Genomic DNA, 72,089 nt, shown 5'->3' on the forward strand with positions numbered 1-72,089 from the left:
CAATTGGATTATTATGTCTTTATATATCCTTAATGCAAAAGTGACCTCCCTGTTACAAGCAATTTCTTGAAATAGTAAAGTTTAGAAGTTAGTTGAATTTCTGCAGGATTTGATTAGACCAGCCTTAATAATTACACTTTTCATTTTTATTTTACCTTCTTCCTTAAACTGCTGAAGAATTTTATCTCTATATATACTTGATCACTTGTTTGGATAACCAAAGGTTACTTTGAATCTAGAAACTTGCTAGAAAGTTAATTCTTTTACATTGAAATAAGTCTTGGCAATTTGCTGCTACTCAGAGAGGTAACAATCTACATGTCAAAAAGTTCTGCCTCTTTTATAATCTGTTAAACAGTTGTTACCTGTCATAGCCATGTACAAGTAAAATGTCTGTACTGCTCCTATTTACACGGAGATCTTTAACATCTCAGTACAATCTTAAAGGTTTGTTTATTTGTTTTTTTTTTTATTTTTTTTTTTTTACCCCTGTGTTCTGCAACAATATTTGGAAAATGGTTTGCTTCTATCATCTATGCTGCAAGATGTTTTTCATTTTGCTGAAGGGTTTGACCAAGTACAACAGCTAGCATTTACTGAAACTCATGTAATGCCTGCTGTGTAAATTCCTTTGCTCCCCATCACTGTCTTCAAAACTGCCTTTAACATTATTTTTTTTTCCTAGCACTGAATGGGATTTTTCCAGCATTATGAGAATAAATACTTATGGGTCTCTACTACTTGAAGGACAGGTAGTAGTTGGCATTTATGACAAGGAAAAGAGATTGTTTCATAGACCTCCTGTATCATCTTCCTACACTGGTTTCTGCTTTCTGAGGAAAAAAACCCCACACAATTATTTCCTTTCACAGTTAGATGTAGTTTGTGCTCTGACAGCAATTTCTGTCACCAGGCTAACAGATTTTTCTCCCCTGCTGCTAAGAAAAATATTTTTTTTCTGCCAGGGAAATATATTGATTTCTCATAACATGCTTCTTAATTATTTACTCAAAATTTGAGCTCATCAATAACTTTACAAAAGCCTGGCTCTTGCAGTTGTATATCAGGAGTCAACAATGGTGTACATTCATGCAAAATTTACCTTTTGCCATAAAAATACAGTAAAACATATATGAAATTAGAAAAATGGAATAGTAAATAAAAATATGCATAGTAAAATTAATACCAAATGAGTCTTTGTTGATTATGAGTCTATGTATGTTTTGCATGCACCATATGCAAAATATTGTGACATGTTAAATATTGCAGCATTACTTTCTGTAACATATTCCTACATGTGTATGAAATACAAATTTTAAAAATCTTCTCACAAATGGCCTTTTGTGTATAAAGGTAAAAAAGGAAGAGTTTCATCTTCCATATTTATTCCCAGTACAACCAACCTCTTCTGAGATGTGTGTCATGGCTTCTTTCTGTTCCTAACAACTTTGAAGCTTACCCTCTGCAAATTATGTCAAGAGAAGGCATTTTTTTCATGCTATACTAGACAGTATAAATGGTCCATCCTGGAACCAAGGGAGAGAGAGAAGAACAGGTAATCATCTCCTCACTCCTACATAGTGACAAGAAACCAGGAAAACAGGCACAATAAGTTTACATACTTTCCCCCAAATTGTATTCATCAGACCCAGTGTAAAAACATTTTTTTTCCTACATGAAGCTATTTTCTATGCCTACTTAACCTCTATAGTGAAATACAGTACAGGAACAAATCTATTGACAACATAATACTGGTAGAGGGTGCAGTAGAGAAGAGAATGTACCCCACAGGATACCAGTCTGATTTCAAAGGGAAAAAACCACAAACAAACAAAAACATTAAAATACACCCCCCAAAACCAACCAACCAACCAAACAAAAAAAACCCCAATCCTTTCAAAAGGAACACTCATATACTGAACAACTTCCACCTTATTCTGTGTCTGCTCTGTCCAGTTTTGTGACAAAGCCATCGCAAGCACAGAAAGCCTTGTTCCAGAACAAAAGGAACATCCTTCCATACATGGCAAATAGCTATTACTACATGCTGAGAGTAAAAGCAGCAAACATATTGCCAAAAGTAGTCTTATTAAACAGTTCAAAAATTGTTTCAGCCACTTTTTATGTTTATCAGCAGCTGGTGTATGCTAGCAATACACCAGCTTATCTCTTCTAGAAAGAACTAATAACTCACAAGTGAATTTTCAGAAATATATTAGTGATTTTAAAGATACTTATTTTCAACACTGACTAATAGCTTGGTGTAAAATCCAGAAACAGATCCAGTGTAGCTTAGCTAGAAGATCCTGCCTAGGGACATTCAGCTGTTTGTTTGTTTTCACCATTTAGCTGGATTTTTAATGAGTCATCTAATTGAATGACATTGGCTAAAAATAGTAACTTCTATTTACATCATCCAACTACTAAGCTAAAGGCTCAGATTCCCTTTTGTTTGAGCCATCTTGCTTTCATGCCTTTTACAGTTTCTCTTGTGGATAATTTTCTTTAGTTCTTGATACTTTGGATAGATATTGATAGGTTTTGGTAGTTCTTTATCAAAACTGATCTCTGTTTATATATATCTTCAGTCTAATAGGTTAGTTTCTCAAAAGACTGCTGGATGATTTTTTTTTGTTTGTTTGTTTCCCTTAAATCATGTTAATCCTGAGGCTGTTTGTTTCAACAATAAAAACAGATAATAAAGATGACTAAGCATAGCTCAAAAGCAGTTGATAGACTACCACTGGTTACCATACAAAGGAATATGTACAACACAAAAGACTTTAAATACCAGTGATGTCACAGGTAAACTATGGGAGTTAACCTTAGTCTCTCTCTAGTACATATTTTCTATTTTTTCTGAAGTAGTTGAGCATCTTGTATATTGTGCTATTTGTATAAACAAATGAAGTAAACCTCTAGAAAATTAAGAAAACATTGGGGCCTTTGTTTTAGTCTATGAACTGATGTTCATTCAAAAGCTCCCATCTATTATTTTTACTAGTTCACAAAAGAATGCCACTAACATAGATGTAAGACCAGTTCCTTAACAACTGCAAATGGCCTATGCACCTGCTAATAGTTGCAAAAGAATGTTTCATTCTTTTAAAATGCCCTGTTCCCCAACAGCTATGTTTGACATGATCTTTAATATGTTCCTTACCATGTGTGAAGATAAATTGCTTCTTCTTTACAGAAATTATATATGGATACTTTTAAAGACAGGGAAGAACAGAAAAGAGAACTCTTTACCATACCTACCAGATTCTGCTTGTCTCTTTCTTCTCACCCTTCATCATTAATATCATTACTGATTTATGATTTTTTTTCATTTTCTTTGTTTCCACACAGACGTTTAATTTTCCTATTCCATAAAATCAATTATACTTTTTAAAGAAAATTAATCTTTAACTTATGATTTTTTATGGTTTTAGTGATAAAGTAACATGATGTAGTCTGCCTCTTTCATCATTTAACTTGCCCATTTTGACAGAAATCTGAAGTGTGATCGGCTAAAAACACTTGGCTGCACACATCTGTATTGCTGTTATAGGAAACTTTAAGTGGAGCTATTTACAAATTTCATCTACTTTAGCAGCAGGTGACATCAGTGGAAATATCTTGTCTGTCCATGTTGAGCTCATGATGTGTCACAGAACTGAGTGATACTAATGGATTTGACTGGGTCAGGCATAGAATACTGAAGCCTGTCTGCACTTTAAAATGCTCCAAAACACAGCAGGCAGTCCACCTGAATATTATCTCCTGTTCAGCATGGCAGGCCTATAGTGCAATTTACCATCAGATTTGAACATGAATGAAATCTTAAAAGATAATTCAAGACCAGTTTATATAAAGGCAAAGGTATATCTGAATGGACTTAAATTTCTGTTGCAGCTGCATGTACCTATAAATTTGTACACTATATTTTTATTTTGGTTTGCTTTGTCTTACCCTCTCAGCTCAATATTAAGGCAGCTGTGTTGTATTCTACCACTGGAGTGTATAAGGACGCAAACATACTGTATCATCATGAAGCATTCAGAGGTAAGCTCGTGTCAAGCACTCCTTCACCCTTGTCAAAAAAATAGTCAATTTTGGCAATATATATATTTTCCCTTTAACTTGGGGTTAAGCAACCAAAAGCAGGCAAAGCTGTGGTTTGGGGGAAGAGGTTTTTTTTTTTTTGGGGGGGGGGTGTTTTGGGGGTTTCTTTGGGGGGGGGGTTTGCTTTGTTTTGTTGTTGTTGGTTTGTTGGTTTTTTTTAATGTGAAATGAGCTTTAATTTTTCTTCAAAGGAAAAAATGTAGCAGCAGTTTTTAGATTGTTTGGACATTCTAGTTTTCATCTGGCCAAGTGTAGATACTCACTATAGAGCCATTTGCATCTGAGCATCATCTCAGTCCAAATCCCTTTTAAAGAGGATAGTCTCACTGTAATGTTACAATTGTAACAGACCAGATTAATTTCATTCTAGATGTGCCTATTTCCTCTCTACTTTGAGCATAATGGGAATCTATAAACACTATTTCGAACTTAGATATCTGTTTATGTGTGACAAATTCCAGCACTTTAATCTCAGAATTTTACGTCTGGTTTTGTGCATGGGTATGAAATAACTAAACAGCATTTCTTTCTCTTACAATCACAAAACAGTTACCTAAGAAGATACTGCATTGTATTTAGTGAGTTACTTGCTTTTGTGCTGTAATTCATTAAACAGAAAAATAATTATGTGGTGTATTATTCAAAAATTAAAACACGTACAAGTAAAGCTGGGCAACTATGAAATAAGAGCCTATTAAGCAGTATGGCTGACATGGAGATATATGTAAAACATTTCTGGCATTAATTGTACCCAGTAGCAACCTTCAAGATCAAGCGGATATTGATATTCACAGAGCATATTCACTGCAGTCACAGAGCCTTCACAGAAGCTCATCTAGTAACAGAAATAGAAATGGATAATAATGACCTCCCTGAACTAGCAAGGGAATGGCTGTGGCATAGCTTTCTTTCATACATCAACGTACTGACACTTATATTAAATAGGATGATCCATCTCACTCTCTAAAATGACCTACTGATGGCAGAAAAGTTATAAAGAAACAATTACTATTTTTTGTCTTTGGAGTGGTTCAAATGGCAAGACAGAAGTATTGCCTGTACTAGTACAGGCTGGGATTGTTTTGCAACCTTTCCCAAGAGAAACATACTTAATATTTCGGCTCACTTGAATACCTGAAAATGACTGAGACTATCTGTGAATAATGTATTTTTAAGCTGTAAGCCTATCCAATAAGCCACCTATCGCTAACATACTCCTTCAAATTCCTTTATATGTTAATGATACAGTTTAACATGTTTCTGAAGGCAAGGCACAACAGAAGTCTGAAGACCCTTTCCTGCTTCTTTTTAGCATTATTTCTGAAACTAACTAGAAAAAAGTCATGTTTATCCATAAAGAAATGTGCTTTAGGTGTTAAATAATTTCAACTCAGTAACTAGGTTGGAATTAGAAAGGAAAAATCGACAAGATAATATACTTCTGATTCCTGTTCTAAATCTGATTCCTGTTAGAGTCATGGGGCTTTGGCCACATCAAGTAACCTTGGTATTAAAAATTTTACCGACTCACTACATACACACTTTATCTTCTGAAGTTTAATAGTTCAAGTCATTATTTCTCAAAAAAAAAAAAAAAAAAAGGTAGCATTGTCAATGTTAAAACTGAAATCTCTCTAAACTAAAGAAAAAAAAATCTTGGCTTTAGGAGCAAAAGCTATTTAATATGGTTGCAAATACAATTTTGGAAAACTATTTTTAACTTCCAAGAAGTTATTTATATACCTGTACTAGGTACAAATATTGAGAGTCAGAAACTGAAAAGCTTAAAGGGAAATGAATCTGCAGTCTTCATTGAAGGTTGATCCAATATAAAAATATCCTTGTTATGTATTTATAAATTTGGTATTTCCTGACATTAAAGATCAGCAAGGAGAAAGAGCCAGGCTCTTCACACTGATGCATGGTGGAAAGATGAGAGGCAATGGGCAGACAATGGGAAATCTATTTCACCTTGAAAGCAGACAAGTGGTGGAGCAGGTTGCTCTGAGAAGCTGTGAAAACCTGGTAACTTTCAAAGTCCAACTGGACAAAACCCTGAGCAACTTGGTCTGATCTTAGAGCTTCCCCTGCTTTGAGCAGGAGGTTGGATTAGAAGCCTCCTGAGGTACATCCCCACATTAATTATCCTATGGGTTTACAGTGCTAAGAAAAAGGGCCCTGCCTAATTTTCAGATGAAAAACTGTTAGAGAAGGAAATATTAATGAGGAATTACCAGCTTGCTTTTACTGCATAATCACAATCATGATGTTTGTGCACATGAACAACATACGTGAAATTAATCAATTTTCAGGGATATTGTTTATTCTAAAACTTCTAAAATTCCTTTTGAAGACTTGATGGGATAATGATGTTCATGAATCTTCTGCTAGTTCAGTATTCATAGTGAATGTCAGTCTCTTCATATGTAAGAGTTTCAGCAGTCAAAATGTGAATATAATACTCAAAAATAATTTTAGAAAAACTTCTAGTTTTTATTTATTACAGGGAATTCTTCTTTCTTTGAATGCATGTGTGGTGGGTTGACCTTAGGTAGATGCCAGGTGCTCACCAAAGCCACTCAATCACTCCCCCTACTCAACTGGTTAGAGAAGAGAAAATACCATGAAAGGATCATGTGTTGAGATAAGGAGACGGAGAGATCCCTCACCCATTAATGTCACAGGCAAACCAGACTTGACTTGGGGAAATTAGTTTAATTTATTACCAATCAAATAAGAGTAGGATAATGAGAAATGAACCAAATCTTAAAAACACCTTCCTCCCACCCCTCCCTTCTTCCCAGGCTTTACTTTACTCCCAAATCCTCTACCTCTTCCCCCCCATCGGTGTGGGGGGGCATGAAATGGGGGTTGTGGTCAGTTTGTCACACATTGTCTCTGCCACTCCTTCTTCCTCAAGAGGAGGACTCCTCACACTCTTTCCCTGCTCCAGCATGGGGTCCTTACCATGGGAGACAGTTCTCCAGGAACTTCTCCAATGTGAATCCTTCCCATGGCTGCAATTCTTCACAAACTATGCCAGCACAGGTCCCTCCATAGGGTGCAGTCCTTCAGGCACAGACTGCTCCAGCATGGGTCCTCTGCAAGGTCACAAGTCCTGCCAGCAAACCTGCTCCAGTGTGGGCTCCTTTTTATGCGACCACAGGTCCTGCCAGGAGCCTGCTCCAATGTGGGCTTCCCATGGGGTCAAAGACTCCTTTGGGCATCTACCCTCTCTACTGTGAACCTCCACAGGCTGCAGTGTCATAGCCTGCTTTGCCATGGTCTTCACCACAGGCTGCAGGGATATTTTTGCTAAGATTCCTGAAGCACCTCCTTCCCCTCCTTCTTCACTGACCTTGGTGTCTGCAGTTTTTGCTCTCACATATTCTCACTCATCTCTCCAGTTACAATTGCTCTCGCACAGTAACTTTTTTCCATTCTTAAATACATTATCCCAGAGGTGCTACCACTATCACTGATGAGCTTGGCCTTGGCCAGCAGCAGGTCCATGTTGGAGCCAGCTGGCACTGGCTCTGTCGGACACAGGGGAAGCTTCTAGCAGCTTTCCACCTTGCCATGCAAGCCCCATACAGCATGTTCATTTATTTGTTTGCAATGTATTCTGAAAAAATGGTAAAAAGGATTGCTTATCTCTTCAAAGCTTATTTCAGTTGCCTCTTTTTTTTTTTTTTTGCTGTTACTTTTTGAAGAGTTTAACATTATTAGTCATTGATTAGTGGATGATTCTGAAAAGCTTAAAACTCCAGGGAAGGAAAGTCTATTAAAACAATAAGAAAAGGTTATTGCAAAAAAAGCAACCTTTACCTACACAAGAGAAAATTGCCACATTGTACTAGACACTTTTCAGCTTCATAAAAATTTTTTTCAACTAAATGTTCTTAAAAGTTTTAAATAATCTTTATTTTCAGAAGTCATAGGACATTCGATGAGGCACACAATGGTTAGTTCTGTGGCTGAGCATTAGATCAAGGTGGACAGGGGTTCCCGGAGCCAGGGAAACCCAAGCAAGAGCCAAGAGCCCCACCAGCACTTGCAACAGACTCTAACATGGCTGGAGTATTGCCACAGGAAACCACGGGAGATTTAAATGCCCCTGGGGAGTGCTGGTGACCAGGAGATGAGGAGCATGTTGACCAGAACCAGCAAACACAGTTTCGTGTCAGCCAGGGTGTGGCATGGCAGTGTGCAGGAGAGCATGCAGGGAGGGTTCTGTACGCTGCTTGTAGGTCCACAGCCCAGGGAAGTTCCCTAGATCTCTGTCAGGATGATGGACATTCACCTCAGTTAAACCTAGTGTTTCTACAGAGAAAGCCCCCAAGATGTCTAATGCTTCCACGCAGTGGGAACTTGCAACGAAGGAGACTTCAGTGTAGATGACAGGTTTCAATAAGTGCCCAGACCCTTCTCCTGGAGAAAAGGTAAATACCTGCGCATGGTGTGCACAGATTGAGGAACTGTTATGTCAGGTGGCTGATCTTCAGGAAACAGTTAAAAGGCTGCGCAGTATTAGTGAGGCTGAGATGGTGTTGTGGTTTAAGCAGCTGTACCCAGGACAGATGGAGACAGACACGTGGTTTCAAAACCATGCTCCTGTAGCAGACACTGCAGAGAATGAGGCACCTGGGATCCTGGTGACCCACAAAAGCAGGACTCTGCTTCAGTCCCCCTCTCCAGCATTACAACCAAAACCAGATATGAAGATTTAACAGCCGTAGACAACCATGAGCAAGGTCTGCAAGGAAAAACTGTACCAGCAGCGCACAGTGGATATACCATAAAAAGAAATTAAAAGTGCACGTACAGGTTGGCTCTCTGCTAAGGGGCACTGAGGTGACCATTTACCAGCATGACATGGAGTCGTTAGAGGTATGCTGGCTCCTGGGATATAACACCCAAAATGTTGCCTCGAGGGTGCCACAACTTGTCAAGACCACAGACTACTGTCCACTGCTACCTTTTCATGAGTGCATGAGTGACACCACAAACTGGAACCTGGGCAGAATCAGGAATTACTACAGAGCCCTGGGGATATAAGCGAAAAGAATTGGTGCCCAAGTTCTCTTTTCTTCCATTTTACCAGTTAGAGGAAAGGGTGCAGCCAGAAATAGATGCCTATTGTAAATCAACTGCAGGCTTCATGGCTGGTGCTGTCATGAGGGTTTTGGCATTATGATGTCACAGGAATAACTGAAACATGGTGGGACGACTCCCATGACTGAAGGATTGAGATGGACAACTATAGGCTGTTTGTAAAGACAGGTAGAGAAGAGGAGGATTCATGCTCTATAGAAGTTAACTTTGGCAATTGTGGAAACCCTGTCAAATGCCTCTGGGTCAAGATCAGAAGGTGTCATGGTTTGAGCCCAGCTGGTAACTTGGAACCACACAGCCACTCGCTCACACCCCCCTTCTTCCTCCCCCTGCTCTTGGAGGGATGGGAGGAGAATTGGAAGAATGTAACTCCCACGGGTTGAGATAAGAGCAGTCCCGTAACTAAGGTATAATACAAAACCACTACTGCTACCACCAATAATAATAATGATAAGGGAAATAACAAGGGGAGAGAATCCAATTGCTCACCACCTGCCGACCGATACCTAGCCTGACCCGAGTAGCGATCTCGGCCTTCCGGGTAACTCCCCCCGGTTTATATACTGGGCATGACATGCCATGGTATGGAATACCCCTTTGGCCAGTTTGGGTCAGGTGTCCTGTCTCTGCTTCCTCCTGGCTTCCCCTCCTCCCTGGCAGAGCATGAGACTGAGAAAATCCTTGGTCAGAGCAAACATTACTTAGCAACGACTAAAAACATCGGTGTTATCAGCGTTGTTCCCAGGCTGAAAGTTAAAAAACACAGCACTGCACCAGCTACTGAGAAGGAGAAAATGACTGCTATAGCTGAACCCAGGACAAAGGGGTCATCTCTAAGGGGGATCTTACAGTAGCCATCTGCTAGTGACCTCCAAACCAAGATGATAAGGCCAAAAAAGCAACATTTGGGTCACTTTAGCAAGCTTTGGGTCAACATAACCTCGTTTCTTATGGGTGACTTCACTACTCAGACATTTGTTGGAAGAACAATACAGCAGCTCACATCATCCATCAAGTTCCTGGAATACGTAGAGGACTGTTTCCTCATACAAATGTTAGGTGGTGCTAACCAGGAAAGAGGCATTGCTGGACTTGCTACTCACAAACCAAGAAGACCTGCTTTGTAGTATCTCAGTTGGTGACAGCCTTGGCTAGCAGTGATCACAATATTGTGGCGTTTTGGGATCCAGCTGAGCATGCTGAAGGTTAGTATTGAGATGAAGATTTTAGATTTGAGAAGGGCAACTTCACCTCAGCCAGAGCTCAGTTGGGGAGGGATCCTGTGGGAAAGCTTCCATGGAGGATAATGAGCTTAGCAACTGCCGGGAAGTTTTTCAGAAATGCTCTCCTGGAAGTATAAAACCAGTTCATACCCTTTAATGGTAAGGGAAGTAAGACGGAGCAAGAGACCCCCCCTTGGCTTCTAAGGGCTCCTAAGTCTGCTCAAAACCAAAAAGAGAAGTGCACCAGAGATAAAAAAGCAAGATGAATACCCACTGAGAACTACAAGGGCATTGCCAGGGTGTGCAGAGGTGCAGTTAGAAAAACAAAAGCTCAGCTTGGGCCAGAGATGTCAAAAAATAAGAAAGGGTTCTTCGCGTATGTAAAAAACAAGCAGAAACAGAAGGAAAATATTGGCCCGCTGTTAAACAGTCACCAACGATTGCTGAAAAGGCAGAAGTTCTTGACATTTTTCACCTCTCTCTGAAGCACTGTTGAGCCCCAGGCCTTGAGAACAAAATCCAGGTTGATACAAAGACACTCACCATCGGTGAATAAAGAGTTGATATGTGAACTATTGCAGGAGCTTGACCCTTACAGATCGATGGGCCCGGATGCTTTACGCCTGAGGGTGTTAAGAGAGCTGGCTGACATTATTGTGGGGCCACTTTCCGTAATCTCTCAGAAGTAGTGGAGATCGGGGGACGTCTCAAAGGCTGGAGGAAAAGTAAATGTCACTCCATTACAAGAAGGGCTTAAAGGAGGATCCAGGAAGTTATAGGCCCATCAGTCTTACTTCAGTCCCTAGGAAGATTATAAAGCTAATCCTCCTGAAGGCTATCACAAGTCAAATCAAACACATGATTGGGAAAAGCCAACATGGATTCAGCAAGTGCAAATTGTGCTTGACAAACCCAATTGCTTTCTACAACAAAGTAACCTGCTCAGTTTATGCGGGGCGAAGAGTAGACATTGTCTTTCTCCAAGGCTTTTGATAGTTTCCCACAGACTCCTCCTAGAGAAAACATGTTTTGGTCTAGACAAGCGGTCTATGCAGTGGGTTGGGAACCGGCTGACTGGCCGCACCCAGAGGGTGGTGGTAAACAGCTCCTTTTCAAACTGGAGACCTGTAATAAGTGGGGTCCCCCAGGGGTCAATATTGGGCCCAATGCTGTTCAATGTCTTCATAAGTGATTTGGATGATGGGATCAAGTGCACCCTGACCATGTATGCCAGTGATACTAAACGAGGCGGACAACAAGCTCAATGTGAGGGAACAGTGGGCAGCTGTGGCAAAGAAAGCCAACAGGGTGCTGGGTTACATCAACAAGAGCACCATTAGCAGAGATAAAGAAATCATTATCCCACTCAGTGCTTGTCAGGCCACACCTGGAATACTGTGTTCAGTTTTGGCCCCTGCTTTGCAAAATTCTCCCGATTTTAATGTAACCTCCTCTTTCATGATGTAGCTTATAAAAAATGTGATTGTCTTATCAGAGTCTCAGGTGAACATTGATGCCTGTTGTTCTGATAGCATATTGCTTGTAAAATTTTGCCATTCACTTTTGGCTGAAGTCAAACAACAGTCCTGAATAATAGATATAATTTCAAGTTAACAAGTGCCTTCTTCCCTGATCAGCTTTCTGAAACTGATTGACTGCAGTTAAAACAAAAGTATCTATCTTCCTCTGATGGCGGTCTTTTTTTCTGTCAGTGGTGGTGGTTTTGTTTGTTTGTTTGGTTGGTTTTGAATTCTGTGTTGCTACATTAAGAGACAGCCCTTTCCTAGGTCCTGAAAACTGTACATCTTGCTAAAGATGTTCATCTTTCCAAAGACTATCTAAAATAACCCTGAAATGTATTATATATGTATCTATGGCCTATGGTACATTTTATGATCATACAGAGCACTCTTACATGTGGTGGTGGAGGATAATAAAATGAAAACATTGTTTTAATCTAATGTATCCATTGTGCATTATTGCATAGTCTGTATTATTACTCATGCACTTTTTCTTTGCTCTGTCAGTCTTTTCAATAAGTCTTGCAAAATCTTACTTGACTACTGCAATGAGGGAACTTTTAAACTCTGACCTCCACCCAACAAAGCACAAAAGATCATACTTACTTAACATTAACCCTGTGATTAGTTCATTACATCTCAACACTCTGTTATTCACAGATCATGCAGACCTTTGCTCCTTTACTGCTTATAATCTCAGGCTCTGCCCATCCTCTCCAGTGTGGCAGAACAACCACCACTTTAACTTTGTAAGAAGATAGCACTTCTATTTTTTGTATCAATCAACAACAAAATTTATTGCATTGAATAAGCTGTCTTGTGACACAACCGCAAGGAATTTAAAAATAGAAGTATGAATTCTGAATTGCTTGAGGAGATTTAGAATTAAAAAAAAAGTCTAATTATTTTCTGTAACAGGAAGCTGACCATAGAGAAACAGAAAAACTGTGATTGTAATGGAGTTATAATACATTATAATATAACAATTGCTATTGGAAAATTAATCCAAAGTTAGAGATTATTAACTTTCCTTGGTATAAAAAGCTTCCTTCAAATACACAGGAAATTACAACTGCAGACTCAGGAATAAGATCTTCAGTCTTCAGAGTCATGAGTGTATTAATCCATTTCTATGCACCAGTAACTTCAGTGTATATGCACACATTCATACATTTCCAAAACCAACCAACCAACCAAAAAAAACCCCTCTATAATTTTGGGTTTTTTTTACAAAAAAGTAGGATAAAAACAATAACCATTTTTGTACACCACTTTGTATCAAGAGAACACAAACATTTTAGAAAAACAGAACAACAGTCAAGTCTTTTCAGGAGGGGCTGTGTGTTACCCTAGTAAAACAATACTGATTAGGTCTATTCCACACTGGCATAGAGCAGAATATCTGGATTTGCTTTGCATAACTTGTCTTAGATCTCCCCTAGGCTTCATGTGGTGCCCTTGTGCCTCTAAGACATAAAAGTGATTTTTTTTTTTTTTCCTGAGAACCTGCCCTAGGAGGAAAGACAGAAGCAGTTAGGCCTTTTCTCCTTAGAGAAAAGAAGGCTTAGGAGGATCTCACCACAGTTTTCCAGTACCTAAGGGTGGCTACAAAGAAGACCATGTCTCTCTCTTCTCACTGGAGAAGACAAGCAACAATCAAGTTACACCATGCAACATTTCATCTTGATATAAGAAAGACATATTTTTAAAGTGAGAATAATCAATTACTGGAACAACCTGCCAAGGGACATGATGTAGTCCCCATTGCTGGAGGTTTTCAAGATGTGATTGAACAAGGAGCTAGATAATCACGTCTAGGATTCTTTTGCCATAAAAAGTTGGACCACGTGATCTTTCACAGTCCTTTCCAAACTGGGCTGTTCTATGTATGATTTTATGACCTTTCCAGCAACTTTCAACAACAAACATTCAGAACAAAAAGTCATAGAATCAAAGAATCAGAATCACAGAATATCTGCAGTTGGAAGGGAGCCATAAGGATCATTGAGTTCAACTCCTTGCTCCTCGCAGGACTACCTAAAACTAAACCATATGACTAAAAGCGTCATCCAGACACTCCTTGAAATCTGACAAGCTTGGTGCCATGACCACTTCCCTGGGAAGCCTGTTCCAGTGAACAGCCACCCTCTCAGTGAAGAACCTTTTCCTAATGTCCAATCTGAACTTCCCCTGGCACACCAGCCACCAATGGGATTTAACACCATTTACAATTCTTCAGGCTCTGCCATCCAGACAGTTTTCCACCCAGTGAACAGTACACTTGTCTAAGACATGAGCAGACAGTTTTTCCAGGAGAATGTTGTGAGAAACTGTGTCAAAGGCTTTACTAAAATCAACTATGCAGACTTCATTCTGCTCCCCATTCCTGTCTTCCAGCTCAGGAGTCTGGGTACACTGAGGACAACTGGTCTTCCTCATAAAGACTGAGGCAGAGAAGACATTTAGTACTTCAGCCTTTTCCTTGGCTTTTGTCACGGTATTTCTCCTTGCATCCAATGAAGGATGGAGACTCTCTTTAGCCCTCATTTTATTGCTAATGTATTTATAGAAACATTTTTTATTATCTTTTATGACAATAGCCAGATTAAGTTCTAGTTGGGCTTTGGCCCTTCTAATTTTCTCTCTGCATAAGCTCACAACATCCTTGTACTCCTCCCGAGTTGCCTGCCTGCTTTTCCCTCTTCTTTTTTTACCTGAGTTCCAGCCAAAGCTCTCTGTTCAGCCTGGCCAGTCTTCTTCCCCCTGGCTTGTTTTTTGACGCATACGGACAGTCTGCTCCTGTACTTTTAAGATTTCCTTCTTGAAGAATGTCCAGTTTTCCTGGACTCCTCTGTCCTTCAGGACTCCCTGCCAAGGGACTCTGTCAACCAATCTCCTAAAAAGGCCAAAGTCTGACCTCTGGAAGTCCAAGGTAGGAGTTCTGCTGATCCCCTTCCTCTTACTTCTCTGATAATGGAGAACTGTATATCTTTGCTGTATTGTATTTGCAGCAGACATTTGGTAAGTTGAAGTCCCCCACAAGAATAAGGCTAGTGATTGTGAGACTTCTCCCGTTTGCTTATAGACTGCTTATATCTGACAAGATTATGGCTCAGAATAAGGAATATTAACATAATTTACTGCATCAGAAAACCCTTTAATAAACTGCTGCTATTAAGTGTTTCAGTCAGCCAGTCATCACATGATTTATCATTAAGGCTAAAAACAGCTTAAGAAGTGGGACTTGAGCCCAGGATTCCTTATTGTGCATGCTTCTTTAATCTTAGGTCATTCTCTGGCTCTGGTTTGGGCTACTCCATCTATCTCTGTTTAAAACAGCTCTACACAACTGCATTAAAAAAATAAAATCTCTTAAATACCTTCACTGCATAAGAAAGACAGTTCTACATTACATTTTCTGCATCTGCAAGAACAGTTTCTACTGACTGTTTACAAATGTCTTATTTATGTAACAGTTTAATCAGTTCAGCAGAAACATCCAAAGTGAGTCTCTGAAAGGGCCAAATCATCCCCTCAGGATCAGATATGCACCCCGCACAGCAAGAATTGCCTGAAGGGAGTCTCTGGGACAGTCAAAAATTCCCACCTGGAGAACTCCTGTAACAATCAGTCACTTACTGATTTGTAATTAAATCAGTAATCCACAACCTCACTAGGAGTTCAGGCAAACACTTATATTCAAGTCCATCCATAACCTATGCTGTCAGAGAGGATATCCAAAGCAATATAGAAATACTGGGGATTTATCAGTATCTGTAGTCATGTGCTGTTGTTACATTTTGATTCAAATTTGTCTGTGTTTAAAAATGGCATTAAAGTGACATATTTTCATCTCACATTTGATTTTTCTGTCAATACAGAAAACCTAGATTTGATAATCTGTTCATGTAAAATTGAGCCACAGACCTTGGTGGGTTCCACTGGAACTTTTTCATCTGTTTTCCTGTGTTTTAAAACTCCATTTACCTGCATTCCTTTGTATAAGAGGCTTTATGAACAAATACATTGCACAATTAAAAGCCCATCTAAAAGCATCATGTTAAATGCTCCACAGTTTTTAAAATGTCTTTGATAATATGCCTCTTTGATGCCCTTTTAATAATGCAACAGTGCTGATTTAGGTTTGAAATAGTGTAGTATTTATTATTTATGCATAATAAACATTAATACATACAGTGTCTTTAAACATACTATAAACTATATGAAATGGAAACATATGCTTTTGGAAAACACTTGTTTCAGTTCGTGTCAAGACTTACAAAGCCCTCAAAGTCTGAAAATGTTAGTGTTTAAAAAGATCAAACATCTTTTCTACGTAGGTGACTGAATGCTGGCGCCCCAAAATCTGAATTGACAGAAGAAGGCTTTTCCAAATGCTCTGTCCTTTTGGAGCCATGATTTGAACATTTAAATATGTGCATAGTGCCATTTAAGACACAATCATATCCTGCCCTGACACGAACTGCTGCCTGAGGACTGTGTGGGTCTCCATAAGGTCCTATGTTCAGGCTGCCAGGACAGCAAAGCTATCTTTGATACTTGATGCTTCAAACAGAAGTAGACATCTAAGTTTAAGCACTTAAATTACTCCCTGAAAACACTAACTTGGGAGTGGTTCTGCTTGAACAGAAATCCCATTAAATAATTACCTTGCTTTTTGTAGATGCACTACATCTATCCATCATATAGCCTGAACTTTAGCCTATTGGTTGCATATGGTGCAATGGAAACATGGTTTTCCATTGCTAAAGCCTGAGGGAGTTTATTAAACAGATTTCTTACTTCATGGAGTAAGTGGTTTTAGTAGTAGCACTGTATAAACAGTAGAATTTTTTTATTAAAAAGAAGGCAACAAAACAAACACCACAATTATAAGTCAGTTTTGTGAAGCTGTAGTGTTTGTATGTGTCCTGTGTGTTCCTGTGTGTTTTGATAACAATTTAAGCTCTTTGGAGTATTGAATACTGGCTTTAAAATAAAATAGAGTATGTCTAGGCAGCTACTAGGGTGTGATGTTTGGATTGCCGTATTTTAATTACATAGCTCAGAACCAGACAATTTCAGTTTTAGCTGTGAAAGAATTTGTCTAAATCTGGCTCAAATTCTCTAGTTAGGAAAAAATTAAGACCTTTCATTCAGTAGATGGAATAATATGTATATATTTTTTTTTCAACTGAACAGATGTTACAAAGTTAAAATATTTCACTTATCCTCTTAAAGTTATTCTGATATCAGTATATTAAAACCAGTCCCAAGAAGCAAGAGGTTTTGATTTATTCAGAACCAGCACTTCCTTTTGGGTAATTATATTTTGCACAAGGTGTGTGTTAAACAGGCTGATGTTAGAATGTCCATAACAAAATTAACATAATACCCTTTGACTGATGCATCAAATCACATTGTTTCTAGAAGGTTTAAAAATAAGGGCGCAGATAGAACGAAGTCCTCTGTTAATTTTGTAGTGACATAAGTAAGACCAGGAAAGAATACTTTTATTTTTTTCCTCTTGAAAATCTTCATGTTTATAAAACATGGAGAAAATGTTACAGGTTTCTTTTTTAACTCACTTCCTCTACAGAATGACCTTAAAACTACTCTGATAGCAAAGACAAAACCCTCCGCATTATAAACAGACAGGACTCTTCTGGTATTAAGCTCCAGCAAAACTGGCTATTTGCCCCAAAATGTACACGTAAGAGTCAGTACTTGCTGGTAGGCATGAGCTTCGACTTGTCCTGATAGATTAAAGATGACTCGGAGAGTAGAGCTACTCAGAACTACTCATGTGTTCTTTTTCTCACAGGAGTACTAATACAGTTGCACACTTACGAATCTACTATTGATCACTGACCACTGTATTAAATTGTATGTTGTACTGGTTTTGGATGGGATAAAGTTAGTTTTTTTCATAGTAGCTCTTGCATGCTGCTGTGTTTTGAATTTGTGACCATAACAGTATTGATAACACAGGGATGTTTTAGTTACTACGGAGTAGTGTTCACCCAGAGCCAAGGCTTTCTCTGCTTCTCACACACCCCCACCAGTGAGTAGGCTGGGGGTGCACAGGAAGTTTGAAGGAGACAGAGCCAAACAGACCTCAACTGACCAAAGGAATATTCCATACCATATGATAGCATGCTCAGCAATAAGAGCTGAGGGAAGAAAAAGGAAGGGGGGAACGGCATTTGTCTTCCCACGTACCCATTACACATGAGGGAGCCCTGCTTTCCTGGTCATAGTCGAATACCTGCCTGACAATGGGCAGTAATGAATGAATTCCCTGGTTTGCTTTGCTTGCACACGCAACTTTTGCTTTATCTATTAAACTGTCTTTATGAGAAAACCCATGAGTTTTCTCACTTTTACCCTTCCTATTCTCTCCCCTACCCCACTGAGGGGAAGCAAGCGAGCAGCCACGTGGGTCTTAGCTGCTTACTGGGATTAAACCACAACAATGGTTAAGCCAAATAATGTGTAAAAGACAGACTTTATTACAGACATGCAAATGTGCTTCTGGCACTGATATTGATAGGAATATGAGTGTGTAAACTATACTAAATGTAAAGTACAGCTTAATGTAAATTTTCCTTCAGTAATTCCACAAGCTAGTTCATGTGCATGTGTATGTGTGCATAACACACTCTTTTACTGACATAATGAATTTAAAGTTTTAAATTGCAGGTCAAAGGAGGTGGTCCTGCCCCTCTACTCTGCTCTTGTGAGACCACACTTGTAGTACTGTGTACAGTTCTGGTGTCCTCAACATAAAAAGGACATGGAGCTGTTGGAGCAGGTCCAGAGGAGGGCCACAATGATGATAAGAAGGCTAGAGCATCCCCCATATGAAGACAGGGTGAGAAAGTTGGGGCTGTTCAGCCTGGAGAAGAGAAAGCTGTGTGGAGACCTCATAACAGCCTTCCAGTATCTGAAGGGGGCCTATAAGGATGCTGGGGAGGGACCTTTCATTAGGGACTGTAGTGGTAGGACAAGGGGTAATGGCTTCAAACTTCAACAGGGGAAGTTCAGATCAGATATAAGGAAGAAGCTCTTTACAGTGAGGGTGGTGAGGCACTGGAACAAGTTGCCCAAGGAAGTTGTGAATGCTCTATCCCTGGCAGTGTTCAAGGCCAGGTTGGACAGAGCCTTGGGCGACATGATTTAGTGTGAGGTGTCCCTGCCCATGGCAGGGGGGTTGGAACTAGATGATCTTAAGGTCCTTTCCAACCCTTACTATTCTATGATTTTATGAAATTGCTTTGTAAATAAGCATGCATTTGTCTGCAACAAATATTATCTGAAGTAGTAAATTTTTAAACAATTATTTGAGAATAACCAACCCAATATGAGATTATTTGCCAAATCATTTATTACTAAAGGTATACCATATACGTTCAGTATTCCATTGCTGTAATTTGAATTTAAAATGTTCAAATTCAGATGCTTGCTACTTGTGTTAAGTGACTAGAGAAACATCCACAATATTCATGAACCTGTGATGTCTCACTACCTTAGAAAGAAAATAATCTGAAGTCCTCTGAAGACTTAATTAATTCCCTGAATTTATGAGCAGCCATTAGAACAGACCACTTAATTTACAGTAAGAAGCTATATTTTTCCACTTTATTTAACTGAAAATCACATCATCATCTATCCATTCAATAGCTGTTAAGACTAAGGGTATTAACAATACAGAAAAGAAGGGACTAAATTTGATGGGTAATCTTGGCCACTGTCTTGGAAAATGTTGGTGCTTAATATCACCTGATCTGCTGTATTATCGTTCAGTAATTAGCCTAACAAAGTGTGTAAAAGTCAAGTTAAGAGATACAGATCTGACAAGTCTATAGACAGTTGTTGTTTAATTTACATAAAAGTAAGCTAACCTATTTTCAGGAAATACACATTGACTTTGATCTGAGGTGGGGATTTTTGTATCCTACAAAATTAAGGAGTTTGAGTGCAGCTTGGTTTAGTGTGGTCTCACTATGTTTCTTAAGAATAATGAAATACTGTGTATAGCAGATTTTGAAATTAATAGCCAGAAGATTCCTATGGATCTTTACTAAAGTGCATAAGATTTTTTTTGTCCTATTTTTGCAAAGTGTTAACCAAAATAGGAGAAAATTTAACAGTTTACCCCTTACCTTATCTTACACCCTAGAAAAGGAAAAAAGCTTCAGCTGCCACCTCACCATTGATTAAAGCTGGACTATGCAGGACATACAGAGGGAAGCAGAAGCTGAATAACTGACTAGATATATTAAGTAAGAAGGTTATTTATGTTGACTTTATGGGGATCTCCCACCTGCCCCTCATAGCCCTGTGTAGCAACACAGCTCTCTGCAGTACCTATCTTGAAAAAATCATTATTTATTATGACAGGTACGTAAGATGATACTTAGACATTTCAATTACTAAATTAAATGTTATTGTGTTCAAATCCTCCCGGACCTTTTAGTCTTATTAATGTTTCAGCCTTAATTGCCAAGGAGGGCCAGGAGACCTCCATGGATGGACAAGGAGCTGCTGAGGAAACTTAGAGGGAAGAAAGAAGCTTATAGAGGGTGGAATCAAGGACAGGCGGCCTGGGAAGAATATAGGAGCATTTCCCGGGAAGCTAGGGACCAGGTTAGGAAAGCTAAGGCCCAGCTAGAATTAAGTTTGGCCAAGGATGTGAAAGATAACAGGAAAGGATTCTGTAGATACGTAGCAAATAAAAGACAGACTAGGGACAACATGGGCCCTCTCCGGAAGCTATCAGGAGAACTGGCTACCATGGATTTGGAGAAGGCTGAGGTTCTTAATGACTTCTTTGCCTCAGTCTTCACCAGCAAATGCTCTGACCACACCACGAAAGTCTTGGAAAGCAAATGCAGGGACTGTGAGAATGAAGACCTTAGGCCCACTGTAGGAGAGGATCAGGTTCGAGACCATCTTAAGAACCTGAACGTGCACAAGTCCATGGAACCTGATGAAATCCATCCACGGGTCCTGAAGGAGCTGGTGAATGAAGTTGCTAAACCACTGTCCATCATATTTGAAAAATCCTGGCAGTCAGGTGAAGTTCCCGATGACTGGAAGAAGGGTAATATAACCCCCATTTTCAAGAAGGGGAAGGTGGAAGACCCGGGGAACTACAGACCAGTCAGCCTCACCTCTGTGCCTGGCAAAATCTTGGAGCAGTTTCTCCTGGAAAGCATGCTAAGGCACATGAAAAACAACGAGGTGGTTGGTGACAGCCAACATGGCTTCACTAAGGGGAAATCCTGCCTGACCAATTTGGTGGCCTTCTATGATGGAGCCACAGAACTGATGGACAGGGGCAGAGCAGTTGACGTCATCTACCTGGACTTGTGCAAAGCGTTCGACACTGTCCCGCATGACATCCTTGTCTCTAAATTGGAGAGACATCAATTTGATAGATGGACCACTCGGTGGATAAAAAACTGGCTCAATGGCTGCATGCAAAGAGTTGTGGTAAATGGCTCGATGTCCAGTTGGAAACCTGTAATGAGTGGTGTCCCTCAGGGATCGGTGTTGGGACCGGTCCTGTTCAACATCTTTGTCGGCGACATGGACAGTGGGATTGAGTGCACCCTCAGCAAGTTTGCCGACGACACCAAGCTGTGTGGTTCGGTTGGTACGCTGGAAGGAAGGGATGCCATCCAGAGGGACCTTGACACACTTGTGAGGTGGGCTGATGCCAACCTTATGAAGTTTAACCAAGCCAAGTGTAAGGTCCTCCACCTGGGTCGGGGCAATCCCGGGCACTGCTACAGGTTGGGTGGAGAAGAGATTCAGAGCAGCCCTGCAGAGAAGGACTTGGGGGTGTTGGTTGATGAGAAGCTTAATATGAGCCGGCAGTGTGAGCTTGCAGCCCAGAAAGCCAACCGTATCCTGGGCTGCAACAAAAGAAGCGTGACCAGCGGGTTGAAGGAGGTGATCCTGCCTCTCTACTCTGCTCTTGTGAGACCTCACTTGGAGTACTGTGTACAGTTCTGGTGTCCTCAACATAAAAAGGACATGATGCTGTTGGAGCAAGTCCAGAGGAGGGCCACGAGGATGATAAGAGGGCTGGAGCACCTCCCATATGAAGACAGGCTGATAAAGTTGGGGCTGTTCAGCCTGGAGAAGAGAAGGCTGCGTGGAGACCTCATAGCAGCCTTCCAGTATCTGAAGGGGGCCTACAAGGGTGCTGGGGAGGGACTCTTCCTTAGGGACTGTAGTGGTAGGACAAGGGGTAATAGGTTCAAACTTAAACAGGGGAAGTTTAGATTAGCTATAAGGAAGAAGTTCTTTACAGTGAGGGTGGTGAAGCACTGGAATGGGTTGCCCAGGGAGGTTGTGGATGCTCCATCCCTGGTGGTGTTCAAGGCCAGGTTGGACAGAGCCTTGGACCACATGGTTTAGGGCAAGGTGTCCCTGCCCATGGCAGGGGGGTTGGAACTAGATGATCTTAAGGTCCTTTCCAACCCTTACAATTCTATGATTCTATGATTCTATGTTTCTATAAAAACTTAATAGCAAGCTAGAATAAATCTAATAAAATATTTTACATTAAAAAAAAATGCCAAAAAAATCAAACTGGAATGAGGGAAGAAAAGTTACTAATATTAAAAACCGTGGGGCCCATGACAGATTAAAAAAAAACTCAGCCATGTAAAGATATAAGCCAGTAACATGAGCATCTCTGAAAATATACTGCTATTAATATTTTATTATAGTTTCTGAATCAAAACTTCCTTCTAATATGACCAACTTTAGTCTAGATCACTCAGCCATGATTTTTTTTCCATACCATCATTTTGTAAGTAATTTCAAAATAGTAAAGAAAACCCTTTCAGACTGAGTTTGATTTCTGCCATAGCTCAAATAACTTTGAAATGCACAACCTGAAGCTTTTGTAGGTGCTCTTGTAAAACTGTTTGATTTGGGTTTTTTAATCACACACAAGCATTTAAAGTGAGGGATCAGCTAAATCCCCAGATCTAAATGGGTTATTTTTGCTGGATGCTATATATATTCATTAAATCTACTTTAGATCTTTGATATGTATTACAGGTTTTATTCTGAGCATGGCAGCTTGAGAATCTTATTTCTCCTTCTTTGCTATTTCTTTCCTCTTTCTTCCATCTTTCTTCCTTATTCCTTCTCTTATTCTGATTAGAAAGGCTGATATTCATCCATATTCTGAGAAATATTTAAATTTTTATTTACTTACGAGGAAGTACATATTCCTTATAAGAAAGCACATATTCCTTATAAGGAAGCATACATTAATTTTCCATTTTGAAATATGTATAGTGATTGCAGAAACTGAAAGTATCTAATTCTTCATGAGAAATAACTGGGTTCTACTAAATACACCATACCAGATACTGACTAAAATTTACTACAAAACTTAGAAAACCTGCCTTAAAAATCTTGTGTCCCCTTTCATTTTTATGGACTCCAGACAACATTTTTTCCCCCCAATTTGCAGCTAGTTTGCTGGTCATAGAAAGCGTAACTAATCTTGAAATCAGGAAGAACTTTAAACAATGAAATTGAATGTGTAAAAGTACTGTGTTCTAACCCAAGACTTGTAGCAACGATTTACGTGCTTAGATCAAAACAAACATGCATCTTTGGCTTAGCTTTTACTGAAGTTGTATGCTATGCCGATTTGAACAGGGGGCAGTGCACCACAGTTTGAATGCATGTGTCCCAGAAATATAAGGTAATGGAAGCAAATATTCTGTTTTGCGACTGGATATTAAGCAGGGATACTGTTTATGTCTCCATCCATAAAGATATTCAAAATCATCTGGACATGGTCCTGGGCTTTAGGTAGATGGCCCTGCTTGAGCAGGGGGTTGAATGGTGACCTCCAGAGGTCCCTTCTAACCTCAGCCATTCTGTGATTCTGACAGTTCAGATCTTGCTCCTCACTGGAACATTTAACCCTTTGCTACTACTTTGTTCCAAGGCTATTTAAAAAAAAAAAAAAAAAAAAAAATTTTTTCAAGTCTATCCCTAAAAACCTGCTGTAGAACGAGTGTTCATGGGATCATATTGATTAGTTCCTAGTAATAGTCCTTCAGTAAGAAGTCAAGCACCCTTCTGGAGTAGGACATTCTTTGCAATACAGTAGTCTTCAGCCTGCTTTGGATTTATGTTCAGCATGTAATAACAAACCCCTGAGTTAACAACTTCTCTTTCTCTCACATTAGTTCTATTTATAGAAGGTTTTACAGAAAAATTACCATTAAAAAACGCCATTTTACTTTAAAAAATTAACCTACGGATTTTCTCATTTCAACAGTGTCACAGTTTAAGATCAAATGAACACATGGAGAAGAAATGGATTTGAACACTGAAACAATTTATTCACAGATATATGTAATTTTACAAATTTCATTACTTTGCTATTCAATGACAGAGATGGCACAGTTCAGGAGGTAAGTTGTATGGGTCAGTGTAGCAGTTCCTGACATTAATTCCCTGTGCTAGGAGAGAGATGAGGTAGTCCAGGAGGAGAGACAGGGTGTTAGCATAGCAGATACAGCTGTGTGGGGTCCTCAGGCTTTTTTCTGGTTCCCTCAGGTTTGCTGCATGTTGAAAAAATGGTCCCATATTCTGTTGTAGAGTCATGGGTCCCTCAAGGTTTTTCCAGTTCCCTGGGTTCTCCCCAAATTCTTTACTTTTTTCAGTGCCAGGATTGGATAGAGAGTATTTCCTTGATGACAGATGTGGTTAGATAGGAATGCTGCTTTTTGAAGTGCTGTAAGTGTTGCTGGCACTCACAATCTCCTTATTCAGGACAATTCTGGATGCTTTTAAACAAATTGATGACCAGTAAGGTATTTGCATAGTTTGGTCATGTATTTCCTTGAGCAAACAGAAACTGTTCAAAGTTCATTCTTTTATTTTGATCAAAAGGCAGAGGGGGTCATACTTTGCCTACTTGCACTAAAAAAAAAAATTGGTTTAAAGTTCACAGGTGTGTGCTAGCAACTATGTTAACTAGGCCTAACTCATATTAATTGCTACACAGAGAGCTATAGACTGTTCTAGACCACTGGTAAAAGGGACAAGAACAAGAACTTCATCCAATTAGAGACATAGGAATATGCCCTAATGCATTTCAGCCATGGTCCTACTAACTGCTCACCAGTCACATTGACTGCAATGAACTATTATATTTCAATATATTAGACAGGTTTAGCTGATTCTTCTCCATTCAGCTCTTATGAGGCAATATGGACTACCAAGGCCAGTTTTGGGCTTTCCAGTACATTAAGGATTTTGACACACTGAAGGAAGTCCAGTGAAGTACCACCAAGGTGATCAGGGAGCTGAAGCCCAGAAAAGTCTAAAGGTCCTGGGCCTAGTCAGCTGGGAGAAGGCTCCTGGGAGACATTGTAGCTGCCTGCAACTCACTGATCAGAGAACACAAAGCAGACAAAGCTGAATTCTTCTTGGAGGTGCACAGTGATGGGACAAAAAGCAACAGACACAAGTTGGAACTTGGGAAGTTCTGATTAGATATACATATCTACCTACTATGAGGGTGGTGAAATACTGAAGAAGGCTGCTCAGAGACATAGTGTAATCTCCATTGTTGAAGGTGTTCAAGGCTAGATTGGATGTGGCATTAACCAACCTGACCTAATTACACAGGGGTTTGGACTAGATGATCTGTGGAGGTCCCTTTCTACCTAAGTTATGCTATAATTCAGCAATGTAAACACAACTGAACATATATATTTATATATATTTATGAAATATACATCAAATTTACCTGGAGATGTACATATAAATCCCCACATAAATCATCTGCCACATACATATTTGTGTAATTATCCATAAACTAAATTTATAGAATCAGAATCATGTCTGACATTCACAAATATTGGAAACGCTGTTAACTGAAAAACTCCTGTTTATTTTTTTTGTGCATGGGGATTGTGATACAGTCTTTTCTTTTACATACTCTTATTTTTTCTTTAGTGTATGTTTTTTCAATAAGTGCGTGTGAGACCTTCTTGTTCACTTATTCCCCCTATATGTTACAACCTCATGCCTGGAAAACTCAAGAATATTGTCAAAATCTGTACCTGCACCAAGTTTTTGCTAGTCTACTAATGGCCTTTAAATGCTTAGTGCAAACTTTTTTTCTAGCCTTAACTTCCTACGTGGTTTGGTCATGGGTGGAGACATGGAGTTACACTGAAAATCATTCCTATAAAGGGCTGTGCCTGCTTTCTCAAGTTGGGAGCAGGCCAATCTTTAATAGCATCCATCTGAGCTCTGACTTAATGTTGGTGCCTACCAATTTATTGCACAGATAGATAAACTGTTTCTGCAATCTTCACTTTACACTTCACCACCTTTACATGCAGGAGGATTGAATTAAATATCCACAGGCAGTATTCACTGTAGTATTCCTACTTCTGAGAATTTGAAGCTGCAGCCTTGGTAATGTTTTTAAATTATTTGTTCTTGGGAGTAGTTTTATACTTCTTACGGAAAAAGTATGCAAAATGTAAATAATTCCTTGCATAGGCTCATGCTGATATCCAAATGAATCGTGCATAAGCCCAAGTTATAATCTTTTCCAATCACTCCAATTCTCTGTGCTAATGGGGGGGGGGGGGGGGGGGGGGGGGGGGGGGGGGAGGGGGAGGAAGAGGGGCGAGGAGGAAGGCAGTAATTAAGAGAAAGGAACTACAAGGAAAGTTGACAGATCTTTAAGGACACTTCCCATAGAGTACAAGAGATCTTGACCAGGAAAGAAAAAAATTCAGGAAGAGGGCTTCTACAAGTATGTCAGCCAGGAAAGGAAGATCAAAGAAAGCATACTCCCCCTGATGAGCAAGACCAGCAAACTGGTAATAAAGGACAAGGAAAAGGGTGAGGTAGTCAAAAACTTCTTTGCCTCAGTCTTCACTGGCAAACTCACTTCCCACACTTCTCAAGTGGGTGAACTGCAAGACAGGGTTTGGGGGAGTAAAGTCCCTCCCACTGTGATAGAAGACCAAGTTCATGACTGCCTGAGGAAACTGAGCATACATAAGTCTATGGGACCTGATGAGATGCATCCCAGAGTCCTGAAGGAATTGGCTGAGGTAGTCGTGAAGCCACTGTCCATGACATTTGAAAAGTCATGGCTTTCTTTTCTCCATTTCTATTTTTTTTCCAGGAACATAGGCCTTAAAACAATGTTGTCAATCAGCTGAGCTTAATTCTCTGCCATACTACACCATAAAATCCCCATTTAAGGTCAAACCTAAATTTACACGACCAGTTTATACCCCTTTATGCCTATTAGTATCTAAAATTATTGCTTTTAATATTTTCTCCTCATATTTACAGGGAATAATCATATCTGCTCTTAACTTCCATTTAGCTAAACCAAAATCCCCACATACTTCCTTAGAGTTTAGTGCCATGCCAGTTTAAACCAGTCTAATTTGAGATTACCTTTTCTGCCTGCCTCTCTGTCCCCAGTCATGTGTGCTGGTGAGTAGTAATTGGCTTTCATGCTGTCATATACTAAGCCAGGTCAGAGAGCTAATTCAAAAGTAAACTAAATGTAAAAAAAAAAAAAAAAAAAGAAAAGTAGGTAGGAAACAATTGTGTATTCTATATACTAATTGTAATTTTACAATTATATAAACTTTTCTGTCACAGAAAATTCCTGAATATATTCTGACACATGATTGGTAAAGGTTGAATGTAACTATCCGCAAGCTTAACAGTAAGCACTACTGAGCTAACATCTATGTTCCTGTAGTGTTTTTAATGACTTAACAGAGAAGAATGTTTGCAAAATCCCATGTATTTTTAACCTGTGAAAGGAAATAATTGCCACTCTTTCAAAAGTAAAGTAACAGTCATTTTTATGAACTCATTTTCAGATACTATGAGAATCCAACAGCACTGACTTAAGACTTTGAATAAACACTGACATTTTCTGTGTATCTAAATCTAAAGAGCATAATTCAGTCCCACATGTGGAGTTATCTAATTGTTCCAGAAAGAAAGTCTGAGCTTGTTTATTAATTATTATTTTAGACAGTGCTTTTCTTCTTTCCTCATTGCTATATAAACAACAAAATCCTTATCCATGCTCTTCGGAGAAACTCTTATTGTTGAAATTTTTAATTGAAATTTAAATACTTAATTAAAGCGCTGCTTTTTATACTTGTGTGTGTGAGAGCACATATGTGCTATTTTATACCAGAATTGCCAACAGTATTTTGCATTTGGTTTATGTGGATTGCCTATGCTATAGAAAGTGCAATAAGAAAACTTTCTTGCAGACACCAGCCAGTCTTGAAATTTATTTCATGGCCTCAAGAATGCTACTATATGTCATCCGATAAACAATTGAGAAAGTGTCAGATGATTAAAAAAAAGTTCAAGAAACAATAATTCACAAGTACTGAGTAACTTCTTTGAGTATTTCAGCATATCCTTAGATACAAATAATAATTGCCACATAAGGCTCTATATTATCTCATTTAGCTGTACATTATGCTGTTTATGATTTTCTGCTTAATTGAGCTGAGCAACTAGCTTTTATAAATTATGACACTGTACTCCAGTGTAAACATCCTGTAGTGAAAAAGTTGTTCAGGCTAAATAATATTTATGTATATTATGCAATAATTTTAATTTCATGCTTTTGTTTTCCTATCAGTAGCTCCTGAATAACTTTGCAAACACAGAATTCATCTCTCTATAGAGTTCTAGCGTATATTTTAAAATGTGGAATTATTAAAAAGAAGTGGATGGCTGTTGTTATTTCCTTTTGTGCTTGGTAGAATTAAATAATAAACACCAAATGAGCATCCTGAAGTCTTGGATTTGAAGCTACATTTTTTAAAAAGTTAATGCATACCTGTGTTCCATCTGTTTTGTCACCTGACATAATGCTGTCTTTTTCCCATCTACACCGTGATTGATTCAATTTTTCTAAAACAAGGTCTGGGTTTCTATACTGAGTATTAAACCTCATGCTGATTAGGGGTCAGAAATATTTTCCAGTGATTCAGATGTTTATCTGTGAAACAGAATTTATAATGTCAGCTTTTGCTCTTTTTGATGAACTTCTTAAGATAGAATCTTTCAGTGTGTGGGTAATTGACTATTTTTTATTTGTACATTATCTAGCAGAGATTATCGTATTTGGGGTCTTGTTCATCTAAAAATCTCTCACAAAATCCTTACCTGTTAATGCACTGAAATAGAGCTTATAAACGCAAATATCAACATTCAGCAAATGTGTCTTTATTTGATAGGGAATGTAAAGAAGTTAAGTTAGCACCCCAAATAGCTTTCTGCAAGGAAAAAACAACAAACCCTTTCAGATGATTCATGTGAAAGACCTCTAACAAGAGGCAGTATGAATGACTGTATCATGACTGTACCAGGCTTGGATCCATGGCAGTCCTTAAAAATTATCCCAGTGAACTTTACTCTGCTCAAGCACTCTTCAAGTACTCCCAGATACCGTCATCAGGTACCATGCCCCAATACCTTCAGTGCATATTAGTGGTTTGGTTGTTTGGTTTTGGTTTTGCGGTTTGGGTTTTGGTTTTTTTTTTTTCCATGAAAACAACAAAAGAAACACATACAAAAATGTCTTAAGGCCAGAGAAACACCACGTGTGGTCAAAAAAAGAACCAGGATCAAGTGTTCTGGAGGGTGGATGTGGCCTTTCTGCTAGAAGAGAAACAGTCTTTAGAAATGTACGTATTAGTCACTGTATAGTTTTGCCTAGAGGTAAAGAATCAGTCTGTGAGCAAGTAAATACTAAGCCCACGCTACTGTAAATTGCCTGCTTTGAGTAATGGAACAAATGTTTGCCAGCTAGACATATTCATAGATATATAGGTATAACCATATCCATATACTCAAATTTCTCATATACTGTGTAACAAGACTTCTTTCCTCCAGGTGAAAAAAAAGGATAATATCCAAGCATCACTGTAACATCAAGACAGAAATGGATAACAGGAGAGGGAGGCCACAAGTACAAGATTTTCACAAAAAGCGAACAGTAAAAGCAGGTGTTACAGAACTATGCATAACAGGAATCACAGGTTCCTGTTTCACTTGAACGGTATGTTCAAGCCAGCACATTTGAGAAGTCTATAGACTAAATAAATATCTGTATCTAATAGCTGTACTGAAGACAGATGTCAGATAAAAAACTACACCACTCTCTGAGATACTGATTCATGTGGTATTTATATATTCATGAACGCAAGCAGCCAGTGAATCCAGTGTAAAGACTAGATCCAGGGAATTTAAACACAACAGGAGGTTCAAAATAAATTTGGAAAACTGAATTTGAAGCAGCAGGAGGCAACAAGTATACCTGGTAAGCACAGCAGAATACAGTACCAAAAAATGAAGATTAAATAAAGCTTATAAAAATGTAATAAAACATCTTTAAACAGATGTTCAGAAAATCTATGGAGAGATAAAAAGGAAAAAAAAACCAAAACAAACCCAAACAACTACAGCCTCTGACAGACACAAATCTAAATGCTAGTATATAAAAATCCTGGTCTTCAGAAAAAGATACTACAGTTTGAATGTTTCACATAGGAATTGCTAATAGAACCCCAGCTTAATTGTTTCACAAATAAGAACTTAAAAAAGTACTATAAATTTTTCATAACTATTGAAGTAAGAATAACTGCTTAAAAACAGACTCTTTAATGATTTTTAATAAAATAAATTTATACAAATTGACACATGTAGCAACAATTCTCTATAATACCATGATTCATATTTACATATTTAAATATCTATATCTAGATAAAAAAATTGCCTTCTCTATCATCTCTATGGTTGTGTAATTAGTAAATTCTGCAATGCATTCCTAAAAATTCAATTAAGAAGATAAATTGCATAACAGAACTGTAAAAGATTTTGTGCTAGAGATGCAATTTGTATCCTCCCCTCTTCCACACAATTCAACATACATGCCATATCATGAAAACTGATAAAAATTACACAGCTGGTTTCTGCACATTCCCTAAAATTGTATATTGAAGCATGTGGGAGTTTTCATAAGTCTTGAACTGGTATAGACAGTATAGACTATCTACTTAGATATTGTACATTATTCTAATTCTTATTTAGTTACTTTCAGTTTAGTGATGGATATAACATTAAAATGTAGTGTTTGGGAGTGCTTTTGCCAATAGTAATTAGTGCTCTTTTCCTCCCCAGAAAACTTTTATATTGCTATTCTCCTTTTGTATTGGGTTTACATGGCGAGGTTTTGGTAGCAGGAGGGTTACAGGGGTGGCTTCTGTGAGATGATGTCAGAAACTTCCCCTGTGTCTGACAGAGCCAGTGCCAGCCGGCTCCAAAACAGACCCTCTAGGGTAGAGTTAGAGAAAGTCAGTATCATAGTAAGCCTAGAAACTGATAAAATATTTGATTTACAATCTTGGAAAATAGAGAAGTAGAAGGGAGATGTTGACTTTTCAACCTCACCAAAGCAAGTGCCAAAACTGTGATGAGGACAGATATCACCTAATTTACAGCATTCTGGTCTAGCCATTAAGCTGTTTAACAGCATTATTTCAACTAATGGAAAACCATTAACTTTTTGGAATGTCATTTAATGTTAAAAAAGCCGACCACTACAGAACAATTGAGCTTCTACAGCATATTTTTTATGGCTCTTAATTAGGGATATGTCCTCAAATAAACTCATAAAATCTATGTCTCTCCTGCTTTAAGTTCCTTAGGTCATAGACTTTTAAAGTGTTAATAAATCTCTGCTAGTTGAGATCACCTCCTGACTCTTCAAGTGAAATTTCCCTCCCAAGTTATTATATTGCCTTCTTTGTTTCTGCATTAGGGGGCATCTTGTTACTTTACACATTATCATTTAAAATCCATTGACCTTTGCAGTGCTGATCAAATCCAATGATCAAATATACTACAATACAAAGTGCACAAAGTGCAAAAAAAAAAAAATTATTTAAATTTCAGTTCGTAAGCTGATATAAATAATAATAGTTTAAAAATAATAAAATACTTTTACTGTTTAATTTAAATTACTATGCATCTTTTCAATTTTAATAATTAGGCTTTTAAGTATTTTTGGGTTGTCTTAGGAAGGATTTGCTTCATTGTCCCTTTCCAAAACAGATAAAGTATCTAAATTCAGATTTCTCTTGGAAGAGTTAGCTAATGAATAGTATATCTGAATTGGTATTTGGGCATAACACAAATCTGTAGTTATAATTTTATGAAGGAAGAATTCCCTATCTCTATCTTATTTGATCTCATTTATCTCAAAAATTAGAAACATGGTGGTAATATTAAGGTGGAACAGAATGAAGAGCAGCATTTTAGGAAGCCCAAGGCATTTGAATACAGCCATAATTTTTGAGAACATTTATATCAAGTGAGATTAATTTCTCAGTGGTTCTCAAAGTCGATATAGCTACTTCAGGCTTTCTCATTATGGAGTGAAGAAAAAAAGAAACCGAAAGTGTGAGATTTATCGCGCCCAGATTAAACGCCTATTTTAGACTAAAATGTATTGTACACAGCAACTCACCTCCTCAGTTTGGCATAAGGCATATATGCTGAAGAACATTTATGTCTAAAGTTGAAGTGGAGGTGTGAGATAGCATGAAGATTTGTGACAAGCATTAATGGAGGAATATAAATTTGCTACCTAGTTTAAAGCTAAGTATCATCCTCCTTCTGCCCTTTATGTCTAGCATTATTTTGAATACCTCAAGTGAAACCCTTTCCTAGCTGAATCCATGATAAACCTTTTATTGACTTTAATCAGGTCGGAATTTCAGTTCTACACTCTTTCTCATTAGAAATTGTACAGGATGCCCAATATCTCTTCTCTGTAATATTCTTTTATGCAGCCTCTAGGAATTTTAGGAGTTTTAATAAGAAATGACCTAATTTATGTTAAAGGGGCAATATCAAACTGTACAGTCTCACAGCTGCCAATATTGAAATCAAAATACAGCCTCTACTTTGAACAATTACTTTAATATTCAAAAACATTAAAACATTCTCTTTGCCTCCCTTCACTTCCTTCCTTTTGGATTCAAAGCTTCTAAGCATGGTACATGAGAGAAAAACTTTTTGATTCTTTTAAAGAAAAAAAATTGGCAACAAAAATGAAAAGATGTCAATTTACACAACCTGAGAAATAATGACCATAGTTATATTCATTGTGACCCAGCATGATAAAATTTTATCCCTTTGCAGGAAATATGGCAGAAATTTAGAAAAATTAAATCATTAAGTCAATATAGGTGAATGGCAATGGATCTATGATATTTGGCCTCAGCTGGTAAAAATATCAACTTGTTTCAATGAATCTACAGGAAGATCTGGCCTTCAAGATATAAACCAAATTAAAAATACAGTTATTCTTATACTCACAATGGCGAATGGTTCTCATTATTTCTTTTAAATCGACTCTGCTTTGACAGTATGCCTAGCTGAACATTTGCTCACCTGCATAAAACCTTCAATGGTACAGGCCCCAGATAAAAAAATGGTTTATTTAAAACTTGCACTCTCACTCTTTTGACCCATTCAAGTATACTGTAACTCTTTTAATCCTTTTGTGAAGAGCATGTAGATCATAAGACTTTATCAGTGCCTGCATTTAACTTGAGAAACTTTATTACCACTTTTTTCCAACTATAAATGCACAGGAATTATCCTTTTCCACTATTTTTTCCCCTTCAGAAATTTCTATTTGTATTGCACAGCAGTAGTACAAACAGATGGAATGTAACAGACCAGTACTTCATCATATACTCAAAATCTTATGATGAATAACAAAATACATATTTATGCAAAACTAAGATTTATTTTTTTTTTAGCATAATATAAATCTAAGAGGTCTATGGTACCAAAGAATTATTGTTAGTCTAACACTAATTGTGATAGGAGAAAAGAAAACATTACTGAGAAAAAAAGTTGTAATAATAGTCAAAATGGTTATGCACACACTTTCTAATATGTACAATCCGGTATTCTCCTTACGCCAGTATTTCCCTATGTCCTAATCCTGGACCTCCCCGATTCCTGAGGAAGAGGGAGGAATGGGTACAGCAAGCCATCAGTGTTCAAAGACTTCACCAGGAGAAAATAGAATGAGATTTTTCTAAAAATTGTATGTCTAAATATGATACTACTCTCCTTATATTAAACAGAGATAAGTTGGTATTTTCAGAACACACTGCTTCATCTTTCCCTCAAGTGGATATATGATATATTGCTGTCTGGAGCTGACAATTTCTCTCAACTAAATAGAGTCTAAAGGGGTCTGATCAGACACGGATGTCTAAAATTCATGTTTAAAATTCATTTGCCTATGTTACATTTTGGACACAGTTGGGTATTGCACACTCCTGTAGGGGCTCAGGGTTGTGTTACAGGACCTTGTGGAGTGTTTTTCTGGAGAAGAGACAGGATTCTTCAATGCCACTCAAGCAGAGCTCCCTTTGACGCCCTGAAGAAAAGGGCAACTGAATCTCACCAAGTATGGCTATATCATAAAAGGTAGATATGTTAAAAAATACTTGAGTTCCTTTAAGTAAGATCTTGCTCTCATAGGTTTTACTGTGGTACTTACTGGTGCAGAAACATTCATAGAATAAGTGAGATTGGAAGGGAACTCAGAAGTCAAAGCAGGTCAAGCTCTGAACAGGTTGTGCAGGGCTTTGCCCAATCAAGTCTTCAAAAACTCCAAAAATACAGACGAGCAATTTCTCTGGACAACCTGTTCCGCTGCCTGGCTTTTCCTCTTTTACTCAGTCTGAACCTCTTTCAGTTTATACCTAATGTCTCTCATTCTCCTTCTATGCACACACTAGCTCCATCTCCTTTCTAACCACCCCATAAGCACCCCATGCTACTGTTGAAGCCTCCTACAAGTCATTTCTTTTCCAGTCTGAATAAGGCTCCAGTCCCTCAGACTGTCATCACAGACCAAGCGCTCCAGCCCTGACCACCCCAGTGGCTCTGCCCAATACAAGCTGATGTCACTGTCAGGACCTGAGAGAAGGTGTATATTTTCATTCCCAAAGGCAGGACTTTGCATCTGTTCCTACCACATTTCTGGTACACTTCTCCAGACAGTCAGAGCACCTCTGAATGGTATCACTGCCTTCCAGCGAATCAACTTGACCCCTCCAGTTTGTTGCCATGAGAGAACTTGATGAGATAAACTGTATCATCCCCTCCAAGTCGTTCATAAAGATGTTAAACAGGACCTGAAAGAAATCCAGTATATGCATGTGTGTGCATTATATGTATGCATTTTCAGGAACCATCTATTAAATAAATTATACTCACACCCACTGGAAACTGGAGATAAAGTTAAATTATGCTGGCTTTTTTATTAGCTTGCGCCAACTGCATTTTCATCATCTAAGCTTGCCATAGTTAATGCTCCGCTAGGTAGATGACTTTCTACTTCCAGTAACAGAAAAAATTCCCAGAGGTATATAATTGCTATTAAGGTCATTCGCATATATCTCTATCTTTCTCCAGTTGTCTCATTGACTTCTGTAATAGAAAACTCCCAATGGAGGAAGTTTAAGAGGATACCTTTAATGGGGTAGGGTGGTGGTTACATCATAGCAAGCCACTGCCTTACCACACTGGCACAGCAGAAGAAAGAATTCTTGCTTTTTTTGTCTTCTAAACAAGATCTCAGTATGTTAAATATAGAAACTTTAAGCTGTATTATATTGAAAACATTTCAATTATATTTCCTAGCAGAAAAGTAATTAAAATCAGTTTTGTATCTTTAATAAAAGGAAGGGAAGTCCATCTATTAATTCCAACAACTGTACTCTCCTCAACAATACATGGGGATTAATTTGAAAATATTGTAACATCGCAAAAAAACCCCAACCAAACAAGTCATTTTCATTATTTCCAAGGCACTTCTCCAATGTTTATACAGTTGAACTACATTTTATTTTTCATTATTTTGTGAAAAGAAAGCAACAAAGAACCTTACATGTACCTTAGAAAACAAAGTTCTAGGTACAAAAGACAAACATTAATTTCTATATATTTCTACCCTTTTGGCTCCAGTTAAGTCAGCTGAGCACTCTTTATTTGTGTCTAACTGCATTCAGGTACACATTTCTTTTATAATTGGGCCAAGAAGTAAATGAATAATTATAGAGAGGTATAAGTCTTTGGGATCAGTTCAGGTTCAGATGTAGCTCTTTAAGTTTGTGGTCCTTTCTTCCTCCTTCTGTCCAATTTCTATTTCCAAAACCTGTGAGATTTTTTGAGGGGCAGGGAAACTGGTTGATTCACTTTCTCTCCATTGATATCAAGGCTTTATAGGCTAAAGTTAAGAAATATGGATACTGTCATGCTGGGAAGGAGAAATGAGAAAGAGAGAAGAGATACAAGAACATATATTTCCATGAAATTACTTTGGAAAGGGAACGACTTCGTCCTAGATCCCCTTCATAGAATAAAATTCCATTTTAAGGTACAATTGAAGAAACTATACAGGATGTAGACAGATCTGCAGCCACAATGCAATTACATTTTACCAGGATCAGAAGATAGTGATCTCAGCTAATGATTAGGAACTCAGCAGGAACTCAAAGTTGTCACCAGCTAATTCTTCAGAATTGAAAGATCTGACATTTAAAATATAATGAAACTATATATACACAGCTGTTTGTGTATATGATGTTCCTGTGAAGCATTCAATATCAGTTCTCACTAAAACAACAGGCCTAAGATATAATATGACTTCTAGAATTGAGCTCAGAAACCTGAAATTACAACTGCATTACTGAAAAAACCCATACTTCAAACTAACTGTGGATTGTCTTGACTTCTCAGCCACATCTTTATCCATATGTGTTATATGTTCAAATTAACAGTCCCCACAGTCTAGTCATTCCAGATTGTTAGTGCCAATAAAACATTTCAGAACAAGTGTAATTCTAATTTTGGAAATATGTTCCCATGAGCCAATTTGCAATTAATATAGTGTGCCAGTGAAACCTAGGAAACAGAATCTCTTTTGAAAGAAGTTTTGAAAAAAAATGAAAATGATATTTCAATGAAATACTAAATTTGAAGTTGGAAGGGACTTACTGAGAACATGTAGCCCAACCTCCCTATTATAGCATAGTCAGCTACAACAGGTTGCCTGGGACAGAGTCCAGTCAGGTTTTGACTGTCTTCCCACAGGGAGACTCCACAACCTCTGGACAGCCTCTTCGTGTGTATGACAGGAAGGCACTCTAAAAGAGTGCTCTTTAAGTGAGATGAAATCTCATACCCTTTAATTCGTATCCATTGCCTCTTATCCTGTCAATGGGCAGGCTCCATTATCTCCCACTGTCTTACTGAAGACAGTGTCAAAGGCTCTATTGAAGTCAAGGTAAAGAACATCCACTGCTCTCTCCTCATCCACCAAAACTACCTCTTTATAAAAAGCTAGGCTGGCTAAGCCTGATTTTCCCTTTGTAAATCCATGCTAACTACTCCCTACCACCTTCCTGTCCTTCACAAAAAATCCTGGTTTCCAGGATTTTTTTCTCCTTCCCAGGATCTGAAGTGCAGCTGGCCAGCCTGTAGTTCCTTAGTTCTCCTTCTTGAAGATAGGGATGACATTTGTTCTCTTCCAGTCTTCAGAAACTTATTCAAGACCTTTCAAAAATAACCAAGAGTGGCCTCACAATGACATCAGCCAGTTACCTCAGTGCTCACAGGTGTACCCTGTCAGACCTTATGGATTTCTGTATGTCCAGTTTAAGTGTTCTCCAACGTAGTCCTCCTCTACTGAGGGTTAAGTCTTCCTTGCTCCAGACTTACCTTCTAGTCTCGGAGGCATTATGAAGGCCCATCTAAACACTAAAGACTGAGACAAAGAAGTCATTAAGTACCTCAGCCTTCTCTGTGTTACTTGTCACCATCCTTTGCCCCATTTAGCAGTAGAGCCACTTTTCTCCTGCTCTTCCTTTTTCTGTTCTTGAATAATCCTTTCTTGTTACCCTTCAAATACCTTGACAGATTCAATACCAGGCCAACCTTCTCTTCCCTGACCTCATATCTGCATGATCAGGCAGCAGCTCTATATTCTTCTTGGGTCACCTGCTCCTGCTTCCATGTCTTGTACATTTGTGTTTTATGTCTGAGTTCAGCCAGGAGCTCCTTGCTCACCCATGCGGACCTCTTGCCACATTTTCTTTATTTCCTACTTGTCTGGATAGACCTTCTTTGAGCTTGGAAACGGTTATCCTTACATATCAGCCAGCTAATGTGGATGGGCAGCTGATGAAGATATTAAACAGTACTGCTCCCAGTACAGACCCCTTAGTGATGCCACTTGTCACTGGTGTCCATCCACACATTGAGCCACTGACCACTTTTTCTCCCGGGATCATATTCTGCGTGATTGATCCAAGAAGATCTCTGAAGAGCTTAAAATCTTTTCTCCGAAATCTATGATTGTGGTCCTGTTTCTCGCCCTGCTCCCTCTTCTTGGGATCCTGGAATTCAGCCTCATGGTAACTCTAGCCAATGCTGCCCCAAACATTCACATCACTGAGCAGTTCTTCCTTGTCCTTCAGTGTGTGGTCTAGCAGAGCATCTTCCTGACACAGATGATGAAGGAGCCAGAGAAAGTTGTCAATGCCCTCCAGATATCAACTTGATTGTTTGTGCCCTGCTATTCTGTAATTCTAGCAGATATAAGAGTGGTTCCAGTTCCCCATGAGGTCTCCAAAGTGTGGTAGTCACACAGTACTTTCCCGATCACCCAAGAGATATCACTGGTGTCCAAATGGAAGAATAATAGAGAATAGCAGTGAAGATGAGTGGATAAACTTTAATAGCACCTGTATAGAAACAGAGAATGGTTAGGGTTGGAAATCCTTAAAGATCATCTAGTTCCAACCCTGCTGCCATGGGCAGGTATACCTCACATTAGACAAGGTTGCTCAAGGCCCTGTCCACTCTGGCCTTGAATACTGCTGGGGATGGAGCATTCATAACTTCCGTGGGCAACCTGTTCCAGTGCTTTACCACTCACAGAAGAGAATTTCTTCCTTATAACATTCCAAATCTAAGCCCCTGGCAAGCAGGAAACCTCTCTACAAGAGCAGACAGCTTGACAGATGGGGGCCTTCATTTGTTATAGCAGGGAGTCTCCTATCACCATTACTGCTTCCTTCTACTGGTCCTGAATGACTTAGGCTCAGTCACCAGGAACACTCCATTTGACAGCGTTACTAGTTCTTCATCAGTTATGAGGGCAGTGAAGTTATTCATAGGAGCCTCCCTTCTGGTATGAGGAACCACCAGTTTCCAACTTCATCATGATGGGAGTTTCAACTCTCAGACTTCATAAGCACAGGCTCTTCCTAACCCTCCTCAACAGTTGGAGGTTTTGGCTCTTGAAGCTCTCAGAGACAATCTGGACAGTGTCTGATGCTGCAGTCTGCTGACTTCCTCGAGCAGTTCATTTCCTTGGCAGCACAGGTCCTTAAGAATCACACACTTATTCAGGCTAGAATAGGATTTGCCCCAAACTAAGCAAGAGGCCTGCAGCCTGAATTTTGCAAAGCTGCATCCTCATACTGAAGCTCCATTCATGTACAAGAGTCTAATCATACATGGACAGTTCCTCCAGCAGCACACGAGGACTGTGCCCTTAAGCAGATGACTACTATAGCTAAAGACAAGAATGCTGGATAGACAAAATTCACTGACCCTTCCTTCATATCCAGCAACACCCCTACCAACTTCATCTGGGGAGGAAAAGGCTGCCTTTTATATATAGGACTCTCTCTAGCATGGGCTGAAAGGGTCTTTGACCCTCCCTAATCATGGGTCAGCTAGAACAAAGGCTGTTGGCATTCTTTAATCAAGGACAGCTGACAGAATTCCTTAGAACCTGCTAGAAATACCCTTATCCTAATCCTAATCCTAATCCTAATCCTATTTACCTTTACCTGACAGTAGCAGGAAAATATAATAGCTAAGTTTTAATAGTTAATTCCCATATGAATTTACAAAGAAAACCTAGAGACAGTAGGTAATTTGACAACTAATTAGCTGACTTTCTTGCTGAGCAAGATATATGTTCAGTTTGGTTTTGGATGGCACAGAAAAGATATTATGAATAAGGAAAAAGATAATATTTTCCTTTATTGCTTAGGACTTTTTTTTTTTATTGGACAATATTCTAATCCTGGCATTAAATAAATAAATAGTACACAACTATTGTACTAAGTAAACATTGTACACAGCCAGATGTTTATTTCAGTCACTTCTGTGACTTTTAGAATACACAATTTACAGTATAATTACCTCAGTTGATGAGCAGGTGTTTAGCAATGTTTCAACTATGCAAACAGAAACAGAGTATGAGATCAATTTTATGTTGATTTCTTATTTATCTGTGAGAAAGGAAGATACTGGACACAAGTCTAACTACACTTCTCTATTCATATGATTCCAGTGAAGGAACCACTAACCTAATGAAGATTTTTTTTCATCAACTTCAGTTGGCCAAGATCTAAACCAAGCTTAAATTTAAGAATTATTTCAGTGACTGATCATTATTGATGAGTTTAATGTTCAATCATCATAACTTTTATTTCATCCTGCTTTTTATTTATTTTTTCCACATCAGATCTGCACTGTTTGCATAGATACTTTCAGGACAAGGTTCATCTGACATGGATAGACATGAGGTGAATCGCTGAAGGGAGTCTGGGCCACCACAAATTTACTCATTTTCATGTAAACGGCTATATTTGGTTATATAAATCTCATCCATATGGTATGCTTAGTTTTGTTTCATTTTCCATTGGGATAATTTTAAATTACAGCGGCTGTTTAAACAGTTGAGATGGATTGGCTTAATGGACACTTGGGGGAAAATACTGAAAGTAGATAAATGTGCTAGACAGCAGGATAAGCACAGATAAGGAAAGGCCTATGCTAGGGACCAGAGAAGGTTAGAAAATAGAGGGAGGGAGAAGTGAATCAGAAATACAAAACACTGTCATATTGAAGAACATGCTGTATGTTTTCAGATTTCTTGGACTGAATAGCAAGGCCAAGCCAACAAAAAGCTACCTTGTATTTTAAAGCAGATGACTTAGAATACTGAGAAGACATCTCCTGGGAAAGGACAACCTTGGAACATGCATTTATGGATGTCATAATACATAGTCATTCAGTTATGTCTAGCTTACAGTCGTCCTCCAAAAACCAGTGCTAATAATTTAATCAATAGAGTTATGGGTAAAAACATAGATTTACAGAGACAAGGTGGTGCCAAACTAGCAACTTCATGAATCTACATTCTTATAATGCTGAGAAAAATTTGGGGGAATAGCAAACATCAAGTAATCCTCAATGATATCTACTAAATGAATGATATAAACTACCACAGAACCTGCACTGTGAGTATGCTGCTAGTATACCAATTCCATTTTAAGTTTTGTGACATTCCCTGGACCCAGAAATTACTTCGCTATTTTGCACAGATTTGCCCTTTGTTTCCAACTCCATCTAGATCTTCTCAAGAAGATTGTCTAATCTTGCTGCCTTTATAATGTCTTTTTCCCTGCAGTCCTGCTCCAGCCACTGTTGCTGAGCCTCTCGTATACCTCACTCACATTGGTTCTCTGAGTAGCTGTTTTTGGGTACACACACTGCTCCTGCCTCAGTGGCTGACATCCGAGACCCACACTGGCTGCAGTAGGTCATGCTGAAATGCCACTGGCTCCAGTACCTGACACCACAGACCAGCGGCACTCACATCCCCAGCCTGACTGCAGAAGCTGGCAGCCGGTCCACTGACGCTAGTCTCACCAGTAGCTGGCACTGAGTCCCTGCATTGCACACACACGCACACACAAGGTAGTGATATTATGCAGGCAAAGAGTTAAGAAAAGATTTAATAAGAACGTATGAGAAGACAGGACAGACAGTAGTGATAAGGCGCAGGGCTCAGCCAGATAAGCATACTGACCACCTCTGATTAACATGCCATCAGTCCTGTTTTATTCCTTTTTCTGCCTATTCTGCTTTGTTCCTTCCTGCTCCCCCTTCCTGTGGACATTGCCTCATCAGTTTGCACACTCCTACCAACCCCTTCCAACATCTGGGACCCTCAGGTTTGCATCCTTATTGGTTGCAAAGTCCTGGTTTGCCTGCAGTTACTTGATAGCCCATCAGCTAGCGTAACTGACCAAGTTTCTTTCTGGTTACTGTCTTTGTTAATGCTTATTGCACAGGATTTATGACCCTCTAGTTTCTCCCATCCTTTCTTTATCCTTCCAACTGAAAATAATAAACATTTTCACAGCCCATATATTCTTCATTCCACTGACCAGGTTTTTTTCTTATTATGAACTTCCTTATAATTTCTTGGTCAGATCTGTCTCTGCAAGTTCTGATTTATGGCTTCTTTGACCAGGTAACCTTAGAGAAGCCGACACTCTCCTTCTATGTACCCTTGCAGATTTTGTGTCTTAATCATTTGATTTAACGTATTCAACACAGAATTGATAAATTGATCTTTAATCACATCTATTCTTTGAGAGGGCTATTTCAGGTGATAGTTGAGTGCTCTGAAGACAGTAATGGTATGTGGAGTGTGCTGCAGACATTTCCCAGATCAGTAGGAGCAATGACATAAGGAGTGCCCATGTCCTGTCACAAAGTAGTCCTGATACTAAGTACATCAATAAAAGAGAGTAAAGAGCCAGTTCAAGACTGGAGCCCTGTGATGTTAGCTCACTCACTGCCTCTGTTCTGCATTTTCTCTAGGAAATACCTTTCTCTAGGAAAAAAAATTATCATAGAAGGGGATAGCTGTAAGCAGTAAGTCTTTTCTACTTCATCTTTGAGACAGGCATCAGTCTTTGTCATTTGGCACAAGAGCTATAGTTACTTTGTCCAACTAAATAATGCTTTTTCTTGGGCTGGAACTGTTTTGGGAGGTGATAAGTCAGGTGTAGAGAAGGCCAGTACAGCTGCCTACTGAAGTTGGTAAGAGAAAAGACAATACGGAACTAAAGGAAGAGAGGGGGTTTGCCCTCCAATATGGCAAGGGCAGAATGATGGGAATTCTCCAGGTTCAGAAATATCCCCGGATGTCAAAATAGTTTTTGAAATATTTCTGTTAAGACTCACAGGGTCTGTACCTGGGGCTTTCTTGTAAAGAAAGAAGAGATAAGACTGTAAACTGTGTACTTTTCAAGAAAATCAGAGCATGACCTTATCAACAGAAGAGGTCTGTGTCAGGTAACTTTCTCTAATTTCCATGCCTCACTGTCATGGTGAGAGTACTTGTGTGTTTTGCTCACATTTGAGCAGAATACCATTCCTACTATCTGGTATTAATGAGGTGAAATATTGTGCTGCCTGCTGGAGTATTGACTCTGGAAAAATTATGGGACGTTGACTGAAATACAGCTAATCCACTGAGTACCATAAATTTATGAGGCTTTCCTAGAGATACTAAACTTTATCAGGTTTTTATTTCTACATGATAGGGGCTACTCATTTTTATCCATACTTTGTCCCATTTTTTATAAGCTTTGCATTGTTTCTGAGTGATGAGATGCAGAGAGTAAATCAATGTCTAAGGACTTTAAGTCAAATGAAGCTGCAACAGGTATGATGACTGAGTCATTTGTGGACTATTTGGTGTAAATTTTGTGTGAAACAGAAAAAGACAAGTCATCTTAGTTGATTTACGATCTTTACATAGTAAATGTTTATATCTGCTGTTATACTAACTTGTCTTCAAAGATAAATAGGCACCTTTTAGGTGTAATTCATTTGAGCTTTTTTTTAGAAAAACTTCAAATTTAGATACATTTCTGCCTAGAATTACAGTACATTTATTTCTCTTCCTTGACTAAAAAAGGGTGACTGGTTTAGATGTAAGCAAGTGAGTCTCCTGCTTGGATAATAAGGTATGGAAAACAGTACAAAGAACATGGAGGAGAAACAAAAGCAAAAACCACAAACAAAACCAACAAAAAAAACCCAAAAACCCTAATCCCCAAAATTTAGCATGTAAAGGGATGCACTACTGAAATTAATTATGCACGTGACAGGTGGCTCCCTTAAATAACCCAACTAAACCCAAACTACTTTTCCTAAAAGAAATTAGCCTCTGGAATTCACATATATACATACATAATTATATAAGGTATGGAGATACAAGTCCTGGAAGATACAAAAGATTGACTACCGTATTCTCTGTCAGAAAAGAAAGTGTACTGAGTCTTAGAAAATGTTTTTTGTGTTCAGCATATCGAAGTCGTAAATGAAATATCTTCTTATTTTCCCTTGACTTGTAGGGTCATTAAAACCTGAAACATGTTGTCTTCCTAGCAACAGACTTCAAAAAGTTTAAAACCATGTTCACAAAAGTGCAGGGAACATTCAGCAAAGGAATTTATTCTTTAAAATTTCCATATAATACCAAATACAATTAATAAGATAAAGAAGACATCACATGAATATCGTATTTTCTGTGTGTGGACATTGACAGCTTTTCAGTGAAGGAACTGTGTTCCTATTTATTCTATTGAATTTTTTGAATATAACTAGGATGCCTAAGTTGCATGGGAATTTGCTCTAAGCTCCCCCTTTTGTAGATGGTAAAGTAAAAGCCCTTCCAAGAGGCAAATAAGCTAGCCGAATACCCCTGTTGTCCACTTAAAATGCCTGTCTTTTTCCAGTGAATATACAGGTATTCTACCAGTATGTTTATATTCTTAAAAAAAAAAAAGAAAAAAGTAAAAAAAAATTGTGGAGTGGTTGGATGAGGACCAGTACCTTAAGACTTTGCTAAAAACTTTTAACAGATTTGTGTTATAAAGAATGTAGCCCAAAGAGCAGGTAAGGTCACAGCTGAATTGCATGGATGGCCAGATGTCTGATTCAAGATGGTAAAAATGTACCCAGAAATTGCATCTATACTAGTAAATGAAATAAAATCGCTCACAGCCTGTTTTCCAGTATTGATGGAAAATGCTGTGACATAGATTGTGCTCATACTTCTGAATTTTTTCTCTCCCAAAACAAGATGACTTTTTTTATATACTTGCTGTTGTTATCTGCCCTTTGCCCATGCTTTCTGTGATCAGTGCTCTGGCATTAGACCATGGAAGTCTGTCACAGGGGAGAAAGAAGCTGGCAACCAGCTGCACAGTGAAACTGCATGGATGACTGCAGAAAAGTGCCTGTATTCACATTCTGGTCTGGTTTAACTTACCAGTACAGAAGTAGTCTGAGATGTGAAAGCATTAGTGCAAAACTCCAAACACCAAATGTATTTAAGTTTAAAGTACATGTGAACAAGGCATCTGAGCTCCTGTTAGTCATCTCAGTGGTGTCTGGGATGATGATCAGAGCTATGTATAGAGAGCTGAATAGCTCTCTAGGATGTGGTGATAATATTTACTTGATCTCCATTGACTCCAGTTGGAGCTTAGATGCCTCTCTAATATGTTGACATGCCTAATTCTGTGCCTCCAAAGATGGTTAATCTGCTTTGTGAATCAAACAGGGGGCCAGTTCCAGGCCAACTGGAATGGACAGGCTTATGTCTTTTCCAGTTGGACTATATCACTTGAGGAGTGCTTGGTGCATCTATGTTGCATACTACTCAGTTCAAGTATTATATTTTTGTGTAATGATATAGACTCATTATCATTATTATTGTTTACTTTAGGTATAAAGTGTCTGAAATAATGTGAGGACAACGTTGCAGACTGCCAAGGAGATGTTTTCATAACAATACTACCAATGTCTACAAGGTAATAGCATACAGTGTTTAGGAGGCCTGTTGGGATAATTTTGGGATATATACTAGATAATGAGAGAAAAACTTGTTCCAGTGCATTTAAATACTAAAATTGATGCTGAAACAAATAATCTTTCCAATTCAGCCCCCAATTCCCAGTGGCCGGAGCCAGCTGGCAGATTTCCAAACAAAATTTAACTGGCATTCGTGCAGCAAAAATAATCAGATACCTGAAATGAAATAGAGAGTGAGGTAAATGGACAGTGTAAACACACGCTGATCTTCATTTATGGGCCCAAAGTTACTTACATGGGATGAACCTGAAACAAAATGTCTGAGAATAATACTTATATATTATAAACAAAATATATATGCATAATGAAAAAATTATGAATACTTGACTAAAAAATAAGGAATTCCATATAGGTACCTTTGTTCTTCATTTCTAGGGGCAGGCAGAAACTAAGGCAAGTGGTATGCAAATGAAAGGAGCTTGAATTGCTTGTTTATTGCTCCAAATGGAGACATTTAGTATTTTATTAGTAGAAATTATTGTAAAACATGAGCTTTGCTTTTGCTTTCTCTATACGTGAGCAGAAGGAAAACAGAATGAGTGACCATGAGACACTTTACAGTGGCACCTGTAGATTTGTTTCTGTCACAATTTATCCTCAGCTGCACCTTTAATATAACTTGAAGACACCTTTGGGTTTTTTTTTTTGTTTTGTTTTGTTGTGTTTGTTTTTTGGTTTTTTTTTATTTTTACAGAAAGTGTCTACGGGATTCAGAGATTCTGCTCCTAAATTTCCTAAAATTGATTTCAGTTTAGTGCAGTTTAATTATGTCAAATGATTTCTGCACCACACTGAAAACATCTGAATCAAATTGCATTTTACAACACTAGAAAATTATTCATGATACTGTTATGAAAAGAAGCTCTTACTCCTCTGTACTGTAATTTGATTTCTTTATTCTTCCATGTCTGAAGATGAAGAACTTGTCCTGTATTTATGTCTTCAATAAGCCTTTAAAGAAAAGCTGCATTCCAGTGCCAAGAAGTTATAATTTCAATAATTCACCCATGGACATGTGCATATTACCAGTTTCTGAACTCCAAAATGTTCCCAGAAAGGATCTCAAGAATTACAGGAGTATATTTCCTTATCATTAGCTATTGGGGCCTGTGTATTACCATAAAAAAACAATCCACCCTCAAGAAAATCCCACACAGTAATTTTCCAACTGCATATTTGCTGTTCCGCCAAAAAAGTAGGATAATCTAAAATAAAAATGTTTGGAGAAAGACATTATTTTCATGCAAATTTTAGCCAGGATTTTTTTCATCAAAGACTTAGTTTCAATACTCAAAATCAAATTCTGATGATGTATAAGAAGAATTTTCAAAGCAAACATAACTTAGATACTCAGATATTTTCCAAGACCATTGCCAGGGTGGAATGTAGGTACTCGAAACTCAGTCTAGAGTGCTGCTAAAAGAGAAAAATTCTACTGTATTTTACTCTAAATAATATTACAAAGCCAAACCAGGAAATTAATCTAACACAATAAATTGCAAGAACCTTAGAAACTAGAATCGTATCTCATAAACATCAGCAGACTATTTCTTAGGATAATCTTCTAGGATGTTAGTACATAAAAAATTACAAATTTGCCAAGAAAGAACATGTTTAAACTGATTAAATACTTAAAGAAACTATCTAGTTGTCCTTGCTTAACAGTTGCACTTAATAAATTAAAATTACTATAATTTCAATTAATACTATTGCAAAAAAGAGTATTAGACCATAACTGTGCAATGGCTTATGAATATGTGTGCACCTTTAATTAAGCAGATGCTAATCAGAAATTTTTAGGTGACATGGAGGCTGCTGAGAATACACAGTGTATTTGGAGGCTATAGCGTGTTGAATCTTTGTTTCAGTAACAGTAGTTGATGTGAGAATTGAGAACGTCTCTAAAAAAAAATTAAGTGAAAAGTAAAAGAAAAATACTAGTAGCAAAGTAATATTTTAAGTATGATCAACTACCACCATCCAGCCATTCAGATGAAGTCACCATATCTATGAGTATTTATCACAGTATGAACGATGGGGTAGGTCAGTGAATAAATCCAGTGACCACTGGGCTGAAATCAATGGAGACGTCACACAAAATCTTGAAAGTGGGTATTCTGTGTTTGTTTGCTTGGTTGAAGTTGAGATTAACAAAAACCTCCATACAATAGAAAAATTGATATGATATGTTTTTTCTTTCAGGTCAAATCCCTTTAATTCTGAGAGAGTATGGAGATTGGCTTGCCCTTTATCCCCCTGTGCATAGCCCATTCAAGATTAGGTAAGCATCATTAGTATAAAGAGAGTAGACCAACTCTGTAAGCAGAATGCCGTATGCACCAGGGATGCAAAATGGAACTCCTGACAGGTACATTACAGACCTAAACCACCCTCACCATCTTGGCAATATTTCTTATTTATGATTCATACGTTTACATAGACAATCTACTGTGACTCCTGGTTGCCTTCCAGAAATTTATCTCAGAGCCAAAATGAAATTTGTAAATGAAACTAATCATGGCCCAGCCACAAATTGTTTTCTAAGAAGTGCAGTTAGTCACTCTTTGTCATAGGTAGATAAAGCCAAACAGATAAAAACCCCAATCAAAAAAACCCATATAAGTAAAATACACAATTAAAAAAAAAAAAGCCCAGAAAGGTGGTTTGTACTGTTATTTGATTTGGTTTGCGTTTGTGCACCCAAGTAATAAAAATTCCACTTAAATGGGGGCTGTTTAACTTGGAAAATGTATATGCTGCTAAAAAACCATCTGGATTCAAAGTACACCCAGCAATCCAGAAAAAAATATCATCACTTTCATTGAATATCAGCTAAAAATAACTTTAATTAAATGGAGAAAATTTAAAGACAGAAGAACTACTATGCATTATAGTTGCTCCATTCTCATGGAATTATGGAGCTACAGTTACAGAATTACATTTTTTTGAGTGAAAAAAATATTGTCCTTTTAGAGAAATATTGTAATTATTGCAAACGATACACTTGACTTCAGGAAAATACTGGAATGCTGTTTAAAATTCTTAGAATCATAGAATGGTTAGTGTTGGGAGGGACATTAAAGATCATCTAGTTCCAACCCCTCACCACGGGCAAGGGACACCTTCCACCAAACCAGGTTGCTCAAAGCCCCATCTGGCCTGGCCTTGAACACTTCCAGGGGCATCCACAAATTCTCTGGGCAACCTGTTCCAGTGTTTCAACACCCTCACAGATTTTGTTTATATTCATATTTTGCTCTGTGTATTTCATGTAATTATGTATCAGTGCATAATACTCCTCTTTATAGTACTTAATGAGTCTAGGTACTCATTACTGGACTATTTCCTAATTATTTCTTATTATTTGTATTTGATTTTGAAAACTATTAAATAGAGGGCCAAATCAATACTAATTAATATTAATGTTAGATGTGTTCTCTTTACCAGTTCAAAGACTGTTGGAATGATGCAATTAATATACCATTTATTTTAAACGTTTATAGATAGATCTACTTAAGAGCCTTCAAAAGTGGAGGTCTACAAAGATGGGAGTAGGAGGGATGAGTTTTCATTCCAGATTAAGGCATTTAGGTGTCCACATTTTAATGTCTAAACTGGAGGTTATCAAGATTTGACAAGGTTTTAAACAATCTATTCCAATATCTAATTACTGGAATAGCTACTTGTTTTCTACATTAGTTCAACAAAATAAAGGGCTTTTTGAATTTAGGAGCTCTCAATCTAATGCTACTTCTACATCTCTCAGTCAAAACTTTGTTAGAGAGAACAAGTACTAAAAACATTTCATCATATTGTTCAATATTTCAGTATCTATAACTTCGAAAAAATAGAGTAGGCTTAACAGTGATATAATATAGAGTATAACACTGAAAACATGTATACTTTAGTCCCTGAAATCTCAGTAAACATTCTAAAGCATTTATATAGGTAATACATGAATAAAGTCCATAAGGATATTTTTCTTTAACAGTGCATAGGATGTTAAAGAAAAAATCCAGCTTCAGATCTAGTGATTTCAGATACAATACTACTTTTAAAACGCATACATGGAAGTTAACTTTTCCAACAGAAAAAACTCAATATAAACTAGTATGAAATATAAGTTCATATTGTTGCAAGTATTCACAAGAAATATTAATTTTCTCTTTGAGTAGTTCTAGCAATTTCATGTAGATTTTACATGAACAAACCTTGTCCCTGCCCATGGCAGGGGGGTTGGAACTAGATGATCTTAAGGTCCTTTCCAACCCTTACTATTCTATGATTCTATGATTCTATGATTCTATATATTTTTCATTAGGAATTTTTATACCTAGGCTGAGTCCTGTCCTTGCATATAAGAATGCTTACTCAGTATGAGGTAGGAACTTAAGGAGTGAAGGAAAGCTATATTCTTGTCCACTTCACATAATTTCGAAGTGTGACTCAAGTATCACATCTATAGAGGTTTGTGAATATACACAAACTCTTGTAATCTTTCAGTGTGGTACAATCCACAGTAACTTCAATAGTAAATCATACCTTGAAGGCACTACCTAGATTCAAATTCACACAATGTTAAAATGAAAAATAATAAAGATAGTTATAACAAATGACTAGGAGCCAGCTGCATTTAAGCACTTCTAAAAATACCACACTAACAGGGAATGGGTCATAGTGCCATTAACCTCAGTTACATTATAGCTACACCTTTTTGATATTTTGAATCAGGGTGATCTGGTTATCTATAGCAAGAAAACACCTATGGTGCAATTTCATTTCGAGATGGCAGCTTGGTAAATATATAGATAGTTATATTAAGTGGAAAAAGTGCAACATTATATATATCTCTCATTAGCTACTGCAACGTATATTTCTGAAAGAGCTAATGTGTAGATCTTGTCTGAAGACACCACCAGTATATTCAATTGGAACTTGAACAAGTTTATGTTGTCAGTAGTGTTAGTAATACAAACTATTAAGAGGAAAACAAGGCAAACGTAAGTTCTACAAGACTGTCACAAAGTGGTAGGAGCCACCACTGAAACATTTTTCTAAATATAAACTATTAGACACACCAGCAATGCTAAGTAATTTTTGTTCTTCTGCTAGATAAGAGAGGAGCTGGGAAGAGCAAAAATCAAACACACACACATCAGCTTTTGGGTTGCAACTCACTGTCTTCTAGGAATTTTCCTCTACATCTCACAATGTTTAGATATTAGTATTTTTTTTTTCCATAAATGTCCGATTTTTAGAAAGGAACGTAAGTTAACTGTAATTTAAAATAAATTTTAAAGTAGGTTCCTCAAGCTGAGACAGTGTTTAGTTTTTTGTTCACTTGATTTTATTTTTTTTTTTTAACAAATAAATAAACCATCAGAGTTTTCTTTAAATGGTAGGTTAACTTACAGTTTACCATGATGAACAGCAAAATTCTTTGGTTCATAAGACAAATAGTGAAAATGAAAGAAATTTAGGATAAGGTTGATTCATTTGGGAAATAATAGAAAATGAAATTAAATTCAGGATAGATTAGAGCGCATGGTGAAGGGGGAAAGCTGCTGAAGAGAAGGTTAAATATTTGCATATTACCTGACTGCTTTTAAAAAGAAAATTATGTATTACTTCGCAAATAATATCAATTACCTTATAGAATTGAAAAGACATACTAAAAGCGCATGCAATATGGTTTTTTTTTTTTAATTTACAAAAACAGATGTTATTTACAAATATGATGTAATCATGGACTTAGGATGATATAACATCTACTGATGATACGTATTTCTATTACTATGATAACCTTTCTGTAATTGCCAAGATCATCTAGTATTTTCTACAAGTACAATATGTAATGAGTGTTCTAATTGAGGCATTACCTTTAACACTAAATGTTGCACAAAGCAAAGCAACTTTGTGGGTTAAATATCTTTCATTAGTTAAGTAGATGAGATTCAGTTTAAAGTCTGACAAGAAGCCAAAGGCTTCTACATTTCTTGTTTGTACTTTTCCTTTTTTTTTTGGTATGTCCTATGATTTGTGCCAAAAAGAGTATACAATAAGTAGCACTTACCTGTAACAGTTCAATTTCTTTTGCTCAAAATGTATTGCATTAAGACTAAGCACAGATATTTTGCAGCGCAAACAATATCACCTCTAAGGCCTATAGGCACCACATTCTTTCTATGCCATTAAAATGACCTGCTTATAGTCGTATTTTGAGAACTGATGGCTTTTTTTTTTTTCCTTTTAGTTTCAATGAATTAAAGGAATATAAATCTAATTCTGCTTTGTGGAACTTCCAGGACTCTGTAGGCAAGCATGAAAAAAAACCCAAATCCACAAAATACAAAACAAACAACAAAAAAACCCCTCAAATCTAAACAAACAAACAAACAAACAAAAAAAAAAAACCCTGAAAGAAAAAGACCCACCCTTTACATGATTCATTAGAACTGAGTTCAGGCACACATTTATTCCCCAGTGAATGAGGCAAAAGGAGAAAGCCTGTATTATTGCAGATATAGTCAGATATTACACAGGATACATCTTTTCCACCTTTTGTTAAGTTAATGATGGTGAACTGACCACTACGTGTAGTTTCCTAATGGGGCAGGTTATTATCACAAGGGTGCTGGTAAGAAGAAGGTATTCTCCAACTGCTGTATAGCTTCATTCCTGCTTTAGCAGGAAGATGGCCACCAGTCTGTACCCTGCTGACTTATATTTGTTGCCTCTTTGCCAGCTAGACATTTTAGTGTTTATTATAAGACTCTGAGCCTGGTGGTCCAGGTGTTTTTATGTACTTTATGTTCACTTATGCAGATATTTCTTTTGAAATAGGCTATTATGACATGAGAGACTGACAAAAGCCTTCCTAACCTTAAGGTAAATGGTATCTGCTCCAATAGACATAGACTGCTACTGCTAAAGCCAGTCATTTCGTCATAGAAGGTAATTAGATTACTTGGACAAAATTTGTCCTTGCTGAGTCTATGCTGGCTGTTCCCAATCATCATCTTGCCCCTCATGCACTCAGAAATGGCTTCCATGCTTTATCAACTTCTCAGAGACTGTCATCTGACAGGGTTTTGGATCTGAAAAATCATGGAGAGACTGCAGAAGCTTGTCTGGCCCTCTGTGACACATGGACGCTAGTGATGCTGCTGGGGAGAACCTGGAGCATATCAAACTATGTGGCTCTGAGTTTAATGGGTAAACGGGATAAGGGTACATGAATATCGCTCCTGACACCTGCTGGAGGGGTGGAAGGGCTTTGGAAGGAGTAAGTGGATTTGGTGGGCCACAGTCGATTGTGCTGCTGGGGTTAGAAGAATTTGACTTTCCCAATCACAGGACCTGCCTTGAAGACTAAAACTGTGAAAAAGGGATGGAATGTCCTTCATGAAATCAGACAGATGCAACTTTATCAACAGGTTCTCATATTTCATGAAAAACTTTAAACAAGGACAAAGGGACAGGGAGATTATGACCCTCAAATAAGTGAAGAAGTGGCAAGAAAAGGCTTCAGGGTGATATATCCAAGATATCTGGTAATCTATGGACATGGCTGAAGGGTGTCACCTCATGCATATGTACAAAAATAAGTAGGTGCCTACAGGAAATAGTGACGGGGAAAATCCTCATGCTTTTAGCTGAGTGTCCCAGACAAAACCAGCACACTTGCTAATAGTGATGACCAAAAACCTGAGAAGGATCAAGTGCTTTCCTGGATCTGATAGATGAAAATAAGGGTAAAACGGTGGGGAATATGAGGTGTGGGGAGCTGCTGTGGCTAGACCAAAGGTGTTAGGAAGCCTATGTGGATGAACAATGAACTCCTGACTAAACTCAGGCATAAGAAGAAGGCATACAAGGGGCCAAAGCAGGGTCAGTTGACCTGTAGAACTACAAAGACACTGTGTGAGCATGCAGGGATGTGATTATGAAAACCAAGGCCCATTTGTAGCTGAATCTGACAAGGGATGTGAAGGGCAACAAGAAGAGCTTCTGCAGGTAACTCAATAGCGAAGGAAAATAAAGGAAAATACAGATCTGCTGCTGAAGCAGGCAGAGCACCTGGTGTGACAAGGTATATGAAGAAGGCCAAGGTACTCAGTATTGTCTTTGCTTCAGTCTGGGCTAGTTAGATTATGTTCAGGAATGCTAGATGCCTGAGACCTGTGGGAAAGTCTGGAGGGAAGAGGACTTTCCCATGGTGAAGGAAAGTCATGTTAGGATTTTTTACTTTTTTGGTTTTTTTTTAATTGATATATACCAGTCAAAGTAGAAAGTTGGCTAGGAAGGTTGTGAAGTGTCCATATTTGAGGGGTGGAAAAGGTATGTTTTGGACCTCTTTGATGTTCTAAATTCTTCCTCAAAACAATTAAGTGTGTGGTTAAAAAAGTCTATTGTGTCCTGAAACAGCTGTAGTCATGAAACGCTAAGAAAATCACAGACTCAAGGCATGAAAGAGTGTCTCGCGAATTAGAAACGTGAATGAGATTAAATTGACTTTTTGTGTAATGATTGAAATAGCCATCTCAGTGCCTTAATATTTTAGATTTTGCAAGCCAAAATGCAACCAAGAATTAAAATCATGGATTCCTTTCTTAGAGAATGAAAGCAAGTTTTTTCCCTGACTAACTGCGGTTTTCAATTCTAGGCAATCAAGAACAGTCCAAAGTTGAATATGCATTTCCTGAGAAAAGTGTAATAAACCCCAGTGAATTTATCAAACAACAAAATTGGGAAATTATGTATGATCAATTTTTGTTTAAAAGCAAGCAAACCAAACTAGAAATTCTGAATTGTTATGTGTGTGTGTGTAAATTGACACATACAGAAGGGATGTGTTGGAGAGTAGTTGTTTAGTGTGAGAGACAATAAAAAGAGAAGAGCCATGATTCTAAGAAAATCAGGACTCTTCAGTGTTTAAGGTTATTTGGCAAATGAGGCATGCAAGATCCTTAATCAAACTGAGCAGAAGAAAAATTGAGCTTTAAATGCTTCATACAAAACTCTCATTCTCAAGCTTTCTATTATATTAAAATTCAGTATGGTTGAAAGATTTTTTTCCCATCTGTATCAGACTTAATTTTGCATTTTTATGCTATTTGAACATATAAGCAATATATGTTTAGAATCTAGTATCTCTGAGTTAAATTCTCTGCCCTAGATCCATCTTTTCTTTCCCTGTAACTAACTTGATTTAAAATATGAAAAGTGTATCAGCTGATGCAAATTTGCTTTTTGCTTATTTAATCAGCATTATTTACAACGCAAGCTGTCCTCTGGCTAAAGAGATAATGATTTGGCTTCATTATGTTAAACACTATAGAAATTCTTCAGCCTAAAAATCTGTCATCTGCTACAGAAAGTTATGAAATATTTGATTTACATTAACTTTTCAGAAAATTAATATAATTATAATGATCCTGATTAATGGGGAAAAAAAAATCAAGAAAGTATCTACTCTCCCCTTATTAGGCAGTTCTGACATTGAATATCATTATAATTACAATTTACCCAACCTTAATGATTTTAACTCTGCAATATATTCAGCTTGCCGAAAATAAGATATTTTTTTGACAGTGTATGCAGAAAACGTGAGATTCAGTCCTGATACTTGTTAAAAGTAAACCAAACTATGTAAATCATAAATAGAAGTTAAATGTGGAAGAAAAAAAAAATCACCTGTTCATTGTAATCAAAGCATCTCTAAAATGTTGAGATTCGCAGCTTGTAAAAACATTATTTTGGGTAACAAGATAAACAAGAAAGTGAAAAATTCTTCACCAGTAAGTCCACTGAACAAGCACTTCATATACAATAGGCACACTAAAAATTATTTTTAAGAACTATACAAGAAAAAGTGATTTTGTTTTATGAATAACTATTTTTCGTTATAAGCAATTCTCTTGTTTCATTGTGTGGGGCAGCGCAGAGGTGAGAAAAAAACTTCACAGGGAATTCAGACATGCCAAAAATTCAAGCTTGGCTTTGAAATTATGTACAATTCTTTTCATTAGAATAAGCATTTCAAGTAAATAAAATGTGCATCTGACAAGTTTCAGTCTTTCTTTTAAGTACATCTATTCTAATTCTTCTGTTGTTTGGGGTTTTGGGTTTTGGGGTTTTTCTTTGGTTGATTTGGGTTGGTTTTGGGTGTTTTTTGTGGTTTATTTGTTTGTTTGTTTTGTTTTAGTTTGTGGTGGGTTTTTATTGGTTTTGGTTTTATTTTGGTTTGGGTTTTGGTTTTTGTTTGTTTGTTTTGTCGATTTTTTTTTGTTTTACTAGGACTAATTGTTCATAAATGAGGTGACTTCTAAAGGAAGCGAATACTTAAACATAGTACAGGCAACAGACAAATAAGTTTCCAGTCTCCTGTAAAACATAATACAGTCCTCTAGAGACAGAAGACTGGGCTTATTGCTTTTTAATATTCCCCTAAAAATATTTTTTCACCAGAAATTAATACTGTAGAGAAGAGGAGGAAGAAATATTCTGAGGACAACCATGATATAAAGATATTGAAAAATAGGGACTCCAGTCATTATATAAAAAAAAAACCTCATACACCATTTGATTGAGTTCTACAACACAAAATACTAGGTATGCATTTTTTACTCAGGATCTCTTGCAAACTGCTAAGCAAATTAGTGAAGTTCTGCTTTATTTAAAAATTGAACAGCAACTTTCTTCTAAACTGTGCTCAAAATATTTGTTTCCTGGCTTGTGCTTATCTGCAACTTTACCTAACCAATGTGTGCAAGAAATTGTTTCATAAAATGTGAGCTAAGTGTCTGTCAAGACAAATGTACATGGAAATTAGGATAATCAGAGCTCATTCTTAAAGTCATAAGAATTCGTAAGAATCGTAAACCAATGGGCATATTTTTTCCCAAGGTGAATCACTTGATTAGCAAATAAAATAATAAAAAATTACATGATTAGTCTGTGTTTATACAGTTCACTCATGATCATAGATCCATATTCTATATGAATTTAGATTGATAAATATAAATTTTTAAGTCGGTATAAACTCTAAATATTAATGATATACATTTAAATACATGCTGTGATTCGCTTCCCCAAAAAAAAAAAAAACAAAACAAACCACGGTCTCACATACATTTAGAGGCCAAAAAAAAAGATACATTAATTTCAGTATTATCCAATTGTTCTGTTAGAAGATATTAAAATAAATGCAAAATTATTATGCCATGATAGTGACAGCAATATCATCAACATTTTTGTTTCTTTGGATGTTATGCCAGCCGAAGTCAGTGAAGGCTATGGATAGAAAACAAATTTTATGCTTCATTTGAGGAAAGTGATCAGGTATGCTGAGGATATAGTAGCCTGTGGAATCCTTGGAAGAAATGTATTAGGTAATGAATATCTGAAGAAGGGAAATGAGCTAACAGTAAAGAAAATTTATCTATGACCTTTCTCCTTTTCTCTTTTTATTAGAAATACCCCAACTCAGTAAAGAAGCATATGTATTTTTCTCAAATTATGGAAGTATATATTTTCCTAACCCTCTACACCGTGTTATCCTCAACAGAAACTAAACTAGAATTTCCTGCCTATCTGCTGTACAAGATACTGAGTGATAAATTGAAATTATTTCTTTAGTTATGAATTTTAAGTATTCATTTTAAAACATATTTTGAAAGCAGACAGATTGGTTTATTTTTTCAAAATGTAAACTTGAGATATTTTTTTGCCTCCCAACCTGGTCATACAGCTTTCATTTATAACAGCATTGACATGAAAATAACAGCTTTAGAACCTCCACACAGCTAGTGCTGTAATATACAATTTTTCAGATTCCTGCTTTTCCTCTCTTTTCTTCCACAAAAGGAACAGTAAAGAAAAGTTTACTGTTTCTGTCTCTCACAAAGTATCAATTTCTGAGTGTATCGTTGCATAAAAAATTTTGTTGAGAATGGAATTTGAATTGAATAGAACTAGTCTATCAGATAGGTGGAAATAATTGGCAGGCATGGTTTAACTCAGAATTGAATTTAGTCTTGGATAGCGCTGCAAATTATTTGTCTGAAGAGTAACTTGTACAGTATATAGTCTTTTTTTTTTTTTACAGAAACTGCATGAAGCATGAAGAAAGGAAATGAAACAACAAAAGTCCTTATAATAGCTCTCAATTTCTTAAAGTTCTGTAAATGTTTGTCTTTGGAATTCTGTGCAATGGAAAATCTCTAACTAAATTGATTCAAAGCAAGCTTTCTGAAAGAAAACTCGAAGAAAAATTGAATTATTTAGAAAGACTCCATGTTTAATTCATTTTTCCTAGTGTCTCACAATTACATTTTTGCTATGTATATAGAATAAATATGGAAGAGGATGTTTTATGTATATTGTGAATTAAAGTCGATTTGTATCACAATCATACACTGTTATTGTCTGTATTCTCACTGTTCTGACTGTTCTGAACAGTTTTGTAAAAATTGCACACTGTTGTGGTTTAGACCCAGCAGGTAACTCAGCACCATGCAGCTGTTCTCTCTCCTTCCTCCTTTCCCCCCTCCTAGCACGATGGGGAAGAGAATTGAAAGAATGTAAACCCCATGGATTGAGATAAGAACAGTTTAATAACCAAAGTACAATATAAAGAAGAAGTTCTTTACTGTGACAGTGGTGAGGCACTGGAACAGGTTGCCCAAAGACGTTGTAAATGCTCCATCCCTGGCAGTGTTCAGGGTCAGGTTGGACAGAGCCTTGGGCGACACTGTCTAGCGTGAGGCATCCCTGCCCATGGCAGGGGGGTTGGAACTAAATGATCTTAAAGTCCTTTCTGACCCAAACCATTCTATGATTCTATAGTACTACTACTACTAATGATAAGGAAAATAACAAGGGGAGAGAATGTCCTGTCAGATGTCCTGTCTCTGCTCCCTCCCAGCTTCCTGTGCCCCTCCTCACTGGCAGAGCATGAGAGGCTGAAAAGTCCTTGATCAGGGTAAGTGCTGCTCAGCAACAACTAAAACATTGGTGTGTTATCAGCATTGTTCTCACACTGTTGCGTGAAAGGGTAAAATAATTTGGCAGAAAATAAACCCCCTTGCTTTCCAGCTGGTCCTCAGATATTAGAGGGGCTGGGTGCGGCTAGGCTTAGATTCTGAGTGATGCCCAATTTGCCACTATCAGTCTGGTCGCATTCAATATATTGAATAATCACGATTGAATAATCATGAATGCACTAATAGTGCACTGCACCTTCAGTCTAATCGTGCTCACGAACTAGCATGGCCACACTGAGGGAGCTGGTCGCGTTCAATGAGAGATTTAAGATTAGCTACTTAAACAGTGCAGTTTATTAAAGCAACAGATACAGGTTCTTACGGATTGCCGGTGATAAATACACTGTCTGCAAAAGCATGTGCAAATAATAAGGTATACAACCGTGTGACAAAGTTATGAATAATACAGCCTGACTTTAAAGTATAAAAGTAAAAAGTAACTCTATATAGAGATTCCTAATTTTTCCAGGGAAGCACTGGATACAGTGCAAGTCTTACCCAAAGGCGTCCCTATGGGGGGGAAGAAAGGTCCAGCCTGTCGACCGGTCCTAGGAGTCAAGTGTAGTCAGCTGATGGGGGTCTTCCTCGGCTCGTCCACGATGATGTCTTCCTTAATGCCCCCCACTTTTTGGGTCATTTTTATACTATTTTTGACTTTCAAGGTGGAGCTTGAGTGACTCTAGTCATACATACCTTTATTGTTATTGGTATAAATTTTCCTCGCTTCGCTTTTAAGGGTATATGCCACAAAAAATTCAAAGAGCATGCTCAAAGAGGGGTGGTCTCACTTTGGAGGCAGGTAGCATTGGAGGTGGAGGTATGTTTTCGTATTAAAATGCATTATAATGAAGCAAAGTTCTCACAAAGGACACCATTTTGTCAAAAGATGACAGACCGTTGGCTCAGGGCAGCAAGTATGCAGCTTATCAGTTTTAAGTACCACCTAGTTCCCATCTCTGCTGGTATTGGGACAGAGTTTGGCCACAGAATCTCCACTCTGCTCCATCCTCTGTCAAGCAATGTTGCCACAGGAACCACTGTGGAGTGAATTCCTGGCATACCATGTGCAGCTGCATCTTACCCTGAAAGTCCGTTTTTCCTTTATGTGTGAGCAATGCTACATTTTTAAATATAAGTTTAATTTCTAAATCATATTCAGTAATTATCCCACACACACTAAAGCCAAAACACAGCACTGCACCAGCTACTAGGAAGGAAGGAAAAAAAACCCAAACGCTGTTAGAGCTTTCAGGACACACATCCAGGAATTTAATATATTACAGTTGCTTTTAAAAAGTATTCACTAAAATTTTTTTCTTCCTTTGACTTTTTTGTTTCTAGTGTTTTGGGGTTTGGGGGTTTTTTATTTTTTTCTGAAGGAAAACAGTCGATCAAACAAACAAACAAAAGAAAAAACAAAACACCTAAACCCAACCACCAAAAAAAAAATCCACCAGGGTGGTAATTACTGAAGGTGAGCAAAATGACAAATATTTAAGTGACATGAAAAGCACCTTAGTAAAATACACATTTTAATATAAAAATTATTCTCAGTTAGATTAGAAATGCTACAATATATTGCTTGGTAAATTAATTTCAAATAACAAAGCCTTGGGTCATCTTTTTGCTGACTAAGTTTTCTTGAAGGAGAGTTGTCTTACAGTTTTATTTCAACCCTTCACCCTTGGTGAAAACTAAGCAGTACTTTTAATAGAAGAATTTTCATAATGAAAATCACTGGGTGATATTAAACTGTATAGTTTTATCAGCTCTCTTCACTCTTTAAAAAGAACTGTGAAAATCAAACACGCAATTAGTCCTCAAAAGAAATAAAGCAGGAAGTCAGTGAGCTTTCTTTAAAATCTTTCAAACTAGTGGCTGTACAGCTGTTTGATATAGGACTTCGGATTTGCTTTTTTGCCATTATGTTAGGAACAAAATTTCAGTGTAAACCACAAAGATATATGCATACTCTTGCGTTCACTGATCGAGATGCTTGTTCCACATTGCCATTTGCACGTATTTGCACGGAAAAGATGTCAGCTGGGAACTTGAAACAAGATTTGAAAGGATGTGTTTTATTGCTCTAAAGTTTGTTTTCCTGTGAGGTCTGCTTTCCGTCCAGAGTGCACTCAGTCTGTGGGAGCAGAGGGAAAATAAGATACTTTTTCGTCTCTCATGAAACCCTTGTCCAGGCTGCTGGGTGAAGGCAAGACTGTTACTCATGCTCTTTTCCTATCTGAATGTGTAACTCTCAGACCATCTATTCTTCTATAATTACTACCTGTGTCCTGTATAATAGTAGTATGGATATGTGATAAATGTAGGTTATTGTAGCTTATGTTGACCTACATCTTAAGTACCTTTTTTCTAAAAAGGGTTTCTGAGACAGTGCATTAGACATAAAAGGCATTGGATGGTTCAAAGGGGGTAAAATGAGTTTCATTACTTCTATCATGTACAGAGCTCACAAATTATTTGCACTAAAGGAAAACCAAGAGAAATCACTGGAAAATGATCTTTCACTGATGTTTTGGGATGGAGAGCAAATAAGTTTGACAATAGTAGTTAATAAAAATTGCACATTATTAAAATGTGTTATTATTATTATAATATTCTAATTATAATATTCTGCAGGTAACTCAGTGGCATAAGGAAAACACGGGAAGACAATCTGCTGCTGAATAAGGCAGAGCAGCTGATGTGACAAGGTATATGAAGAAGGCCAAGCTGTTTTCTTTGCTTCAGTCTGGACTAGTTAAGATTATCTTCAAGAACAGTAGATGCCTGAGACCTGTGGGAAAGTCTGAGGGGAAGAGGACTTTCCCTTTGTGGAGGAGAGTCATGCCGGGAAACATTTAAACAAATTTCATGTGAAAAAAAAAAAAATCAAACCTGAAGGGATGCACCCACAAGAGCTGAGGAAAGTGGCTGGTGTCATTACAAGGTCACTGTTGATTATCTCCAAACATGTCAGGGATAAGAAGGTGATTTGAAGTTGTCAGATGACTGCTTTGGTGGATGAAGGGAGAGGAGCGGTTGTTTTTTATCTTGACTTTAGCAAGTCTTCCAATACTGTTCCTACTAACATATTAACAAATTGATGAAGTACAGACTAGATCAGCGGGCAATGAGGTAGATTGCAAATTGTCTCTATACCAGATATCAATACTGGGGCCATTGATACTTTATATCTTAATGATCTCAATGATAGGACAGTGTACTCTTAGCCAGCCAACTGAGACTACTGATTGACACACCAGGTGGGTGTGTGACCATTCAGAGGGACCTCAACAGGCTGGAGAAATAGGATGGGAGGAGTCTCGTGAAGTTCAACAAAGGGAAATGTACAGTTCTTACACTGGGGAGGAATAACTCCATGCACCAGTACACAATGAGTGTAAATGAGCTGGAAAGGAGCTTTGCAGAAAAGGACCTAGGGTCCTGCTGAACACAAAGCTGACTATGGGCCACCACCGTTGCAACAAAGGACAACAGCCTCCTAGGTTACATTAGGAAGAGATTTTAATTAGTCCTTTCTATCTTACACATAATCATTCCAAAGAAAATTATGGTTACACAAACAGACCACAAAAATGAACGAATAAATAGATAAAATCCAACCAGACTCATTTACTGGTGCATGGCATTGCTGTAAAGGTGTATATAAGCCATAAATATTGCATACCTAGCCCAATTGTCTCTTTATCCATTTTGTTTTACTAAACAATGTTAAGCAGCCTTGCTGTTTACAACCACATCACCTTGTGTTGCTGAGGAAAAATGCAAATAGAAAACAGAAAAAATACCATTGAAAGCTTAATTTTCAATTTATTAGCTTTTGCCAATTTTCATTCCATTTTTCGAAACTGTAGAAGATTATAGTTTATTAGTAAAATAGACTGATCAGAACAGTCTGGCATATGTTCAAACTGAAAAAAATATCTCTAATGAACATTTTCTATTGCAAGTAAGTGAAAATATCAAGGAAAGATATTTTTAACTAAATATGGAAGCATTTAGAATACTAGATTCAAGCTTACAAGCTAGAAAAGGCACAGAAATATGCTTCTAATTTTTAGTTTTAAACATATAAAGCCTTTTGGCGTTAATTTTTATTTTGTTATAAAGTAGTAAATAAAGAAGCTGAGCCAAAATTTTTCTAAAGCAGGGAGACATACTATTACGATAGTAGTTAAATATGTTGGAATGTGTTATTATTACAGCTTTTACAATTCAGACTTTCACGACAGATATAAAGCATCTTAAAAAAACCCATCTTGAACTACTTGTTAGAATTGCAATAGAATTTCGAAGCATTTTTTACAACTGTGAAACAATATCCCTTTGAAAGTTTATTATTACTAATCTAGTAACCCACAGCAATTTGATTAGAATGTCATCTGATAACAGCAAAGCATATAAATGAAAAGTGAGGTGCTGCATCTAGCTCAGATGGTGGGGGATGACCTTAAGTGAAGGACAATTTTCTATCAGGTACTGAAAGGAGGGAGAAGAATAGAAAGATGTGTGGAAAAATAATAAATTAATCTGGTTTGGTTTGGTTTGTTTTAGGTTTTGTTTGGTTTTTTTTTAATAATGGATTGACAAAATATTTTGTTTTACAGATGTATCTCAAATAGTTTAAATATTGACAATTCTGTGAAGCAATTACTGCTGCTTTGGAAGGAATATCTTTTTGTAACCTTTTGTGTCTGAATGTAAGCTACCATTTGCAATGCCTACTCTTTATTTTCTGATGTTTATAATAAATCTGAGATGTATGAAGATTCAGTAATACAGCTGGATTATGAACAAATATGAGAGAATTTTTATTTAGCTAAAATACTGGATTAAGTACCATATTTACTATGATTTCTATTCCCTTCAATGCCACTACTTCTGAAGTATACAAGGATACTCTTGCCTTCAAAAAACTGATCCTTTAAAATGTCTGAAGGTATATTAAAACTTACTTAGCTTTTCTCACACTTGGTTCTGCTAGAATTTCATGCTTATATGCCCACTGCAGCCAAGAGAAGATGCTTCAGTAATATCACCAGAGTTTTGATCAGGCATATACTACTGCTACAGTTAAAATCCTGTAATGGACAGAAGGGGTATCTAATACGCAAAACTGAGAATTTATTGTTGGTCTAGTATGTCTTAATAGTCTGATCACAATATGATAACTATTGCAGTTTGAATGATACCTATGTGTACAGTACATTAATTAACATCAGAAAAACACTGATAATACTGGTAACATTGTCATACAGAACTTCCTAGTACTTAGTATTTACTTCTTTGGCATTATGCTTATGTTTCCAGTGCTTCTCTGGAGACTAAGACTGATCTACATGTTTTCTGAACGCTTCCAGGGATGGTGATTCCACCACTTCCCTGGGAAGCCTGTTCTAATACTTGATCACCCTTTCAGTGAAGAAAATTTTCCTAATATCCTAAACTTTCCTAAATCTTCACTGGCGCAGCTTGAGAATGTTACTTCTTGTCCTATCACTCATTACTTGGGAGAAGAGGTCAGCCACCTTCTCTCTCCATCCTCCTTTTAGGTATTTGTAGAGAGTGATAAGGTCCCTCCTTAACCTTCTCTTCTCCAGACTAAACAAATACAGGTCCCTCAGCCATTCCTCATAAGACTTGTGCTCCAGACCCTTCACCAGCTTTGTTGTCCTTCTCTGGGCCTGCTCCAGCAACTCAATATCTCTCTTGTAATGAGAGGGCCAGAACTGAACACATACCCATATCTATCTATATCTTTATTTTTATCTTTATCTGTATCTGTATATATATCTATATATAAAAAGTGTTCAGGCCCACTTGTACGAAGTGATTTAATCCAAGTAACAGTTTACTGCTGTATCGATACTTTATACCATGGAAATCATGAGACAAGAATATCACAAATTTAGCAACTAAACTAAAATCCCCAAGATTTCAACTCTCCTTCTCTCATGGAAATCTTCATTGTGCATTTGAATAGTGTTTATATCTTTATATGAAACAATATATTTTTAATTATAGAGTTTGAGATGATCGAATTGCCGAGGTGAGTATCTCCAGAGAAAACGCCTTTAACACCGGAGCGGGGGGAAGCACAGCGTCCAGGAGCCTCAGGTCGGAGCGGCAAGAGCGACCGAGGGAGCCTCAAATCCTCGACAGGACTTGCCCAGGAGCTGCCAGCTCAGCTGACGCGAGCAGCTGACTCACAGGGGGCGGTGCCAGGAGTGAAGGCACCAGCCCCCAGTGGGTAAAAACCCATCCCAGGGAGCACGAGCGACCAGGGCGTGGCACGTCAGCTCGCGCAGGCAGGGCGAGCGGGCAGAGAGCGGGATAGTGAGCACTCGCCTCAGGAGCAGGGCCCGCTCTGGGAGCTCTGCCCCGGCGGTGGCCAGCGTAGGCACCCAGACAGAGCCGATGAGAGGGGAGGCTGCGGCGCAGACCTCAGAGTGTAGAAAGTGCCTCGGCTGGTCTCTTGAGGCGAGGGTGCACAATGGACAGGGCTGCACTCGGTGCGCCCTGCTGGAGGTCCTCCTGCAGCAGGTGGCTGAGCTGCAGGAGGCTGTTGGAGAGCTAAAAGACGCCAGAGAAGCTGAGAGGAAGCTGAGAGGAAGCTGGGCTGCTTGCTCCAGGCCCAAACTGCGCAGGGGCTGCAAACGTCCAGCACTGCTCATATAGGAAAGAAGGAGGGCAGCAACCCAGGAAGCTGGGAATTAGTCACGAGAAAAACGAACAAAAAAAGGAGGAAGAGGACAATTAACAACAAGGGGCTTCCTCCTAAATCTGATGTCCCCACCCAGAACCGCTTTGCAGTTCTGCAGGGGGCTAATGAGAAAGCACCCACCACACCTAATGAACATCCTGCTGATGCACCAGTAAAGAGGATCACTACTGGTGCCTCCAGGAAAAAGTGGAGGGTCGTAGTAGTAGGGGACTCTACTTTGAAAGGCACAGAGGCACTCATCTGCCGGCCTGATCCAGTCTCGGGGGAGGTGTGTTGCCTGCCGGGGGCTCGGATCAGGGATGTTGCTGAGAGGCTGCCTGCTCTAGTAAGTCCTGCTGACTATTACCCCCTTCTAGTGGTCCATGTGGGTGCTAGAGATATAGATAGCAGTAGCCTGGAGAACATTAAGAAGGACTACAGAGCCCTGGGAGAGGTGGTTAGGGGCTCTGGAGCTCAGATAGTTTTTTCATCAATTCTCCAGGGCAAAGGGGAGGATCTTAAAAAAGCTAGGAGCATTTGGCAGGTTAATAAATGGTTAGAATGCTGGTGCCATAGTCAGAGGTTTGGCTATTTAGAACATGGGGCTCCATTTGGGAGGCCAGGTCTACTGGAGGCTGGTGGAGCTGGTCTGACAAAGAAGGGGAAGAGCTGTTTTGGTAGGAGGCTTGACAGGCTGGTCAAGGCAGCTTTCAACTAGATGTGTTGGGGGAGGGGAGCATTGATCCATCCCACCACTCCTGGTCAGTTGCCAGCACCTGTAATAAGTGCTTGGAGTGATGTAGAGATGTTCCAGCTGCCCAAGCCATTAAGTTGGCTGCATTTGGAGCTCGGCTAAGGTGCCCCTATACAAATGCCCGTAGTATGGGGAACAAGCAAGAGGAATTAGAGATGTGTGCAAGGCTACGGGAATATGATGTCATTGGTATCACAGAAACATGGTGGGATGGCTCCTATGACTGGAGTGTCGGAATGGAAGGTTACAGGCTGTTTAGAAAAGACAGGCCAGGCAGACGGGGAGGGGGCGTTGCTATCTATGTCAGTGATAGGCTAGAGAGGATGGAACTCTATCTGGGGACAGGTGATGAGGTAACAGAGTGTTTGTGGGTCAGGATCAAAGGGAAAACAGCAATGGGGGACATTACGGTGGGGATCTGTTACAGGCCGCCTGATCAAGAGGACTCTGTGGAGGAAGCGCTCTACAGACAGATAGGAGTAGCCTCACGCTCGCAGGCCCTGGTCCTCATGGGGGACTTCAACCATCCTGACATCTGTTGGAGGGACGGTACGGCCCGGCACAAGCAATCAAGGAGGTTCCTCGATTGTGTGGAAGACAACTTCCTCTTTTAAGCAATAGAGGAGCCGGCGAGGAGAGGTGCCATGCTGGACCTTGTGCTCACCAACAGGGAGGGACTGGTTGGAAATGTGATGCTCCAGGGCAGCCTTGGCTCTAGTGATCACGAGATGGTTGAGTTTGAGATCCTCAGGACAGTGAGAAAAGCATGCAGCAAGCTCACTGCCCTGGACTTCAAGAAAGCAGACTTTGGCCTCTTCAGGAACCTCCTTAGTAAGGTTTCATGGGATATAGTCCTAGAGGGCAGGGAGGCCCAAGACTGCTGGTCGATATTCAAGGATCACCTGCTACGTGCTCAAGAGTGTTGCATCCCGACTAGAGGAAAGTGCAGCAGGAGGGCCAGGAGACCTTCATGGATGGACAAGGAGCTGCTGAGGAAACTTAGAGGGGAAAAAAGAAGCTTATAGAAGGTGGAATCGAGGACAGGCGGCCTGGGAAGAATATAGGAGCATTGCCAGAGAAGCTAGGAACCAGGTTAGGAAAGCTAAGGCCCAGCTAGAATTAAGTTTGGCAAGGGATGTAAAAGATAACAAGAAAGGATTCTATAGATACGTAGCAAATAAAAGACAGACTAGGGACAATGTGGGCCCTCTCCGGAAGCTATCAGGAGAACCATGGATTTGGAGAAGGCTGAGGTTCTTAATGACTTCTTTGCCTCAGTCTTCCCTAGCAAATGCTCTGACCGTGCCACCCAAGTCTTGGAAAGCAGATGCAAGGACTGTGAAAATTAAGACCTTCGGCCCACTGTAGGAGAGGATCAGGTTCGAGACCATCTTAAGAACCTGAACGTGCACAAGTCCATGGGACCTGATGAAATCCATCCATGGGTCCTGAAGGAGCTGGTGAATGAAGTTGCTAAACCACTGTCCATCATATTTGAAAAATCCTGGCAGTCAGGTGAAGTTCCCGATGACTGGAAGAAGGGAAATATAACCCCCATTTTCAAGAAGGGGAAGGTGGAAGACCCGGGGAACTACAGACCAGTCAGTCTCACCTCTGTGCCTGGCAAAATCTTGGAACAGTTTCTCCTGGAAAACATGCTAAGGCACATGAAAAACAACGAGGTGGTTGGTGACAGCCAACATGGCTTCACTAAGGGGAAATCCTGCCTGAACAATTTGGTGGCCTTCTGTGATGGAGCCACGGAACTGATGGACAGGGGCAGAGCAGTTGACGTCATCTACCTGGACTTGTGCAAAGCGTTCGACGCTGTCCCGCATGACATAGAATCATAGAATCATAGAATCGCAAGGGTTGGAAAGGACCTTATGATCATCTAGTTCCAACCCCCCTGCCATGGGCAGGGACACCTTGCCCTAAACCACGTGGCATCCTTGTCTCTAAATTGGAGAGACATCAATTTGATAGATGGACCACTCAGTGGATCAAATACTGGCTCGATGGCCGCACGCAAAGAGTTGCGGTAAATGGCTCGATGTCCAGTTGGAAACCTGTAACGAGGGATGTCCCTCAGGGATCGGTGTTGGGACCGGTCCTGTTCAACATCTTTGTCGGCGACATGGACAGTGGGATTGAGTGCGCCCTCAGCAAGTTTGCCGATGACACCAAGCTGTGTGGTTCGGTTGGTACGCTGGAGGGAAGGGATGCCATCCAGAGGGACCTTGACACGCTTGTGAGGTGGGCCAATGCCAACCTTATGAAGTTTAACCAAGCCAAGTGAAAGGTCCTACACCTGGGTCGGGGCAATCCCGGGCACTGCTACAGGTTGGGCAGAGAAGAGATTCAGAGCAGCCCTGCAGAAAAGGACTTGGGGGTGTTGGTTGATGAAAAGCTTAACATGAGCCGGCAGTGTGCACTTGCAGCCCAGAAAGCCAACCGTATCCTGGGCTACATCAAAAGAAGCGTGACCAGCAGGTCGAAGGAGGTGATCCTGCCCCTCTACTCTGCTCTTGTGAGACCTCACTTGGAGTACTGTGTACAGTTCTGGTGTCCTCAACATAAAAAGGACATGGAGCTGTTGGAGCGAGTCCAGAGGAGGGCCACGAGGATGATAAGAGGGCTGGAGCTCCTCCCGTATGAAGACAGGCTGAGAGAGTTGGGGCTGTTCAGCCTGGAGAAGAGAAGGCTGCGTGGTGACCTCATAGCAGCCTTCCAGTATCTGAAGGGGGTCTACAAGGATGCTGGGGAGAGACTCTTCCTTAGGGACTGTAGTGGTAGGACAAGGGGTAATGGGTTCAAACTTAAACAGGGGAAGTTTAGATTAGCTATAAGGAAGAAGTTCTTTACAGTGAGGGTGGTGAAGCACTGGAATGGGTTGCCCAGGGAGGTTGTGGATGCTCCATCCCTGGCGGTGTTCAAGGCCAGGTTGGACAGAGCCTTGAGCCACGTGGTTTAGGGCAAGGTGTCCCTGCCCATGGCAGGGGGGTTGGAACTAGATGATCTTAAGGTCCTTTCCAACCCTTATGATTCTATGATTCTATCTCAAGACTTTTCAAATTGAGTTTCAAGTAAAACATTTGGTATGGTAGGAGTCATGATAAATACTGGAATCAAATGGCAATTTACCTCATAACAATATTACTGTAGTGAAACACAGTCATAAGTAAACCTGTTTGTTTTCTTGCATATTACAAGTTACATTATGTGAGATAATGAATGAATGCCTCAGAGATTCCAAGCACAGAGTAATTTGAATGATTGTGTGTTATGCTAGGTGGCCAACAATTCTTCAAAAAAATTGTGTTTGCTAGCAGTTTCCGTTCAGAGGCACCTGAACCCATAGAGTGTAGCTCCATGCTTAAAACTGGAAACAGTTTGTTCCATAGATATCTGATGGTAAATGCTGACTTTTCATGTCGATAATTGCATGGAGAGCACAGACTCTGGTCTAAAAGAGTTGGAAAAAGGCTTTGAAACATCAGGAAAAACAGCAGGGAACAAACTGGAAGCTGTATTGCTGGCAAGTAGAAGTCAGATGAGGAAGAATGAGGCAGCTGTAGGTGTGCTGACATTCAGCAGTAGGCTTGCTAACAAATCAAAATTTTCCAGTATACTTGAAGAACAAGAAGAAGCAAAATCACAGAGGACTGGAAGTGTTCGTTACAGAACAGCTATTGTAGGCAAGTGCCTGAGACAAAATGTATTTTTAAAAAAGGAAGGAAATGGGGAATGGAGAAGGCAAAGAAAAAAGGAAAACACAGAGGAGTGTTTTTTTAACCTGGTATAATGATTCTTTATGATGGCAGTAGTGCCAATGTCTCAATAAGAGGTACGGTTGAGAATGAAATGTAAAAAGGTTTTGTTTTGGGCTTGGTTTTTTTTTTTTTTTTTTTATTTTCACAAAATGCAGACATAAGGTGAAGATAAAGACAAAACAAAATCTTGGAGGTACAGATTTCTGAAACACCTTTAGAAAGATTCCAAAGACAAAAGCCAACAGCAGCATACAGTGATGACTGTAAACTACTGAAAGATATTACTCTAATTTTTGTTTCACAATGATAATCTTTAGGAAAACATGAAGCCTTTCTACATCCAGTACAGATTCTAACTGTGGAAGACTGATTAAACAAGAGTACATATAGAGGACTTATAGCAGAGGAACATAAACTGAAATAATCTGAGAAATTAACATTGCTGAGTAGTTGCTTGAGTAAAATTTACATGTAAATTCTGTGTAGTGAAGTAAGCAATAATTGTTAATGATAGTTATTTTTAAGTCATATTTCCTGTGCTGTTCTTCAGTGAAAGTTTACTTTTTTTTTTTCTTCCTCTTTCTTTTCAACATCATAAACATCCCAAAATGTCAGCCATTTAGGAGAATGATATTTGTGGCATTTTTTGAAAGTTGGATAATTTTTATTAAACCTTTATTAGAGACATAATTCATTTATTGCCATGAAATATCTTGGGTACAATTTCAAAGCATTTTCTTAAAACCCTCAGGGGACTCTACATAAGGTAAAACAGAGATTCCATCCTCAGATCATAACCAAGCATGTTACAGTAGGTGTGCTAGGCATGTAGGGGTATTTAGGGAAAAATATTTGTAGAAGCATAAACTCATATGTATATATAGCAGCCTTCTGTTGCTCCTAGTCAATCTGTCAATGACAGAAATGAAGAGCAAGGAGGTAACACACATGATAGTTGCTGGATAAAAGAAGTCTCTAATATAAGCTTTGGGGGAGTGAGAGCTTTACAAGTAATAGGAATCTATTGAGGCTGAAAAAGGGAAAGCTAGCTGGGATCTAGGTGAAATACTGTTTCTCTCTTTTTTATTCTTTCTACAGATCCCAGCTTTGTGAACACGTGAGGCATAAGTTCAATAGACTATGAAGAAAAGCTAAGAGAGTAAGGGTTGTCTAATCTAGAGAAGATAAGCTCTCGGGAGACCTTCTTATAAGTTTCCAATACTTAAAAGGGGGCTTATAAGAAAGATGGAAAGAGATGTTTTGCCAGGGCCTGTTATGATAGGACATGGGGTAATGGTTTTAAACTGAAAAAAGTTAGATTTAGATTGGACATAAGGATTTTTTTTTTTTTTTTTCCACATTGAGGGTGGCGAGACACTGAAAGTAATTGCCCAGAGAAGTTGTGGATGTACCATCATATGAAGTATTCAAGGTGAGGCTGGATGGATCAAGGTCACCTGACCACAGCAGGGGGGTGGAATTAGATGATAAAAGCTTCCTTCCAACCCAAACCATTCTATAATTCTATGAAGTCAATCTTTTCCTTCTGTGTTTAACACCTTTTTCCTCAAACTTCGCTTGTATGTTAGCCTATCTGGGAAACAATAAAGTTAGTAAAGACTGAGCCAAAAGAAAAAAAAAAAAAAAAGTCTTCAGTGCCTCATCCTTTTCAGTTGCGTTTAGAACATACAAGAGTGGCACTATGTTCTGCTTCTTTTTTCCTTTGGTGATATTCCTGTAGAATCCCCTGTTGTTGCCCTTCACATTCTCAGCCAATCTGAATTCTAGACAAGCTCTGGTCTTCCCAGTTCTTTTTTTGCAGACACAGGTAGCCTGTGTCTATTTCCACCTCCTGGATACCTCCTTTTTGTGTTCAAGCTCAACCAAACATATTCAG

This window comes from Strigops habroptila, chromosome 2 (assembly GCF_004027225.2).
Source record: "Strigops habroptila isolate Jane chromosome 2, bStrHab1.2.pri, whole genome shotgun sequence".
Classification (NCBI taxonomy): Eukaryota; Metazoa; Chordata; class Aves; order Psittaciformes; family Psittacidae; genus Strigops; species Strigops habroptila.